Consider the following 71,686-nt stretch of genomic DNA (forward strand, 5'->3'; position numbering starts at 1 on the left):
GTCTAGGTATTGCTTCATTTGCTCGTCCTTACTTTGCCGCTTCTTCTCGTCCCTCACATCCTTATGTGACATCATGCCATGCAAAGTCTCATGCAAGGCCATGATTGAGGCGTCACGTATGTCGTCCACCTTGGAGTTGGTCTTGCCCCTCGGCCTCTTCAACGCCTCGCCATCCCCACCTCCGGCGAACTTGGCCGTTTTCTTGCCTCTCTTCCTTTGAAGTTCACGGTATTGATCCTTGAACTTAGGGCAATTGTTGATGAGCGTCCAACAATGCGTAAGAGTGAATGGCTTGTCATTGTGTCGGGCCTTGAATTCATCCAAAGATTGAAATGCCTACACCACATGATCAACAACAAGTGAACATGCAAACATATACACGGCCGAAGTATCATGTCCGTAGCAAGGAAAGGGCTAGAAAGAGAAGAGCATACCATGTCCCCAACGCCGAGACCACTCACAGGCCGTGCTTCAACGCTCTCAAATGCGGCACAATACTTGTTGCACTCTTGTTAGATGAACAACCATCTTTTTTGAATCGAACCGATGCCACGGTTGCTTGTAATTTGGTAGGGCTCAAACATTTTCCTTTCATGGAATGTTTTGTGGACTGTCGTCCAAAAAACAATGCCCTTTTGTTGCGCGCCGGTCCTTGGATCTTGGCTAATCTCCATCCAACATTGACAAATCAACTTGTCCTCATCTTGTGTATATGAACCGGTGCGAATGCTTTTCCGCTTCTTTTGTGCTTCCGCTCTTTGGGTGAGCTCGTCTATGAACAATGGAGCGCCACTAATATCAACATCATTGGCTTCATCTTCATCTTCACCTTCGACATAGATGTCGTCGTCTTCATGCCACAAATCACCATGGTCGTAGTCAGCACGGTCGTCGGCCTCCTCATTGGGCACGTACTGGGCGCGGCCATCCTGACTTTGGGTCTCCTCGGGGTCGTAGGCACGGCCATGCCCATCCTGGAAGATCACGTCCTCCATGTACTGGTTGTAGAAGGGGTCGTCCACCGTCGGCGCTGAGGTTAGCATTCCGTCAAACAACACGCGGGGGGCGGCATGGTGCCCGTGAACGGTGCACGCGCCTGCTTTCTTTGCATCTCGACGGACGGCCGCCCGCCGCTGCTGGACCCAGGCGTGACGTTGAGGTCGATGACGGCCGCGGGGCGTGGTGTGGACGGCGCGAACAAGCCCACGTCCGGCGACGCCGAGAAACGGGTCTGGCCGTCGTGCCTGGGCGGAGGAAAGCCGGGCGACATGGGCGCGACGCGCGACGTCGGCGACTGGCAGTGCGTAGGTCGGGCGACCGACGAGCCTGTGCTCGCCGGACCGACGGCCGCTGCATGGAACCCCGCCGGACGGCCCATGCCAAGTATGAGGATGGCGTGCGCTTTGTTGACGAGGTCCTCCTTCTCGTCGGCAGTGGCCTTGCGCCGCGCGGCCTCCAGCTCCTCGCGCTGGGCGGCGAACTTGGCCGCGGCGGCATTGGTCTTGACGGCCGCTCTGTTGGAAATATGCCCTAGAGGCAATAATAAAAGCATTATTATTATATTTCTTTGTTCATGATAATTGTCTTTATTCATGCTATAATTGTGTTATCCGGAAATCGTAATACATGTGTGAATAACAGACACCAACATGTCCCTAGTAAGCCTCTAGTTGACTAGCTCGTTGATCAATAGATAGTCATGGTTTCCTGGCTATGGACATTGGATGTCATTGATAACGGGATCACATCATTAGGATAATGATGTGATGGACAAGACCCAATCCTAAACATAGCACAAGATCGTATAGTTCGTTTGCTAGAGTTTTTGCAATGTCAAAGTATCTCTTCCTTCGACCATGAGATCGTATAACTCCTGGATACCGTAGGAGTGCTTTGGGTGTATCAAACGTCACAACGTAACTGGGTGACTATAAAGGTGCACTACAGGTATCTCCGAAAGTATCTATTGTTTTATATGGATCGAGACTGGGATTTGTCACTCCGTATGACGGAGAGATATCACTGGGCCCACTCAGTAATGCATCATCATAATGAGCTCAAAGTAACCAAGTGTTTGGTCACGAGATCATGCATTACGGTACGAGTAAAGTGACTTGCCGGTAACAAGATTGAACGAGGTATTGGGATACCGACGATCGAATCTCGGGCAAGTAACATATCGATTGACAAAGGGAATTGCATACGGGGTTGATTAAATCCTCGACATCGTGGTTCATCCGATGAGATCATCGTGGAGCATGTGGGAGCCAACATGGGTATCCAGATCCCGCTGTTGGTTATTGACCGGAGAGCGATCTCGGTCATGTCTATGATGGGTAACGTTGCAGAAAATAAAAATTTTCCTACTCGTTTCACCAAGATCATCTAGGAGTTCATCTAGCAACGAGTGAATAGATGCATCTACATACCTTGTAGATCGCGAGCAGAAGCGTTCAAAGAACGGGGATGATGTAGTCGAACACGACGTGATTCGAATCACCGGAGATCCTAGCACCGAACGGACGGCACCTCCGCGTTCAACACACGTACGGAACAGCCATGTCTCCTCCTTCTTGATCCAGCAAGGGAGGGAGGAGAGGTTGAGGGAGATGGCACCAGCAGCAGCACGACAGCGTGGTGTTGATGGAGCTGCAGTACTCCGGCAGAGCTTCGCTAAGCAATAAGGAGGTGGAGGAGGTGTTGGGGAGGGAGAAGGAGGCAACCAAAGGCCAAGGACTCAAGGTATGAAGTCCCTCCTCTCCCCCACTATATATAGGGGTGCCAAGGGGGGTGGCCGGCCCTAGGAGATCCAATCTCCTAGGGGGTGCGGCGGCCAAGGGGGGTTTCCCTCCCCCCCAAGGCACCTAGGAGGTGCCTTACCCTCCTAGGACTCTTTCCCCCTTAAACCCTAGGCGCATGGGCCTATGTGGGGCTGGTGCCCTTGGCCCAAGCAGGCCAAGGCGCACCCCCTACAGCCCATGTGGCCCCCGGGGATGGGTGGCCCCACCCGGTGGGCCCCCGGGACCCCTCCGGTGGTCCCGGTACAATACCGATAACCCCGAAACTTGTCCCGATGCCCGAAACAGGACTTCCCATATATAAATCTTTACCTTCGGACCATTCCGGAACTCCTCGTGACGTCCGGGATCTCATCCGGGACTCCGAACAACATTCGGGTTACTGCATATACATATCCCTACAACCCTAGCGTAACTGAACCTTAAGTGTGTAGACCCTACGGGTTCGGGAGACATGTAGACATGACCGAGATCGCTCTCCGTTCAATAACCAACAGCGGGATCTGGATACCCATGTTGGCTCCCACACGCTCCACGATGATCTCATCGGATTAACCACGATGTCGAGGATTTAATCAACCCCGTATGCAATTCCCTTTGTCAATCGATATGTTACTTGCCCGAGATTCGATCGTCGGTATCCCAATACCTCGTTCAATCTTGTTACCGGCAAGTCACTTTACTCGTACCGTAATGCATGATCCCGTGACCAAACACTTGGTCACTTTGAGCTCATTATGATGATGCATTACTGAGTGGGCCCAGTGATATCTCTCCGTCATACGGAGTGACAAATCCCAGTCTCGATCCATATAAAACAATAGATACTTTCGGAGATACCTGTAGTGCACCTTTATAGTCACCAAGTTACGTTGTGACGTTTGATACACCCAAAGCACTCCTACGGTATCCAGGAGTTATACGATCTCATGGTCGAAGGAAGAGATACTTTGACATTGCAAAAACTCTAGCAAACGAACTATACGATCTTGTGCTATGTTTAGGATTGGGTCTTGTCCATCACATCATTATCCTAATGATGTGATCCCGTTATCAATGACATCCAATGTCCATAGCCAGGAAACCATGACTATCTATTGATCAACGAGCTAGTCAACTAGAGGCTTACTAGGGACATGTTGGTGTCTGTTATTCACACATGTATTACGATTTCCGGATAACACAATTATAGCATGAATAAAGACAATTGTCATGAACAAAGAAATATAATAATAATGCTTTTATTATTGCCTCTAGGGCATATTTCCAACAGTCTACATGTCTCCCGAACCCGTAGGGTCTACACACTTAAGGTTCAGTTACGCTAGGGTTGTAGGGATATGTATATGCAGTAACCCAAATGTTGTTCGGAGTCCCGGATGAGATCCCGGACGTCACGAGGAGTTCCGGAATGGTCCGGAGGTAAAGATTTATATATGGGAAGTCCTGTTTCGGGCATCGGGACAAGTTTCGGGGTTATCGGTATTGTACCGGGACCACCGGAGGGGTCCCGGGGGCCCACCGGGTGGGGCCACCCATCCCCGGGGGCCACATGGGCTGTAGGGGGTGCGCCTTGGCCTGCTTGGGCCAAGGGCACCAGCCCCACATAGGCCCATGCGCCTAGGGTTTAAGGGGGAAAGAGTCCTAGGAGGGTAAGGCACCTCCTAGGTGCCTTGGGGGGGAGGGAAACCCCCCTTGGCCGCCGCACCCCCTAGGAGATTGGATCTCCTAGGGCCGGCCACCCCCCTTGGCACCCCTATATATAGTGGGGGAGAGGAGGGACTTCATACCTTGAGTCCTTGGCCTTTGGTTGCCTCCTTCTCCCTCCCCAACACCTCCTCCACCTCCTTATTGCTTAGCGAAGCTCTGCCGGAGTACTGCAGCTCCATCAACACCACGCCGTCGTGCTGCTGCTGGTGCCATCTCCCTCAACCTCTCCTCCCTCCCTTGCTGGATCAAGAAGGAGGAGACATGGCTGTTCCGTACGTGTGTTGAACGCGGAGGTGCCGTCCGTTCGGTGCTAGGATCTCCGGTGATTCGAATCACGTCGTGTTCGACTACATCATCCCCGTTCTTTGAACGCTTCCGCTCGCGATCTACAAGGTATGTAGATGCATCTATTCACTCGTTGCTAGATGAACTCCTGGATGATCTTGGTGAAACGAGTAGGAAAATTTTTATTTTCTGCAACGTTACCCAACAGTGGCATCATGAGCTAGGTCTATGCGTAGTTCTTCTTGCACGAGTAGAACACAATTGGTTGTGGGCGTAGATTTGTCAACGTTCTTGCCGCTACTAGTCTTATCTTGCTTCAGCGGTATTGTGGGATGAAGCGGCCCGGACCAACCTTACACGTACGCTTACGTGAGACCGGTTCCACCGACTAACATGCACAAGTTGCATAAGGTGGCTGGCGGGTGTCTGTCTCTCCTACTTTAGTTGAAGCGGATTCGATGAAAAGGGTCCTTATGAAGGGTAAATAGAAGTTGACAAATCACGTTGTGGTTTCACGTAGGTAAGAAAACGTTCTTGCTAGAACCCTACTTCAGCCACGTAAAACTTGCAAACAACAATTAGAGGACGTCTAACTTGTTTTTGCAGCAAGTGCTTTGTGATATGATATGGCCAAAGTTGTGATGAATGATGAATGCTCTATATGTCATGTATGAGATGTTCATGCTATTGTAATAGGAATCACGACTTGCATGTCGATGAGTATGACAACCGGCAGGAGCCATAGGAGTTGTCTTTATTTTTTGTATGACCTGTGTGTCATTAAAGAACGCCATGTAAACTACTTTACTTTATTACTAAACGCGTTAGTCATAGAAGTAGAAGTAGTCGTTGGCGTGACAACTTCATGAAGACACGATGATGGAGATCATGATGATGGAGATCATGGTGTCATGCCGGTGACAAGATGATCATGGAGCCCCGAAGATGAAGATCGAAGGAGCTATATGATATTGGCCATATCATGTCACTACTTTATATAATTGCATGTGATGTTTATTATGTTTTATGCATCTTGTTTACTTAGAACGACGGTAGTAAATAAGATGATCCCTTACAAAATTTCAAGAAGTGTTCTCCCCTAACTGTGCACCGTTGCTACAGTTCGTCGTTTCGAAGCACCACGTGATGATCGGGTGTGATAGATTCTTACGTTCACATACAACGGGTGTAAGACAGTTTTACACAGCGAAAACACTTAGGGTTAACTTGACGAGCCTAGCATGTACAGACATGGCCTCGGAACACGGAGACCGAAAGGTCGAACACGAGTCGTATGGAAGATACGATCTACATGAGAATGTTCACCGATGATGACTAGTCCGTCTCACGTGATGATCGGACACGGCCTAGTCGACTCGGATCGTGTAACACTTAGATGACCAAAGGGATGTCAAATCTGAGTGGGAGTTCATTATAATTTGATTAGATGAACTTAATTATCATGAACTTAGTCTAAAATTTTACAATATGTCTTGTAGATCAAATGGCCAACGTAGTCCTCAACTTCAACGCGTTCCTAGAGAAAACCAAGCTGAAAGACGATGGCAGCAACTATACGGACTGGGTCCGGAACCTGAGGATCATCCTCATAGCTGCCAAGAAAGATTATGTCCTACAAGCACCGCTAGGTGATGCACCTGTTCTCCCTGCAGAACAAGACGTTATGAACGCTTGGCATGCACGTTCTGATGACTACTCCCTCGTTCAGTGCGGCATGCTTTACAGCTTAGAGCCGGGGCTCCAAAAGCGTTTTGAGAGACATGGAGCATATGAGATGTTCGAAGAGCTGAAAATGGTTTTCCAAGCTCATGCCCGGGTCGAGAGATATGAAGTCTCTGACAAATTCTTCAGCTGTAAGATGGAGGAAAATAGTTCTGTCAGTGAGCACATACTCACTATGTCTGGGTTACATAACCGCTTGACTCAGCTGGGAGTTAATCTCCCGGATGATGCGGTCATTGACAGAATCCTCCAGTCGCTTCCACCGAGCTACAAGAGCTTTGTGATGAACTTCAATATGCAGGGGATGGAAAAGACCTTCCTGAAGTATTTGCTATGCTGAAATCAGCAGAGGTAGAAGTCAGAAAGGAACATCAAGTGTTGATGGTCAATAAAACCACTAAGTTCAAGAAGGGCAAGGGTAAAAAGAACTTCAAGAAGGACGGCAAGGTAGTTGCCGCACCCAGCAAGCAAGCTGCCGGGAAGAAGCCAAAGAATGGACCCAAGCCCGAGACTGAGTGTTTTTATTGCAAGGAAAGTGGTCACTGGAAGCGGAACTGCCCCAAATACTTAGCGGACAAGAAGGCCGGCAAAACCAAAGGTATATTTGATATACATGTAATTGATGTGTACCTTACCAGTAATCGTAGTAACTCCTGGGTATTTGATACCGGTGCCGTTGCTCATATTTGTAACACACAACAGGAGCTGCGGAATAAACGGAGACTGGCGAAGGACGAGGTGACGATGCGCGTCGGGAATGGTTCCAAGGTCGATGTGATCGCCGTCGGCACGCTACCTCTACATTTACCTACGGGATTAGTTTTGAACCTCAATAATTGTTATTTTGTGCCAAGTTTGAGCATGAACATTGTATCAGGATCTCGTTTAATTCGAGATGGCTACTCATTTAAATCCGAGAATAATGGTTGTTCTATTTATATGAGAGATATGTTTTATGGTCATGCTCCGATGGTGAATGGTTTATTCTTTATGAATCTCGAGCGTAATGCTACACATATTCATAGTGTAAGTACCAAAAGATGTAAGATTGATAGTGATAGTCCCACATACTTGTGGCACTGCCGCCTCGGTCACATAGGTGTCAAACGCATGAAGAAGCTCCATGCTGATGGACTTTTAGAGTCTCTTGATTACGAATCATTTGACACGTGCGAACCATGCCTCATGGGTAAAATGACCAAGACTCCATTCTCAGGAACAATGGAGAGAGCAACCAACTTATTGGAAATCATACATACTGATGTGTGCGGTCCAATGAGTGTTGAGGCTCGCGGTGGCTATCGTTATGTTCTCACCCTCACTGATGACTTGAGTAGATATGGGTATGTCTACTTAATGAAACACAAGTCTGAGACCTTTGAAAAGTTCAAGGAATTTCAGAGTGAAGTTGAGAATCAACGTGACAGGAAAATCAAGTTTCTACGATCAGATCGTGGAGGAGAATACTTGAGTCACGAGTTTGGTACACACTTAAGAAAATGTGGAATAGTTTCACAACTCACGCCGCCTGGAACACCTCAGCGTAATGGTGTGTCCGAACGTCGTAATCGCACTCTATTAGATATGGTGCGATCTATGATGTCTCTTGCCGATTTACCACTATCTTTTTGGGGCTATGCTTTAGAGACTGCCGCATTCACTTTAAATAGGGCTCCGTCGAAATCCGTTGAGACGACACCGTATGAATTATGGTTTGGGAAGAAACCTAAGCTGTCATTTCTAAAAGTTTGGGGATGCGATGCTTATGTCAGGAAACTTCAACTTGAAAAGCTCGAACCCAAATCGGAAAAATGCGTCTTCATAGGATACCCTAAAGAAACTGTTGGGTATATCTTCTACCTCAGATCCGAAGGCAAGATCTTTGTTGCCAAGAATGGGTCCTTTCTGGAGAAAGAGTTTCTCTCGAAAGAAGTAAGTGGGAGGAAAGTAGAGCTTGATGAAGTATTGCCTCTTGAACCAGAAAATGGCGCAACTCAAGAAAATGTTCCTGAGGTGCCAGCACCGACAAGAGAGGAAGTTAATGATAATGATCAAGATACTTCTGATCAAACTCCTACTGAAATTCGAAGGTCCACGAGGACACGTTCCGCACCAGAGTGGTACGGCAACCCTGTCTTGGAAATCATGTTGTTAGACAACGGTGAACCTTCGAACTGTGAAGAAGCGATGGCGGGTCCGGATTCCGACAAATGGCTAGAAGCCATGAAATCCGAGATAGGATCCATGTATGAAAACGAAGTATGGACTTTGACTGACTTGCCCGTAGAACGGCGAGCCATAGAAAATAAATGGATCTTTAAGAAGAAGACAGACGCGGATGGTAATGTGACCATCTATAAAGCTCGGCTTGTCGCTAAGGGTTATCGACAAGTTCAAGGGGTTGACTACGATGAGACTTTCTCACCGGTAGCGAAGCTGAAGTCCGTCCGAATCATGTTAGCAATTGCCGCATTTTATGATTATGAAATTTGGCAAATGGACGTCAAAACGGCATTCCTTAATGGTTTCCTTAAGGAAGAATTGTATATGATGCAGCCGGAAGGTTTTGTCGATCCTAAAAATGCTGACAAGGTGTGCAAGCTCCAACGCTCGATTTATGGGCTGGTGCAAGCATCTCGGAGTTGGAACATTCGTTTTGATGAGATGATCAAAGCGTTTGGGTTTACACAGACTTATGGAGAAGCCTGTGTTTACAAGAAAGTGAGTGGGAGCTCTATAGCATTTCTCATACTATATGTAGATGACATACTTTTGATGGGAAATGATATAGAACTTTTGGACAGCATTAAGGCCTACTTGAATAAGAGTTTTTCAATGAAGGACCTTGGAGAAGCTGCTTATATATTAGGCATCAAGATCTATAGGGATAGATCAAGACGCCTCATAGGTCTTTCACAAAGCACATATCTTGATAAGATTTTGAAGAAGTTCAAAATGGATCAGTCCAAGAAAGGGTTCTTGCCTGTTTTGCAAGGTGTGAAATTGAGCTCAGCTCAATGTCCGACCACGGCAGCAGAGATAGAAGAGATGAGTGTCATCCCCTATGCCTCAGCCATAGGTTCTATTATGTATGCCATGCTGTGTACCAGACCTGATATAAACCTTGCCGTAAGTTTGGTAGGAAGGTACCAAAGTAATCCCGGCAAGGAACACTGGACAGCGGTCAAGAATATCCTGAAGTACCTGAAAAGGACTAAGGAAATGTTTCTCGTTTATGGAGGTGACGAAGAGCTCGTCGTAAAAGGTTACGTCGACGCTAGCTTCGACACAGATCTGGATGACTCTAAGTCACAAACCGGATACATGTATATTTTGAATGGTGGGGCAGTAAGCTGGTGCAGTTGCAAGCAGAGCGTCGTGGCGGGATCTACATGTGAAGCGGAGTACATGGCAGCCTCGGAGGCAGCACATGAAGCAATATGGGTGAAGGAGTTCATCACCGACCTAGGAGTCATACCCAATGCGTCGGGGCCGATCAAGCTCTTCTGTGACAACACTGGAGCTATTGCACTTGCCAAGGAGCCCAGGTTTCACAAGAAGACAAGGCACATCAAGCGTCGCTTCAACTCCATCCGTGAAAATGTTCAAGATGGAGACATAGAGATTTGTAAAGTACATACGGACCTGAATGTAGCAGATCCGTTGACTAAACCTCTCCCAAGAGCAAAACATGATCAACACCAGAATTCCATGGGTGTTCGATTCATCACAATGTAACTAGATTATTGACTCTAGTGCAAGTGGGAGACTGTTGGAAATATGCCCTAGAGGCAATAATAAAAGCATTATTATTATATTTCTTTGTTCATGATAATTGTCTTTATTCATGCTATAATTGTGTTATCCGGAAATCGTAATACATGTGTGAATAACAGACACCAACATGTCCCTAGTAAGCCTCTAGTTGACTAGCTCGTTGATCAATAGATAGTCATGGTTTCCTGGCTATGGACATTGGATGTCATTGATAACGGGATCACATCATTAGGATAATGATGTGATGGACAAGACCCAATCCTAAACATAGCACAAGATCGTATAGTTCGTTTGCTAGAGTTTTTGCAATGTCAAAGTATCTCTTCCTTCGACCATGAGATCGTATAACTCCTGGATACCGTAGGAGTGCTTTGGGTGTATCAAACGTCACAACGTAACTGGGTGACTATAAAGGTGCACTACAGGTATCTCCGAAAGTATCTATTGTTTTATATGGATCGAGACTGGGATTTGTCACTCCGTATGACGGAGAGATATCACTGGGCCCACTCAGTAATGCATCATCATAATGAGCTCAAAGTAACCAAGTGTTTGGTCACGGGATCATGCATTACGGTACGAGTAAAGTGACTTGCCGGTAACAAGATTGAACGAGGTATTGGGATACCGACGATCGAATCTCGGGCAAGTAACATATCGATTGACAAAGGGAATTGCATACGGGGTTGATTAAATCCTCGACATCGTGGTTCATCCGATGAGATCATCGTGGAGCATGTGGGAGCCAACATGGGTATCCAGATCCCGCTGTTGGTTATTGACCGGAGAGCGATCTCGGTCATGTCTACATGACTCCCGAACCCGTAGGGTCTACACACTTAAGGTTCAGTTACGCTAGGGTTGTAGGGATATGTATATGCAGTAACCCGAATGTTGTTCGGAGTCCCGGATGAGATCCCGGACGTCACGAGGAGTTCCGGAATGGTCCGGAGGTAAAGATTTATATATGGGAAGTCCTGTTTCGGGCATCGGGACAAGTTTCGGGGTTATCGGTATTGTACCGGGACCACCGGAGGGGTCCCGGGGGCCCACCGGGTGGGGCCACCCATCCCCGGGGGCCACATGGGCTGTAGGGGGTGCGCCTTGGCCTGCTTGGGCCAAGGGCACCAGCCCCACATAGGCCCATGCGCCTAGGGTTTAAGGGGGAAAGAGTCCTAGGAGGGTAAGGCACCTCCTAGGTGCCTTGGGGGGGAGGGAAACCCCCCTTGGCCGCCGCACCCCCTAGGAGATTGGATCTCCTAGGGCCGGCCACCCCCCTTGGCACCCCTATATATAGTGGGGGAGAGGAGGGACTTCATACCTTGAGTGCTTGGCCTTTGGTTGCCTCCTTCTCCCTCCCCAACACCTCCTCCACCTCCTTATTGCTTAGCGAAGCTCTGCCGGATTACTGCAGCTCCATCAACACCACGCGGTCGTGCTGCTGCTGATGCCATCTCCCTCAACCTCTCCTCCCTCCCTTGCTGGATCAAGAAGGAGGAGACGTGGCTGTTCCGTACGTGTGTTGAACGCGGAGGTGCCGTCCGTTCGGTGCTAGGATCTCCGGTGATTCGAATCACGTCGTGTTCGACTACATCATCCCCGTTCTTTGAACGCTTCCGCTCGCGATCTACAAGGTATGTAGATGCATCTATTCACTCGTTGCTAGATGAACTCCTAGATGATCTTGGTGAAACGAGTAGGAAAATTTTTATTTTCTGCAACGTTACCCAACACGCTCTCCGTTTCCTCCTCTTCGCCGATTCCGCGTCCAACTTGGCGATCTCCTCCGGCGTGCACTCCGACCGCGGCTTCCTTGGCGCCTTCTTCTTCACCTTTGCGGTCGGGTCGACGGCCAGGCCGCCGGAACTCGGCGGGGCGTCGGCCATGGACGGGGGAGAGAGGGGGTGGCGGGAGGGACGTGGGAGGGTTTGGGGGAAATGGCGCCAAATGGGCGTGGGGGGGGGGGTTTGGTTTCTCCCACCGACAGACGGGCCAGGGGAGGACAAGCGCGCGCGTCCTGCCCGTCCGCGCGCTGTCCGTTTCACCCCAAAACCGGTGCAACTTTGGGCCGGGGATGGGTCGAAAGCGGACACAAAGCGGACAAAAGTCCGTTTGCGCCCGCACGCTGGGCCGTCTTGTTTGTCCCTTTTACCCCAAACGGACAGGGACGAACAGGATAGGGTCGCGCCGTGGAGTTGGCCTGATGATGCTGACGAGCATGATTCAGATACTGCCAGTCACAACTTGCAAACTCTGTATGTATGAATCCCGTGGTTTGATTTGCTGGTTCTGCACTTTCTGCAACTTGTTATGTTTCATAAATGCTAGTAGCACTATCAATTGGGTTTTGCATGCAATCACATACCTGATGGATGGCTCATTCGAGTGCCTACCTGAACACACTTTTACTACCACCTCAGAAAAAAGAAAAAAGAAACTGAAACCACCGTACCATCATCATGCATCTACCTAATTGAAAACGCTTTTACTTCCGAAAATGTAGCAGTAAGAGCATCTCCAACAGCCGCGCTAAACTAGCGCCGCGCCGCAAATTAGGCCGTTTTAGCGCGCGCGTAACGCGGCGGGTCGCTCCAGCGGGCGCGCAAAAACGGTGCGCACGCTATAACGGGTTGGGCGCGCCGTTGAAAACACTTACCCGCGCGGCGTATTTCGGGCGCCAGCTACAGCGCGCGGCACACTCGAGCGCTCGCGCCGTACTCTCTCCTCTCCTCGTCCTACGCCCCGCGCGCGCCGGCGCCGGCGCCCTGCCACCCACCCATGGACGCGCACACCGGCGCCCCGCTCACCCCGCTGTACAGCCGCGACCCCCCCCCCCCGCCGCCGCCGCCGCCGAAAACCCTAGCGCGGGAAGCGCTGGTGTCGCCACCGCCGGAGCTCCGTCGAGCGTCAGCCTCGCGCGCAGCCTCTTCTTGCTGCCGCGGATGACCACGGCGCCGGGTGGCGTCGCACCGGCTCCGTCCCGTGCCGCCGCCGCACCGTCGAAGAAGGTCCCCAATGCGGCGCGGACGAAGAAGGGCAAAACATCCGCGAAGAAAAACAAGGCGGCGGACGGCTCCGGCACCACGAAGGCGAGGTGATCAAAGTAGAGACGCATATTGGGGGCGAATGAAAGAACACTTTGATGCTCACAACTTGAGTGGAATTGACCGCTCCGAGAGATCACTTTGGTCCCGATGGTCGACAATCAACTCGGATTGTCAAAAGTGGGCGGGCGTACAAAAGGCAGTTGACAAGATTAACCCAAGTGGCACAAATGAGGATGATCGAGTAAGTGGCATCTCATATATGTTCATCATACTTGTTTTTGGTGACTGAAGTGCTAACTTGTTTTGTTTTTCTTGTAGTACAACATTGCACAAAACTTGTTCAAAGAAGAGACAAGGACAACCAAGAAGGGGAAGATCAAGAAAGGCAGGGTCTTTACCTTGCCTCATTGCTATGAAGTGTTAAAGGATGATGAGAAATGGAAGAAGCGTGATGGTTTGGAGGATTTGCATTTAAGCAACAAACGGAAGCGAGCAATTGAGATGAATGATGATGAGGAGGAGGATGATGCATCAAGTGATGACGGCAAGAGAAGCCCCACACCCAACTCGGTTTCATACTCGAAGCCAAAATGACCGGATGGGTGCAAGAAAGACAAAACCGAAAAGAAGAAGAGGAAAGGAGATGATGAGCTCAAAAATGCTATGGAAGCTATTGTGAAGGCAAGGGTCGAAGCCAATGAGGTGAGGAAAATGGCAAGGAACCAAGATGCCGTGGCCGAGGAGAGGAGGTTGGCGGCCGAGGAGAGAAGGGTGGCGGCCGAGGAGAGAAAGGTGGCTTTGGAGGAGAGGAAAGTGAGCAACGAGGAGCGAGCTAAGTTGTTGGAATGGGAGAAGCACTTGTTCTTCTTGGACACATCTAACCTCAATGCGGCGCAAAAAGAGTATGTCAATCTTGCCCAACAAGAAGTCTTGATCCAAAAAAGAGCCTTGGTTCGTGCAATGGGTGGCGGTGGCCTCGGCGCCATGGGTGGCGGTGGCCTCGGCGCCATGGGAGGCATGGGTGGCTTCGGAGCCATGGGAGGCATGGGTGCACCTCCGGCCGTCATGGGAGGCATGGGTGCACCTCCGGCCGCCATGGGAGGCATGGGTGGCTTTGGAGCACCCTTCGACGCTATGGCCACCATGGGAGGCATGAGTTTTGCTTCTCTCATGGGAGGCATGGGTGCACCTCCGGCCGCCATGGGTGCAATGTCTTTCGATGTGCCTTCTCACACACATTCCCATGAAGATGCCGTTGAAGATCTTGCCAACATCATCGGAGCTTCACATGATGCGGTGCGTGATGAGGAGATGGAGGAAGATTCATCTTCGGAGGCGGAAGAGTCGTCTTTGGAAGATGAGGACGAAGACGAAGACGAGGAAGATGAAAATTGATGTGTCTTTCATGTCTTGAACTTTAGTTTGCATTTGAACTTAGTTGGATGAACTTGTGGGCATGATTTTGAACTTGTGGGCATGAACTTTTATTCATCAACTTGTTTGTGTCAAATTTCACATGTTCATTTTTGTTCAAAGTATTATATATGCAAAATGCCCGACGAGTCGCGCGCGCTGTATTTTTGCGCTCTGCTGGAGCGGCGCGCGCGCTGCATTATAGCGCGGCTGCTGGAGCCAGCGCAGGAGTGTCCAACAATGCGTAAGAGTGAATGGCTTGTCATTGTGTCGGGCCTTGAATTCCTCCAAAGATTGAAATGCCTACACCACATGATCAACAACAAGTGAACATGCAAACATATACACGGCCGAAGTATCATGTCCGTAGCAAGGAAAGGGCTAGAAAGAGAAGAGCATACCATGTCCCCAACGCCGAGACCACTCACGGGCCGTGCTTCAACGCTCTCAAATGCGGCACAATACTTGTTGCACTCTTGTTAGATGAACAACCATCTTTTTTGAATCGAACCGATGCCACGGTTGCTTGTAATTTGGTAGGGCTCAAACATCTTCCTTTCATGGAATGTTTTGTGGACTGTCATCCAAAAAACAATGCCCTTTTGTTGCGCGCCGGTCCTTGGATCTTGGCTAATCTCCATCCAACATTGACAAATCAACTTGTCCTCATCTTGTGTATATGAACCGGTGCGAATGCTTTTCCGCTTCTTTTGTGCTTCCGCTCTTTGGGTGAGCTCGTCTATGAACAATGGAGCGCCACTAATATCAACATCATTGGCTTCATATTCATCTTCACCTTCGACATAGATGTCGTCGTCTTCATGCCACGAATCACCATGGTCGTAGTCAGCACGGTCGTCGGCCTCCTCATTGGGCACGTACTGGGCGCGGCCATCCTGACTTTGGGTCTCCTCGGGGTCGTAGGCACGGCCATGCCCATCCTGGAAGATCACGTCCTCCATGTACTGGTTGTAGAAGGGGTCGTCCACCGTCGGCGTTGAGGTTGGCATTCCGTCAAACAACACGCGGGGGGGCGGCATGGTGCCCGTGAACGGTGCACGCGCCTGCTTTCTTTGCATGTCGACGGACGGCCGCCCGCCGCTGCTGGACCCAGGCGTGACGTTGAGGTCGATGACGGCCGCGGGGCGTGGTGTGGACGGCACGAACAAGCCCACGTCCGGCGACGCCGAGAAATGGGTCTGGCCGTCGTGCCTGGGCGGAGGAAAGCCGGGCGACATGGGCGCGGCGCGCGACGTCGGCGACTGGCAGTGCGTAGGTCGGGCGACCGACGAGCCTGTGCTCACCGGGCCGACGGCCGCTGCATGGAACCCCGCCGGACGGCCCATGCCAAGTATGAGGATGGCGTGCGCTTTGTTGACGAGGTCCTCCTTCTCGTCGGCAGTGGCCTTGCGCCGCGCGGCCTCCAGCTCCTCGCGCTGGGCAGCGAACTTGGCCGCGGCGGCATTGGTCTTGACGGCCGCTCTCCGTTTCCTCCTCTTCGCCGATTCCGCGTCCAACTTGGCGATCTCCTCCGGCGTGCACTCCGACCGCGGCTTCCTTGGCGCCTTCTTCTTCACCTTTGCGGTCGGGTCGACGGCCAGGCCGCCGGAACTCGGCGGGGCGTCGGCCATGGACGGGGGAGAGAGGGGGTGGCGGGAGGGACGTGGGAGGGTTTGGGGGAAATGACGCCAAATGGGCGTGGGGGGGGGGGGGGTTGGTTTCTCCCACCGACAGACGGGCCAGGGGAGGACAAGCGCGCGCGTCCCGCCCGTCCGCGCGCTGTCCGTTTCACCCCAAAACCGGTGCAACTTTGGGCCGGGGATGGGTCGAAAGCGGACACAAAGCGGACAAAAGTCCGTTTGCGCCCGCACGCTGGGCCGTCTTGTTTGTCCCTTTTACCCCAAACGGACAGGGACGAACAGGATAGGGTCGCGCCGTGGAGTTGGCCTGATGATGCTGACGAGCATGATTCAGATACTGCCAGTCACAACTTGCAAACTCTGTATGTATGAATCCCGTGGTTTGATTTGTTGGTTCTGCACTTTCTGCAACTTGTTATGTTTCATAAATGCTAGTAGCATTATCAATTGGGTTTTGCATGCAATCACATACCTGATGGATGGCTCATTCGAGTGCCTACCTGAACACACTTTTACTACCACCTCAGAAAAAAGAAAAAAGAAACTGAAACCACCGTACCATCATCATGCATCTACCTAATTGAAAACGCTTTTACTTCCGAAAATGTAGCAGTAAGAGCATCTCCAACAGCCGCGCTAAACTAGCGCCGCGCCGCAAATTAGGCCGTTTTAGCGCGCGCGTAACGCGGCGGGTCGCTCCAGCGGGCACGCAAAAACGGCGCGCACGCTATAACGGGTTGGGCGCGCGGTTGAAAACACTTACCCGCGCGGCGTATTTCGGGCGCCAGCTACAGCGCGCGGCACACTCGAGCGCTCGCGCCGTACTCTCTCCTCTCCTCGTCCTACGCCCCGCGCGCGCCGGCGCCGGCGCCCTGCCACCCACCCATGGACGCGCACACCGGCGCCCCGCTCACCCCGCTGTACAGCCGCGACCCCCCCCCCCCCCCCCGCCGCCGCCGCCGCCGAAAACCCTAGCGCGGGAAGCACTGGTGTCGCCACCGCCGGAGCTCCGTCGAGCGTCGGCCTCGCGCGCAGCCTCTTCTTGCTGCCGCGGATGACCACGGCGCCGGGTGGCGTCGCACCGGCTCCGTCCCGTGCCGCCACCGCACCGTCGAAGAAGGTCCCCAATGCGGCGCGGACGAAGAAGGGCAAAACATCCGCGAAGAAAAACAAGGCGGCGGACGGCTCCGGCACCACGAAGGCGAGGTGATCAAAGTAGAGACGCATATTGGGGGCGAATGAAAGAACACTTTGATGCTCACAACTTGAGTGGAATTGACCGCTCCGAGAGATCACTTCGGTCCCAATGGTCGACAATCAACTCGGATTGTCAAAAGTGGGCGGCCGTACAAAAGGCAGTTGACAAGATTAACCCAAGTGGCACAAATGAGGATGATCGAGTAAGTGGCATCTCATATATGTTCATCATACTTGTTTTTGGTGACTGAAGTGCTAACTTGTTTTGTTTTTCTTGTAGTACAACATTGCACAAAACTTGTTCAAAGAAGAGACAAGGACAACCAAGAAGGGGAAGATCAAGAAAGGCAGGGTCTTTACCTTGCCTCATTGCTATGAAGTGTTAAAGGATGATGAGAAATGGAAGAAGCGTGATGGTTTGGAGGATTTGCATTTGAGCAACAAACGGAAGCGAGCAATTGAGATGAATGATGATGATGAGGAGGATGATGCATCAAGTGATGACGGCAAGAGAAGCCCCACACCCAACTCGGTTTCATACTCGAAGCCAAAATGACCGGATGGGTGCAAGAAAGACAAAACCGAAAAGAAGAAGAGGAAAGGAGATGATGAGCTCAAAAATGCTATGGAAGCTATTGTGAAGGCAAGGGTCGAAGCCAATGAGGTGAGGAAAATGGCAAGGAACCAAGATGCCGTGGCCGAGGAGAGGAGGTTGGCGGCCGAGGAGAGAAGGGTGGCGGCCGATGAGAGAAAGGTGGCTTTGGAGGAGAGGAAAGTGAGCAACGAGGAGCGAGCTAAGTTGTTGGAATGGGAGAAGCACTTGTTCTTCTTGGACACATCTAACCTCAATGCGGCGCAAAAAGAGTATGTCAATCTTGCCCAACAAGAAGTCTTGATCCAAAAAAGAGCCTTGGTTCGTGCAATGGGTGGCGGTGGCCTCGGCGCCATGGGTGGCGGTGGCCTCGGCGCCATGGGAGGCATGGTTGGCTTCGGAGCCATGGGAGGCATGGGTGCACCTCCGGCCGTCATGGGAGGCATGGGTGCACCTCCGGCCGCCATGGGAGGCATGGGTGCACCTCCGGCCGCCATGGGAGGCATGGGTGCACCTCCGGCCGCCATGGGAGGCATGGGTGCACCTCCGGCCGCCATGGGAGGCATGGGTGGCTTTGGAGCACCCTTCGATGCTATGGCCACCATGGGAGGCATGAGTTTTGCTTCTCTCATGGGAGGCATGGGTGCACCTCCGGCCGCCATGGGTGCAATGTCTTTCGATGTGCCTTCTCACACACATTCCCATGAAGATGCCGTTGAAGATCTTGCCAACATCATCGGAGCTTCACATGATGCGGTGCGTGATGAGGAGATGGAGGAAGATTCGTCTTCGGAGGCGGAAGAGTCGTCTTTGGAAGATGAGGACGAAGACGAAGACGAGGAAGATGAAAATTGATGTGTCTTTCATGTCTTGAACTTTAGTTTGCATTTGAACTTGGTTGGATGAACTTGTGGGCATGATTTTGAACTTGTGGGCATGAACTTTTATTCATCAACTTGTTTGTGTCAAATTTCACATGTTCATTTTTGTTCAAAGTATTATATATGCAAAATGCCCGACGAGTCGCGCGCGCTGTATTTTTGCGCTCTGCTGGAGCGGCGCGCGCGCTGCATTATAGCGCGGCTGCTGGAGCCAGCGCAGGCGGGCGCGCAAAACCAGCCGCAGCGCGCGCGGTAAACAGATTTTTTGCGCGCGGCTGTTGGAGATTCTCTAATGAACAAGTCTGTAGCTGGACAACACAAGGTGAAGGATGTCCGGGAAAGGCTTTGTGTGGCTGCTACGTCCACCTCCACTCTGTCCGGCCTGGCGATTGCACTTGGCCGGAACCGTCGTAGTCGGCTTTTTTATCTGCTGGATAATACTATTCGGGAGTCTTTCTGGGTGATGGCCACCTTGCACCAAGCATGATTTGATGCATTTTTAGTTGTGGAGCAGATCCAATGGCATGGCGGTTAACAAATCACAAATCTAGGCGCTGATAATTGGTGGAAACAATTAAAAGTTGTTCACGCCGCTGTCGCGCATGCATGATATATACTCCTAGAAGCAAACTCACACCAAACGTTGGCTTCTGTACGTGGTGCCAAGTTAGCCGAGCTACTGCCCGCATGCTCCATGAGGTCATCGGCAGACCGGCTGGATTTAACCATTGGACGTACGTACGTCCGTCTAGGCTCGATGCCGGCCGGCCGGCTAATCATATTTTAAGCCGGTAGTCGTGGCCCAATGGCCATGACTCCCTCTGTTCCAGTGTTGCGAGTTGCGACCTGGAAGTTGCAACTTAATTGGACCGGACCTGAAATTTCTTCTTCGTTCCAACAAGAGAATGGAAACCAGCACGTACCATGGACCGGCGAACAGTGACCAAAGGAAAACAAATTTATTTACCACGGCCGGCGTACGGCACGGGATTAGTCGATCGATCGAGCAAGCAGCCGAGGCAAAACATAAAAACAATCAATCATTTGAATGAAAAAAATTGTAAGCAGGAGAAGACACGGGCTCGGCAATTAATCGGCCTGTATACTTGGATATATAATTATTATATGTTGCCTACGTGAACAAGACTTTACGAGAACCTTATCTTCTTCAGCTATAACTGAACAAGACTGTACGACCTAGCACCAGTTCTACTGACTCAACTCCAGCACAAACACCGCCTCTGTCCATCGCCATTTTGCCGAAACTAACAAGGCAAACATTTGGGCCATCATCTGTGGGGAAGATGTATCTGCAATAGGATGGGCGGAGTGCATGTAGTGCCTGCGGAAAGCCCCACGGATTCACAAGCGTGAGTGAACAACTCGAGGGACGACGGCGAGCATTTTTGTTTCAGTGTATCAAACCGGTCGGTCCATCAGGGTTGGCGGTTGAGGGGGGAATCAAACCGATCTCTTCAGCAATACCCAACTTCTTTTTCGCATAATCATAATAGGTCTTGGGTTTCGTAACCTCAAAATATAGTAAATTTAGCTTCCACATCAGCAAAATAAAGCGAATTTCAACAGACCGTGCATTAAAAGCTAGAAAGAATTGAGGCACATCAAACATCTTGGCAAGAAAAAGAAGCCACTCACAATCTTTTTAACGGTATCCTTGATCAACTGATTAACATCATGGCCTTCCTGAGCCTACAAGCAAACACAAATTGCTTTAGTGCGAACAAACAATCCCAATTAGACCTTGACCTCAGAAAATGAAGGTTACCTTCTCAACAATGCGATCCAAGTGGGGCTTATACTGGACAACCAACATACAAAAGAATTAGCCACACATTAAATTTTCTTTTTGGGGCCGAGAGCAGAACCAAAAAGCTAGCTAGCTAGCTAGAGATATGAAGTGACAAAATGTGCGGAGAAATGCAACCTACACGCTCTTTGATCGGACGTAGATTTGGTTCAAACTCAGCTCTGTAGGGAAAAATGAAAATGGTATTGCCTTTCCTGTGGACCTGCCTTAAGGCATCCTCGAAATTCATCTAAGCGGTGTTCAGAAAAACCAATGTCTTTGTCATTAAGCATGTAAAGCTGGAACGAATAAGGGGGCGAAACACAACCCCTCCTCCCTAGTTTAGCGTATTCAGGCAAGAACCAAATCTTTTGCTCGGCAGCCAGCTGCCACATGTCAAAAAGGAAACCAATATAGTATTTATCCCTAGCATAATGAAGCCACATGCGATGCACGAATTCCTGAAAAAAATATAAGACTATCAAACACCGTTGTAATTTGCAGTGCCAAGTAAATTGACAAGTGACGGAAGGGCATTACAGTTAAGCCTGAGCAAATTAAATACTTATAAACATGGGGATAGCCTCGTGTGATTTTCAGTCCATGTTAAAACAACAGCTTCCAATGGCCTAGCTCCTAAACATTGAAACACGCTTTAGGATCTGGCACGCAAGGCCACCGCATCAAATACATACAATTAACCTATTAACCACAAGAGAATTTTAGGAATGCTTACCTTACGGGACCTGCGTGTAAAATACAATTCAATCAACTGCACACGACAAGAAGGCAAATCAGAACATGATGAGAAATAATGAGCAGAAGTTTACAATCGATCACATCGTGCACACCTCGGTTTTACTCGACAACTCTTCCCAGAACTGGACAAATTCTTGGTCGCCCTCGAGGGTACTACATGTTTTGTGGTAGTATTCCCAGTCTTCAAATTCACCCTGCACAATGAAAAAAATTATGAGTAGCACATTCATTGCTAGCTACATACAGTATATGTGCCATGAAGAGCAGCTCTGCAACCAATGCTAACCTATGACTAACATGTATTGTTCTTTTCTAGATTTCCTACTGCACTAACTCAGCCATTTGATCAGTTCAAGTGGGCACATAGAGCAAAAAGTCATTGCAAGGACTAGAGACATGTAAGCAAGGTACCAATGACCAATCTAGGCCATGACTGGAGATTAAGTAACAGACTTCTACAAGCGGAGCCTACAATATCCTTGCAGACGTCTACTACAAGTCTTTACATAGCTCACCTTTAGCAACAATTAAATCCATTTCTAAACCGCACGAAGGTTTATAGTTTAGAAGGATGTGTTATACAGTTATGTGGCACTCTGCAAGGACTGTTATCTATTTACATGGTTTGTAAACAAAGTAGGGAGATAACGGTGCACAGATTTCAGAAACAGTAGGGGCAATGCCTGGCCACGCCATCACTCAGCTTCAGCACAATTGTGCGTTATAATGTAGTACGTAATAGTTTACAGCACACAGCACCTTATACTCCCTCCGTTCCACAATGTAGCGCATATAGATTTTTCTAGAAGTCAAACTTTATAAACTTTGACCAAGTTTGTAGAGAAAATCATATACATCTAGAATACCAAATACGTGTGCTTAGATACATCACAACACATACTTTCATATTATATACATTTGGTATTGTAGATATAAATAGTTTTCTCTATAAACTTGGTCAAAGTTTATAAAGTTTGACTTTGTAGAAAATCTATATACGCTACATTATGGAACGGAGGGAGTACTAAGGAATACAATCTTTGAACAACGAACCACTGAAATAGAGAAAGCAGTTTATACTAAGGAATACAATCTTTGAACAATGAACCACTGAAATAGTTGCATGGGTCCAAGTGTTCGTTACCTACATTATCCGGAAGCATGAGCCGCTGATAGTCCTGCAAGTGAACGTACTTGCAGCACTCAGGATCAAAGCCCCACTGAAAGTTGTGCTGGTAATACTTATAGTACCAATTGTCCTCCAGATGGGAGGGCGGGAACAGCGCTAAGAGTCTCGCATTGTCCTCCAGAAAGTTGTTGTAAGTTTGTAACATGATATCTTGCCACACATATGTATGCTGTGGTAGTGATGACAAGGCACCTCGTGAGCTCTGATGCGGCACAGCGCGAGGCGTTGGTTGAGCGCCTTGAGCTGCTGCTCGTCGCACCAGGCCGGTGACTCGTCGTCGTTGTCGTCGTCTTCAGGTGCAGGGGGACCGCCGTTCAACCGCTCGAAAAGAGAAATGAACTCCCTTTGGAGCCTGTCGTTGTCCCAGTCAAGGCCTTCGATCTGCTCTTGTCCGCCGGGAGAAAGGCCGGTGTCCACCTTGCCGAGATCCCCGGGAGCGGGTGCGCTTTGGATCTTTGCCCTCTTTTCACCGGTCCATTCAGAGGCTTCGCCGGATCCAAACCCTAGCCTCTCCTGCGGGTACGATTCGATCCGAGAGAATGGTTTGTCGAAGAAGCCGATGATCGATTTGGTGGAGATCCATGTACCTCTCTTGCTGGGCCGTATTCTCGTCCAGGCCGCGAGGCGGCAGAACTGCCGCGGCCCGCTGTGAGTCAGTCACCCACACCGCCCCTTCTTCATCCTCTTCTCCGGCGGTTCTCCCAAACGCCGCGGTCCCGTCCTGCCCGGCGGGTCGTCGGAGGGTTCGACGCCGCGGTCCCGTCCCGTCCATGCAGGTTCCGCGACCCCCTCCTCCTCGCCAGTGCCAGTCCCAGCCCCGCCGCCGCCGCCGCCTCGTCCACTCCACCTCTAAAACCCGCCGCGGCGGAGCTCCAGAAGTGCCGTCAGGTGGGTGCCCGCGAGCTCCTCTCACCTCTGTTTCGGTTCGATTTCCGGAGCTTATGTGGGGTTAATCGATTCCCTAAGTTTGTCTCTGCCGGGTTTGGGGGAATTTTCCGGCTCGACGTCCAAGCAAACATCGACCAGGTGTGGATTAGCAAATTCACAGTGTCAAATCTGTATAGTATATACTTGACCGCTGTTGTTCATTCAACCTGACATGGGAGCTCTGAATTTCGTGCGGATGCTATTGCAGGGGACATCATACTTGGCTGATGAGCAACAGAAGAAGGGTAGCATTTGGGAGCTCTTCAGCGAGGCTCAGTCGGAGTAACTTTACTAACCAGTATCTGAAGTTCCAAACCAAAATGAAAACAAACAACGAAGTCCAAAAGACTGTACAGAAGAACTAGGCTACGACAGAAGCTCGTACTATGGAGCAATGTATGCTTTCACATCAGTTGATTGACAATTATGTTGTAACTTATGGCCCTGGGCTTTTATTTACTTGTAACCAGGCAATCTTTCCGTCATGACCACCACAATACAGCTATGTCCGAGTACATCACCTCTACATATGGAGACATATGTCTCTTTCTCAAGCTCTCGCCGACATAGTAAGTTCACAATCTCCAGGGGACTAGCCGCTGTTTTGACAGAACAGGGTACTAGCTTTCATGTCACTGTGCTGTATGTTGCTGATTATGTGCGACTGATCATCTCTGCAAGAATCAAGAAAGTGAAGTTCTGAACCATCAGCATAAACCAAGTTTGCAATTACAAAACTGGGAAGCAAAATCTATATATCTGAATAAGCTATATTCTGAACTTATTTGCTCTGAACATAGCCACCATAGGCCAGTCTAGGGCATATCTAACACAATTTGCTCTCCATTGTGCAGAATAATGACCGTTCAGGTGGGATTTGTGGATTAAGGACGCAATAGCAAATGGTTTATCATGGGACACTCAAGTGCTATGACATACATTGGAAAGTTTATTCCTTTATAAGGAAGCTCTGACATCAGGAAAGTTCATGAGACACCACCCCTCCAAACAAAAAAAGGTACATCTTAATATCTTATAAAAAATGAAGTGAAGTATTTTTTTTCTGTTGTAGTTGCCTATTCAATAAGTGGATAAAAGATGAGTTGCAAATCCCTTGTATAAGTTTTGTAATCTTTCCATCCTAATAAATTATTGCGGGTTCTCTTTACATTCTATTGCTTTTAACATCTTTTTAATAAAAAGAAGAGAAAAGAAAAGCATCAACCAACTAATGGGCATATTTGCGTATTATGATTTAGATCAATTCTAATATTTAACTGAATTTTACAACCTGTGAGGGGTTTAGTTCACCTTTCTGCAACCACCATATGTGCATATGTTTCTTACATCCGAAAAAACTCATATCTGAAAGGATATGCAGAAAAGATGGAACAAAATATTTTGATCTACAAGCTATAGCTGTATGTACTGCTTGCTTCAAAATCAAGGACGCAATCTTGTGTGAACTTGTAATTGGCATTCCGTGGTTCCATAGCAAGCAAACTCTGTTCCTCCTCTGGATTGGCATCTGCTTGAGCCCACGGGTGGCTGTGGTATCTCCTCAGCATCTCCAACGTCTCTGCAACCTCCTTCATTGTCGGCCGCTCCTCCCCACTCATGTTCAAGCATCTCACAACCAGGTGTGTGATCTCTTCGAGCGCTTCAATTCTCATCTCGTCCCTCACTTGGCTGTCCAGAAGGTCTTGGTGCTGGCCTACCTTCACTGCCATCATGAAGCATAAAACAAGGCTTCTATCTTCCTCCGGCCCATCGAAGTACAGTGCCTTCTTCCTTGTCAGAAGCTCCAATAGGACGACACCAAAGCTGTACACATCACTCTTATCAGTCAGCCGGCATGTCATTAGATATTCCGGGTCAAGGTAACCGCAAGTTCCCTGCACCAACGTTGCCATCTTGGCCTCATCAGTTGGTGCCAGTTTTGATGCTCCGAAATCTGAAACTTTTGCTGTGAGCTTGTGATCCAACAGAATGTTTGCCGTCTTGACATCTCCATGGAGAATCGGCGGCGAGGCTGAAGAGTGCATGTATGCCAGTGCCTCGGCTGACTCTACTGCTATCCGAAGACATGTGTCGAGGGCTGCGTCAGAGTCAAGGCCCTTACTGCCATGGATGTAGTGGTAAAGGGTACCATTTGAGACGAACTCGTAGACCAGCATGGGCACTTCCACTTCAAGGCAGCACCCGAGCAGCTTGACGACATTCCTGTGGTTTATCTGGGAGAGGATGAACATCTCCCTCGCGAATTCTGTGGTCGGGGCTTCTTCCATCATCTTTGACTTCTTGATCGCCACTACTGTCTTGTCCTCAAGTACACCCTTGTAGACAATGCCGTGCCCGCCGTGGCCAAGAACTTGGTCGGCGGCAAACTCGTTGGTTGCTTTCTCCAACTCCTCCTTGGAAAAGATCTCGAACCCACCAGTGCCTTTGCTGGTGCCATTGTAGTTACGTATCTGCTGCTGCAGGAAGAGGCCTCCATTTACCTCAAAGAACTTCTGCTTTGTTCTGATAAGCTTCCTCTTCTGGAGCCCCAAGTAGAGCCAGAAGGACATGAAAAATGGCAAGAACACTCCAAGGCTGACTCCTGAGTACGATGTTGCATAGCCATTAGTTTTCCAGCACTAAAATTGCAGGAGCAACCAAAGGGGCAAAAATTGCAGGATTATCTGTTTACCTGTAACTACTTTCAGGGCTAAAGTGAAACTGTCCTTTGGTCGGCAACCATCCTTCCTGGTGGCATCTCCACTTGTCCCAGGAGGACATTGGCAAGTGTAGCTTCCCGGCGTATTTGTGCAGGCCCCGTGGCATGTGTGTTTTCCTTTGCGTTCACACTCGTTGATGTCTTCAGGCAAAAAACTTGTCAGAACATCAGACAAAATGGCAGAAGGATAGCAGACGTTTAAGAAAATATTTAAGTGTTCCAGTTGTAGCAAGATTTATACTGTGAATACCTTTGCATCCATCGTCTAGATAGGGGTTGCCCTCATACCCCTTGGAGCAGTTGCACCGGTACCCTGTGCTGTTTTTGGAGTTGACGCAATGGCTGAGCATGCTCCGGCACGCGTAGTCGGTTGCATTGCGCTTGGCAGCTTTGCAGTTGCGAACGTTCCAGACTGCCCAGTCGAGCACGACGGGCACGGCGAAGTCATCAGTCCGGTTGAGGCTCCCACCGGTGTATTTGGTATTCAACCATTCCGCCTCCACCAAGAACACGTACCGGCAGGTCGTGCTGTTGCTATAGAAGATTGGGTCTGTCTGCTCCTTTGGGATGTCGAGCAGGTATGGCTCGAAGTAGTCCACAGCAGCGGGTATCCCGCTCTGGCAGCAGGCGACGCCTGTGCATGAACCTGGCAAGGTGAACTTTGACGGACCACACACGCTCATGCAACCACTGACGTAGTAGCCAGCAGTGTCGACGAAGTAACCGAGGTTGGGGCAGCCAAGCGCGACGAGGCGGTTCCTCGCCTGGGAGAAGAGGAGGTGTGTTATGACCGGCCAGGTTTATGGCCGAAGGAGGCCCATCAGGCAGGCTTAGGCCCGCAAGTTATCTTAGTTTTTATTTTCAGATTATGGTTATATATACGAGCTGTAAGACTATTTTGAGAATTAAGCAATAAGACTATTCCTATTGCCCGGCTCCCAGAGGAGCCGGAAACCCTAAACCCTAGCCGCCTCCTTCTCTCGCCGCCGCCGCACCACGCCAGGACGGCGCCTCGTCGCCGGCCGCCGCGCTCAAGCCCTCACCCTTCCCCTTCCATTCCCTACTGTCTCCGGCCAAGACCGGGCAGCACCCTAGCCGCTAACAAGGTGGCTGTTGATGAGTGGCACGGGCGTGGCGCCATTACGGCTGATGATGCTCCCGCTGCTGTTGTAGCAGTGGCGTGTCACGTTGATGTAGGCCCAGGCCTCCCCGGTCCCAATGGATAGGTTGGTGATCTGGACGCCATAGCCAGTTACGGCAAGCCACGGGACCGGGAGGGAGTCATCACACTCAAGCTGGAAACCACCTCGGCCATCGTCGCGGTAGCAACCGGCACCGATGCCGAAGGGGTAGGGGATCGTGATGTTGCCACACTTGTCCTGGCAGCCTGGCCGCACAACCTGCCGAGGCGGCTGCTGCTCCTCCTGAGCTGAGGCTTGTGTCACTGACAGTAGCAACAGCAGCACGAGCTGTACAACCAGTGTGGTTGCCATTCTTGCTAAGCTGCTCTGCTCAGAGACTTCTGAGGAAGTGGGAAGTGTCAGTTGCTGAAGAATCATGGGAGTCCATATATGCGCAGGGATGCTGAACAATCTGTTCACTAGCTAGGACTGGGTCAATTGCCCAGTACTAGTTAATGATGTTCTGTTATGCTTTATCTAGAGTGCTGATGGTGACGACGGCGACCAGAGCTACGCCATTTAGCCAATGGCGGAACTTGTTTAACCAGGCAGCTCTTGGCAGAGCCATACATGTCGCCACATGTCAGTACAAAGAGTTTCTGATGGTTATTCTAAAATTTTGTCATGTATGCCTACATGAGAAGAGAACTTTAGGCCTGTTAATGCTAGTGGAGACTAAAGTGGTAAATTGCACTGCCGGCAATCATTGGCTCTTTCGTTGTCCATGTAATTTAGTTGACCAAGCTTACTACGGCCACCTGATCCAATCCAGCACGTGAGACATAACTGGAGACAAAAACTAGCATCGCCGTTTAGTTTGCTGTGAGAATATTTTCTGTTGGAACTTCTTCTTTTGAGAATCTTCCTTGTTCAGTAAGTTCGTTGTACAGAATATTTTCTGTACATTGCCTGTAAATATAACCTCAGGTCTAAATAATACCGTACACTCACTTAACCTTTTGGTAAGAAGAACATTTGTTGCATAAACCTCATGTTTCTTTTTACTGACCTGGACAGAAAAATGAACACGGACCCCTACCTGTCAGCAAGCAGAACTATTCTGCCCCTCTGAGTCTCTGATCCCGTAGAGGAACTCTTCTTTAGATTCACCACCTCTATTCACAGCAGTGACGAACCTTTCTGCCTGCCAGCCGGAGGCAAAGCAGTCTAGCCTTTAATGGAGCGTTGGTGCCGAAGCTCCCCGTCTCTGGTAAATCAAAGCTGCATGGATCAACTGGCGGAGGCTATCTTAATTTATAGGCATTTTCTGGTGGCTGTTTGAGTGAATCGTGCGTCGTGCACACAGGCCCGGCATTGGTTGCAGCTTCGCAGGTATGAAATGCCATAGGCTTGAAACCGATGGTGTTGGATTTCCCTGTTCTGTTTGTTGTGTATATCTTGCACTGTGTTGTTATTCTATTATGAATAATTAGGACGGAATTTAACAAATGCAAAATTGCTGTTCTTTTATTGTTTTAAATGTCTTTTAATTAAGATGATTTTTTTAACCAATTAATGAGCATATAGTTTTTCTCTACTCCTAATGGAGCAGTTGGTAGTCTCGCTTCCAGGTTTTTTTTCGTCCCACCACTTTCGTCCGGTTTTTTTCATAGGTTAACCGTCGTAGATTTTTTTTGATGCTGGTTTCCTATTCACCGGTTTATTTACCCCTCAGCTTTTTCCTTGCAAATCAGCACTTTCCAAACGTGCACGCAATCACGGATCTAAATTTGCTAACTTATCCAAATCAACCGATACCTTTCATTATTGCAAATTTCTTTAGGAAACAAATAATCTCTACTCCTAATGGAGCAGTTGGTAGTCTCGCTTCTAGGTTTTTTTTCGTCCCACCTACCATGGTTTTTTTCAACCGGTTTTTTTCATCACACCATCCCCGCCCCATTCACCGCACGCAGTCAGGTTCCGTTTCCCCCCTTACATCCCCGATTCATGCATGACAATCAATTCTTTCCAAACGCAATCATGCATGACAATCAATTCTTTCCAAACGCAATCAATTAACTTAAGGTAACCAGACACAATCAATTCAATAAAACGGAGCGATATCTCGGGCTATTTTCTTGCTCCCGATATATAATGGTGCTAGCCAATCTGTTAACAAATCAGAACGAAACAATCACGTGTATGTAGGGAAGATAATCGTGGAGATTGCAGGGCAGTTAAGGCCGTGCGTCACATGCAGGAAGGATTTCCCGAGTTCAGCGAAATAGAAGGAAATCTAAGTTGGTGAATAGTCTCCACGGTTTATTTTCGTCTGGCTTTTTTTCGTCTGGTTTTTCTTCGTCCCACCTCCTACCACCACCCTCTCACCGGTTTTCCTCTTTTCTCGTCTAACCGGCAACACCCAATGTATTTATGGTAATCAATCACAATTAATCCACATATGGTAAGGCTATAAACTCAGAAATCTCAAATATGATTATTATAGTAATAAATCAATCCAGGTATGGTAAGGTCATAACTCAGGAAATTTCGAATATGGTAATTATATGGTAATAAATCAATCCAGGTATGGTAAGGCTATAAATATAAAGGAAAACTATTCCTGTGAGACGTCTGATACATGGCTTTCGTCAGACCAGCATCTCACCAATCGTTTTGGAGCCATGCATCCAACAACGCCTGGCTGTACTATATAACCCCTCCGAATCATCCTCACATCCACCATCAAACCCTAATCAACTACCTCACCACCCTCTTTGCCACACCTGCCATCTGGATCCTCCTCGCTTCAACCTCGCTCTTATCGCACCACCGCATCTACGTTCGACCAGCAAGTCCTCCGGCAAGAACGCGCACACCATGTCGCCTTGATGGCTAAGCATGTGCATGTGTGCTTCATGCCCCCACAACGCTCCTTGTGATCCGTTCGTCGCGCTGCATCCCCAGTCTGGCCGGTGTGGCACTGTAATTTCGCCGGTGTGCAGACCTTCTTTCCTCTGCTACTCCTCGTCAGACATTTTGTAGTTGCTGCTTGAAGTGGTATGGTCGTGCTCTGCTCGTTGAAGCCTGTAATTGGGGCTGCATGCTATAGACTCATGAGGTCCCTTTTCAATGTGGCTGCGTGGTAGCGATGCTCTCATGCGTGCTATGTCGGCTGTGCTCCAGCGGTCTTGCATTTGGCCGGGTTGAAGGATACCATATGTGTAGTAGCCACACGTGATTTAGATTTTGTTCACATTGGAAGTACAAGTGGTTGTTGTTGGAAACAAATTTCCACTCTTTTGGAAGCATAATTTTCTTCGGTCAAAATGTATATGTAAAATTATTGGTATACTTTCTACCTGCAATTCAATTACCTATCAATGGTGTATCCAACATTGCTCTATTTTTCTTCCTACACATAAGAAAAATGCTTCTGTAATGTATGATGCAACTTCCACCAAATCGAGATGCTTCTACACCATTGAACAGAGTTTCGGTTACCATTTTTGTTCCGAAGCATCAAATGGTGAGCCATGAAGCTTTATTAAACATGTAAGGAAGCATGTGTCGTTTTGTGTTTTTCATATCAAAGCATCAATGAAAGGGCAATGAAGCAACTAAATGCCACATGGAAGGATCGCCACATGGAATTTGTTAACAGCTTATGGTAATATTATTAGTGGCATCTGCATATTTTCAATACGTATTTGAGAACCTATTTGATGTTTCCTGATTTCTATCGCATGAAAAATGCTTCCTTTGAAACAACCGGGGAGCGATTTGTTACCAGAAATAATGCTTCCACTGAAACAATCGGGGAGCGATTTGTTACTAGAAATAATGCTTCCATTGAAACAACCGAGGAGCGATTTGTTACTAGAAATAAAACGTGATTTATAGGATTTATTATATCCTACTAGAAATCAGGGATCAGTTTCCTAAAATGTTGGATGCGTCAACATTTGTAACTGTGCCCCTGATTAAGGAACATACTAATGCCCAAGCCACGTTTACAAGCCCATCACACGTATCGACATGAAATCCATCGTACAAGGAATCAGATTCCTAGCGCTTCCTCTTAAACAAACTTAAATTACCCCAAAGGCCGGCCAGATTAGCGTACACAGAAAAATCAACACCCTATGATCTGTCATCCAATTTTTCCTCCACGGTCGGCCATCCTATTCAAGGCCCCTGATGCAATGTTCTGCCAGCAATCCATGCGCACGTCCTACCTAGCGATTGAACGGGATCAAAATCTCCCTAGCCAAACACCGGTTGCCGCTGCACTTACATACTCCGCCCACGACGCCGTCCCACCAGCGGCGGTGACGCTAGCGATCGTACCGAGACATCATGGGAGATGGAGCTCCAGGCCATCAAGGACTCCTACACTGGCGTGTCCAAGCCGCCTCCACGACGGAGCCAAACCGCCGTACCTATTCAGACTCAAGAACATGGTGCGCCTCGCCGGTATGGATCATCTCGCCTCCCACTTGCCAAGGTATAGCAGCCCTCTTCTTTTCCCTTTCCCAAGAACACATCGATGCACTTTTAACCTCTATATCCATCTACCTGATGTACTTGTGTGTCGCTCGCCGGGAAACAAACTACTTGGTGAATCCCTGATGCAAACAATTTTATTCAGTGCTAACTAGGAGCTATTGTCTACATGTGCATCAGGTAATACAAGTAGTTGTACGGGGTTCATAAAGGAATCGAGCTTCTCATCTTTGACGATTAACGGATGAGGCACAGGGTACACATGACGGATCTACGAACTACAACTGACAACACATGGACGGCCAAAGGCTGTTGCATCCGCCGACCAACCACTACCCTTAATCAAGCACAAGGTACCTAGAACAACTCCCAAACACTCAATTCTTTGTAAGATTTTCAGTAGAAGCCTGTTGCAAAGTCAGGAATTTAGTTTATTTAATTATTAGTCAATGTTTGCCACAAAAAAATTCAGATTTTTTTATTTTTTTATCATTTTCTAAATTTTACTATTCATGCTGAGATCATATGAGGTCAAACTAAGATGGGGGATTTTGAACACTTTTTTCATGAATGCAAATGACATGCACATATAGGTGATGTTGTTCTGAACATTTTGATATCTTATTTGTATTTGTTGGAGTTAGTATGAATTCATTATGAAATTTTCAAAGTGTCGGTCAAACGGTGAAAGGGCAAAAGTATAAGAGGATGGAACGAGCTGGACAGAAACGAGGGTTTTTTGAATTTTGGGGCAAATCAAACAGGTGTGACACAACTAAGGGCTCAAATGTAGTTGTCCCTAAAAAATATATATTAGACAAAATTAATGTTGAATACTAGAATATATATGCCCCTTTAGTAATGTACGGGCAACACACAACAAAGGTGAGGTGGGCATCACCCGTTTCTAAAAGAAAGGGCTCCAGCTAGCGAGAAATATCCCGCTGCAGCCGGAAGCCGTGCGGGAAAGATAGGGTCCGACAGAAAAAGGAGAAGGGTGTGTCATGGGATAGGTTTTTGTGTTCAGCCTGCGTATTGGAGATATATAGCATGGCCCATAGTCCGGACAATCACATTTCTCCCCACATATGATCTGGATTGGGGGATCTCCGACTGTCTAGATGGTTGAATTTCGAGGAGCCTCAAACACGCCATAATGTATGAGGGAGAAATAAGCTTCAACCTTAGAGGTGACCTTAATCATTTGTTTGATTCATTTATGTATGCATTATAGCCCGTAGCAACGCACGGGCGTTCTACTAGTAAAATTTAATTAATGTGCATAGCTACATACTTGGAGTATTGATCTGGAACATTTCTAGAATTTCCCTGAATTGTGAAACCTGTGAGGTTAGATCTTGGCAGTGTTCAGTTTTCGGCCACCATCATATGTGCATTTGTTTTCTTACATCCAAAAGAATTCATATATAAGGGAATGTGCAGAAATAACGATACAAAATAGTTTGATTTACGACCTAAAGCTGAATGTACTTCCTTCAAAAATCAAGGATGTAATCCTGCGTGAACTTGTAATTCACATTCTGTTGGTTCATAACAAGCAAGCTCCGCTCCTCCGGATTCCCATCCGCTTGAGCCCACGGATGGTGCTGGTATCTCCTCAGCATCTCCAGCCTCTCCGCAACCTCCTTCATCGTCGGCCGTTCCTCCCCACTCATGTTCAAGCATCTTATCACGAGGTGCGTGATCTCTTCGAGCACTTCGATTCTCATCTCATCCCTCACTTGTCTGTCCAGAAGCTCTTGGTGCTGACCTACCTTCGCTGCCGTCATGAAGCATAAAACAAGGCTTCTATCTTTTGCCGACCCGTCCAAGTACAATGCCTTCTTCCTTGTCAGAAGCTCCAATAGGACGACGCCAAAGCTGTACACATCACTCTTGTCAGTCAGCAAGCATGTTATTAGGTATTCCGGATCAAGGTAACCACAAGTTCCTTGCACCAGCGTTGCAATCGTGGCCTCATCAGTCGGTGCCAATTTTGATGCTCCAAAATCTGAAACTTTTGCTGTGAGCTTGTCATCCAACAAAATGTTTGCTGTCTTGACGTCTCCATGAATGATTGGCGGCGAGGCCGAAGAGTGCATGTACGCCAATGCCTCGGCTGACTCTACTGCTACCCGAAGACAGGTGCCAAAAGCTCTGTCGGAGTTGATGCCCTTGCCACCATGGATGTATTGGTCGAGGGTGCCATTTGAGACGAACTCGTAGACCAACATGGGCACTTCTGCTTCGAGACAGCATCCGAGCAGCTTGACGACATTCCTGTGGTTGATCTGGGAGAGGATGAACATCTCCCTCGCGAATTCTTTGGTCTGGGCCTCTTCCATCATCTTTGACTTCTTGATCGCCACCACTGTCTTGTCCTCAAGGACACCCTTGTAGACAATGCCGTGTCCTCCATGGCCGAGAACACGGTCGGCTGCAAAGTTTTTGGTCGCTTTCTCCAGCTCTTCCTTGGAAAAGATCTTGAACCCACCAGTGCCTTTGCTATTGCCATTGTAGTTATGTATTTGCTGCTGCAGGAAGAGGCCTCCATTTAGCTCGAAGAACTTCTGCTTTGTTCTGATAAGCTTCCTCTTCTGGAGTCCCAAGTAGAGCCAGAAGCACATGAAAAATGGCAAGAGCACTCCAAGGCTGATTCCTGAGTATGATGAGGCATTGCCATTAGTTTTCCAGCAGCAACCAAAGGAGCAAAAATTGCAGGATTATATGTTTACCTGTAACCACTTTCACGGCTAAAGTGAAACTGTCCTTTGGCTGGCAACCATTCTTCACGGTGGCATCTCCACTAGTCCCAGGAGGGCATTGGCAAGTGTAGCTTCCGGGCGTATTTGTGCAGACCCCGTAGCATGCGTGTTTTCCTTTCTGCTCACACTCATTGACGTCTTCAGTTAAATGGCAGAAGGACAGTAGACATTTGTCAGAGCACGAGACAAAATTGGCAGAAGGACAGTAGACGTTTAACAAAAAAAGTTAAACTGGACAATTTTTGAGTAATGGTCCAGTTGTATCAGGATCAAATATCGGTGAATACCTTTGCATCCATCGTATAAATAGGGGTTGCCCTCATATCCCTTGGAGCAGCCGCAACGGTACCCAGCGCCGTTTTTGGAGTTGATGCACTTGCTGAGCGTGCTCCGGCATGCATATGTGGTTGCATTCTTCCTAGCGCCTCTGCAGTTTTCCACGTTCCGGACAGCCCAGTCGAGCACGACAGGCACGGCGAAGTCGTCGGTCTTGTTGTGGTTCTTGCTGGTGTAGTTGGTATGTAACCACGTCGCCTCCACCAAGAACACATACCGGCAGGTCACACTGTTTACATAGATGATCAGGTCTCCCTTGCTCTTTGGGATGTCGAGCAGGTACGGCTGATAGTAGTCGACAGCAGGGGGTATCATGCTCTGGCAGCAGCCGACACCTGTGCAGGATCCTGATGCAGTGGATTTCCGTGGCCGGCACACGGCCATGCAGCCACTGACGTAGTAGCCGTCAATGCCGTTGAAGTAGCCGAGGTTGGGGCAGCCGAGCACGACGAGGCGGTTCTTGGTGTCCGAGAAGAGGAGGTTGGTCCCAACGAGTGGTACAGCTACCGGGCCGCCTTGGCTGATGACGCTCCCCTTGCTGTTATAGCAGCGGCGAGTCGCGTTGAGGGAGGCATGGGCCTCGCCGGTGCTAATGGATAAGCTGGTGATCTGGATGCCGTAGTCAGCTACGGTGAGCCGTGGGACTGGTAAGGAGTCGTCACACAAAAGCTGGAAGCCACCTCGGCCATCGTCGCGGAAGCAACCCGCGCCGATGCCAAAGGGGTAGGTAATGGTGATGTTGCCGCACTTGTCACGGCAGCCCGGCTGCACAACATGTTCCGGCGGCGTCTGCTGCTGCTGCTGCTGCTCCTGAGCTGAGACTCGAGTTACTGGCAGTAGCAACAGCAGCACGACCAGTGTCATCGCCATTCTTGCTCTGCTGGTCTGTTAAGAGACTGTTGAGGAAGTGGGAAGTGTTAGCTGCTGAAGAATCATGCTAGTCCATATATGCACGCGGATGCTGAAGATTCAGTCACCAGCTAGGACCAGATCAACTATACCCAGCATTAGTGAATGATGTTCTCGTCAGGTGTTATCCAGAGTGCACACGGATGCTGAAGGCCTGAAGATTCTGTCACTAGCTTGGACCGGGTCCGGTCAATCATACCCAGCATTAGTAAATGATGTTCTCATTATGTGTTATCCAGGGCGCTGAGGCTAACGACAGCTTTGCCATTTAGCCAATGTCAGAACTTGTTTAACTAGGCCACTCTTGGCAGAGCCATGCATGTCGCCACATGTCAGTCGAAAGAGTTTCTGATGGTTATTCTGAAATTTTGGCATCTGTACCCAGCTGAAAAGAGAAGTTTTGTCTTGGAGATGCTAGTGGGTTAGTGGTTAATTGAACTGCCGGTGATCATTGGCTCTTTCATTATCCATGTAATGTAGTTGATTGAGTTTACTATGGCCACTTGATGGCCTGATCCAGTCCAGCACATGAGACATCACTTGGAACGAACAGCTGCTCACTTACAAAACTAGCATAGCTGTTTAGTTTCTTGTGACAATATTTTCTCCGCACTTTTTACTTGTGAGAAGCTTCCTGGTTCAGTATCTACAACTCTAAGAAAATCACAGCTCTAAATAATGTACTCACTTAACCATTTGTAAGAACATTTGTTGCACGCACAAAACTCATGTTTCTTCTTACTGACTTTGACAGGAGAAATGAACATGAACAGGGGACTGTCAGCGAGCAGAAATATTTCTGCCCCTCTGAATCTCTTATCCCGTCGAGAGTGCACACAGGCTCGGCAATGGTCGCAGGTACAAAATGCTTTAGGCCTGAAACCAGTGAATTGGGCTTGGGCATCCATATGATAGGCAGTGCGCTGGATCAGTGGAAGCAATCCGTCCGAGCTTCTTTCACAGGCCGAACTCAGGCGATCTTCTTTACCATCTCAGTTCAGGTGGGAAACAAATGATCTCATCATATTCAGACCATACAGCCGCATCCACATTCTTATTCAATTTATTGTTTGTGGGAACTTGCATTTCTGTTTTTACTTTGAAAAGAATTCAAGTCTTTTTTTTTTTGAATATGAAAAGAATTCAAGTCTTGGTATACTTTTGCAAAAGAACAACACACACTAGCCAGTGGCAGAACTTGTTTAACCAGGCAGCTCTTGGGAGAGACATACATGTCGCCACATGTCGGCACAAAGAGTTTCCAATTCTTATTCTGATTTTTTGACATGTGTACCTACCTGAAAAGAGATATTTTGTCTTGTAGACAGCTAGTGTAGTAGTGGTTAACTGAACTGCCGGCGGTCATTGTCTCTTTCATTATCCTTATAATGTAGTCGACCGAGTTTACTACAGCCACTTGATGACCTCATCCAGTCCAGCATGTGAGACATCACTCGAGACGAACTTGTGCTCGCTTACAAAACTTGCATCGTCGTTTAGATATTTTTTGTGACTGTTGGAACTTTTTGTTGTGAGAATCTTCCTGGTTCAATATGTACAACCCTAAGAGAATCACATGTCTAAATAATGCGCACTCACTTAACCTTTTGGTAAGGAAATTTTGTTGCATGCATAAAACTCATGTTTCCTCTTACTGACCTGAACAGGAATAATGAACATGGACTCCTACCGGTCAGATTCTGTCCCTCTGAATCTTTGACCCCGTCGAGGGTGAGCACAGGCTTGAAAGTGGTCACAGGTACGTAATGCTATAGGCTTGAAACCGATGAACTGGTGCTGGATTTCCTTGTTCTGTTTGTTGTGTGTATCTTGCTGTGTATTACCATCCTGTTACGAGTTTAAATCTTTTGTGGGTATTACGAGTTTAATAGGATGGATTTTAACAAGAGCAAACTTGCAGTTTCTTTTAGCACAACCTCAGCAGTGTGGGGCAATGTTTGTCGATCGAAACGCACGTCGAGCCTGTTCAAGTCTCGTTTGATGTTTTCTGAAACTGTTTGTGCTTTCCCTTGACAACAATTCATCACACTGACCCTTTCTCAAGAACCGAGCTAGTTCGATCTGAATGCTCACTGTTTTCTCCCATTATTACAACTGATGCTGCAACCTTACAGTTACTGAACGAAGGCGGCATCATACTTAGTAACTTAAACATAGCAGATTGACGCTGCCTTACTTATTGAACAATATATATAAAGCATCCTTGAACACTCCGGCACCTTTATTCATTGATAGACCTAGTGATGGTCCATGCCGTGGCATGCTCACTCTGTGATGTGATCTCTTCAGGCAGCGTTTGGAGGAAGGGGTGGGAGCTTGAACCCTGGCACAGGCGCGATGAACTTGCGTTCCTCCACGCCGCCGGCCCGGCTGCTTTCCTCGCCTGATGACAAACATATGAAGTTAGCACATAGCAATGCAGCAGCTAGCACATACAGTATTAAGTTACAGAAGAATCATCTAGTACCTTTTTGCACCCAAGAAATGGTGCGGCGGCGGGCAGCAGAAGCAGCAGTCTCTGATGGCTGCATGCCCACTAGGGGGCCCTCCCTTCATGCCTTGCATCCAGCCGAGGCTCCGCCGGGCGCGCCCGAGCGGCGGCAGAATGGTGTGGCCATGGACAAGATCGCCGGCCACAAGGACGAGCAGAGCCACAGCCATGAGCGCTGTTTTGGATGCCATTCTTCTTGCCGTCTCTGCTCCTCTTTTGCTAGCTGCTGGATCTACCCCAAACACGTGTAGTCTGCACTGCAAATGGCCGAGGAATGCAGATATATAGCACAAGTGTGGATCGGTGCATGATTACTGCTACTACTCTGCAGACTCGTAGGTTAGGCCTTTGATGAGACACGATGAATGCGTAGCAAATGAATGGAGGAATCGGTATCTTGTAGCGCCGCAAAGGAGGTTTCCATCGTACACGTTGTCAGGTCAGCCCCAACACACACACACAAAAACAAATGTTTTTTTTGCGGGGAACACAAAAACAAATGTTGTCATCATATTCGGACTTTGCAACTGCTTCTACACTCTTGTTGGATCTAGTGATCTGCTGGAATTTGCATATATCATTTTAAAAAGAAATTTAAATCACATGAAAAATAGACCAAAAAGACCGACCGTATACGGCTCGGCTCGCATTTGCGCTGCGTGTAATGCCTCAACGTCTAGACGACGCTCGTATAGACTCGGCTCGCATTTGCGCTGCGTGTGTGCCTCAACGTCTATACATCGTCGCTCGCTCGTATAGACTCGGCTCGCATTTGTGATACGTGTGTGCCTCAACGTCTATACGTCAGTCTTTTGCCTTGCAAACCCGATTAGCCAGCGCTAACTAGCCCGTGATTGCTTCCTCGGCTATACTTACGGCAAGAGCAGCCTAATTAAGCCGCACATCTGATTTGTAAGCGAGCCGTGCGGGACTATTAAGCAGCTATAAGTGCACGCGGCCTAATTTAAGCAGCAATAATACTACACGTACACGATCTTCATACAAACCTTTACAGGCAGACGACGTGGCCTCATCTAATTGCCCCCCCTCCCCCCCTGATTTTCAGTGGTGGGCCCGCCCTCCTAATTTAATCTCTGCCAATCACAACGTAAGCAGCGTGGGGTTCATGTTCAAGTCTCATTTGATGTTTTCTGAAATCGTTTATGCCATGACCAATCGTCGTTCTTTCCCTTATTGACAGATCACCACGCAGACTCTTTCTGTAGAACTGAGCTAGATCAAGCACAATGCTCACTGTTTTATTCCGTTACTGCGTACAGCTGATGCTGGCTTACAATTACTGAACAAAGACGGCATCATACTTAGTAGTAACTTAAACATGGCAGATCAGTGCCGCCTTACTTATTGAACGATATATAAAGCATCCTTGAGCACTCCTGCACCTTTGCTGCCATGGCATGAGTGCATGCTTGCCCTGTGATGTTATCTCTTCTCAGGCAGCGTTCGGAGGAAGGGGCGGGAGCTTGAAACCAGGCACGGGCGCGATGAACTTGCCTTCCTCCCTGCTGGCGTCCCGGCGGCTTTCCTCCCCTGATACAATGTGAGTAAAAAAATCAACATGAGGGCACATTCAAGAATATGTGCATCAGGGAACATGACAATAGGTAAATTAGTTACCAATGCATTCCACTGTTTGCTTCTCTTTCTTTGACTCTTTCTGTAGTATCATAAGAAAATCATGAACGCAATGATGCAGGGTTGCCTACCTTTTTGCACCGCAGAAATGGCGCGGCTGCGGGCGGCAAAAGCAGCAGTATCTGATGTCTGCATGCCACTGGGCGGCCCTCCCTTCATGCCTTGCATCCAGCCGAGGCTCCGCCGGGCGCGTCCGAGCGGCGGCAGAATGGTGTGGCCGTGGACAAGATCGCCGGCCACAAGGACGAGCAAAAGCACAGCCATGAGCGCTGTTTTGGGTACCATTTTTGCCCGTCTCTCTCTCTCTCTCTCTCTCTCTTTGGCTAGCTGGTCGATCTATCCAAAATACCAGTCTGCTGCACTGCACATGGCCGGGCAGTGCAGATATATATGTAGCACAAGTATCGATCGGTGCATGAGCTGCTAGGCAGACAGAGGAGATTACTGCTAGTAATCTACAGGCTCGTAGGTAGGGTGGGTCTTTCATGAGACGATGAATGCGTAGCACGTGAAAGGAGGAATCGGTATCTTATACTACACGCACGGACGCACGATTGGTACTCTCTGTAACAGATTTATTCATTTTGCTCTGTATGTAGTCTATATTAAAATATTTAAAAATATTTATATTTAGAAATGAAGGGAGTAGATAGATCTCATCCAATTCGGACCATGTAACTGCTTCTACACTTTTTTTTTTAGGATTTCTACACTCTTCCTCGATCTAGTGATCTGCTGAATTTGCATTTCTGTTGCTAACTCGAAATGAATTCAAGTCCTGTTACACTATTGCAGGAGAACGGCACATGGTACTATTAGAATGGACTACAAACTTAAAGTAAAGAGAAAAAATAATTATGTTTTTGTCCTCAAGTTTCCCAAAGGTGCAGACTTGATCTCTCAAGATTTTTTTGTTATACAATTGGTCCTTCAAGTCTTAAAACCTAATAAGTTTGGCCCAAAACCAGATTTTGAGCACGTTGAACGGGGTTGTTATGACCGGCTTGGTCTATTCTAGGAAGAGGCCCACCGGGCATTAGTATTAGGGGCTTGGCCCACAAGTTATCTTAGGCAAGTTATCTTAGAAAAGTTATTTTAGGCTAAAGTTATAAATACTCATGTAAGACATCGTTTTGAGGCAAGCAATAAAGACTATTATTATCTTTTGTTGCCCGGCTCCTAGAGGAGCCGGAAACCCTAGCCGCCGCAGCCAAGCCGCCGCCGCCCTCAACCCTAGCCGCGACGGCGCCCTGCCGCCGGCGCGCCTGTTCCTCGCCGCGTCCACTCCCTCCTTGCCCCTACAACCTACGCAGTAGAGCCGGTAGGAACCCTAGTCCTACCAATTTGGTATCCAGAGACACCAGGCCGATCATGTCACAATCTCCATCACTGCCGCCGCTACCATCCACCTCCACCCCGCTCTCGCTGCCGCCGGCCACTTCCACCGCGATGGCGGAGATCGCATTCGGCACCACCATCACCACCGCGACAGCGCCCATCATCATCACGGCGGACCCGCCTCCGCTCCTCTCGCCCGAGGAGGTGTCGGGCACCCTGCGGAAGCTTGTCCAGGCGGTCAGGGATATTACCCTCTACCTCGCCGGGAACCAACCCCCGCCACCGAGCGCCGGCACCACCGCCTACGGACCGCCGCCGCTACAGTGGCCCGCCCCGGCCTTCCAGGCGCCCTACGGAGGGGCGTCCCAGCCGCCGCTGCTGCTGCCGCACTACTCGGCTGCGGGACAGTCGTGGCCAGCATGGCCGGCCTCCACCGCGCCGCTGGGGGGCTGACCCAGCAGCTTCTTCCGGCGCCACCGCCGGCCCCCACACCGCAGGCGCTGGTGCAGCAACTCCACCAGGCGCCGCCGCCATCGACAGTACCACCACCCGCGCCTAGGGCTACGGGTCGGCCCCCGCACCAGGTGCAGTTTCCACCGTCACCATCGCCGATGCCCGCTTGGGCGACCGGCTCGTCTCCGGGCCCGGTCTACTCCACGGCGCCGGAACACCCGACGCCCTCCCTGCGGTTTGATCACCCCTCCAGCTCGGCGAACTACGCCCCGGCGCTTCCCGACCCAGCATACGCGCCGGCGGCGACTGCGGCCGCCCCCGGGCATGGCGGGCCGACACCCCCTCGCTTCGCCAAACTGGACTTCGCCACCTAAGAGGGCACGGAGGACCCCCTCAACTGGCTCAACCAGTGTGAGCAGTTCATTCGAGGGCAGCGGAAGCTCGCTTCGGATCGTACCTGGCTCGCGTCCTATCATCTTCGAGGCGCAGTGCAGACCTGGTACTACGCCCTCGAGCAGGAGAGGGCGGCATGCCACCTTGGGAGCGCTTCCGGGAGCTCTATCTCCTCCGTTTTGGGCCTCCTATCCGCGGGAGCCGACTGGCGGCCCTCGGCCGTTTACCGTTCACATCTACGGTGCAGGATTACGCCGACCGCTTCCAGGCCCTGGCGTGCCACGCGCCGGGCGTCTCCACGACCCCGCGCGCCGAGCTCTTTGTGGGCGGTCTGCCGGACCATATCCGCGTGGACGTCGAGCTCCGGGATCCCCCCGACCTCCAGACGGCCATGTACTACGCCCGAGCCTTCGAGCAGCGGGCCTTGGCACTGCAGCAGCCACTCGGACGGAGCTGCCGCCAGCCCAGTCGGCCAGCACCGACTTCCTCAGCCCCGGGTCGGCCTCTCCCAGCCGCGACGGTCACACCCCCGGCCGCCACACGACCCTTCCGTCGGCTGTCACCGGCCGAGCAACAGGAGCGTCGCCGTCAGGGTCTCTGCTTCAACTGCGATGAGCCCTACACGCCGACCCATGTCTGCCCCCGCCTCTTTTATTTAGAGACGGTCGACTACATCGAGGAGGACGACTCGCCCGACCCGTTACATCCGCCTGCGGCGACCGAGGACGCGGCCGCGGATTCCGCAGCGACGGCGTGCGTCGCCTCCCTTCACGCCCTGGCCGGCATCCGGGGCGAGCGGACCATGCTGCTGCCCGTGATGATCCATGGCGAGCGACTGGTGGCCCTGCTGGATACGGGCTCCACACACAACTTTCTGCCCGAGTCGACCATGCGTCGGCTAGCCCTCCCGACGGCGGGCGGGGAGCGCCTGCGGATCACAGTGGCGAACGGCGATCGCCTCCGGTGCCCTGGGCTAGCCCGCGACGTTCCCATCTCCATCGGCGGCGAACACTTTTCCATCACCTGTGCAGGGATCGATCTGGGCTGCTTCGACTTCATCCTCGGGGTGGACTTTCTCCAGACCCTCGGCCCCATCCTATGGGATTTCGACGCGCTCACGATGACATTCTGGCGGCAGGGCCGCCACATCCGGTGGGAGGGCATTGGGGGCGCCGCGCCTGCCGTGCCACACCTCCAGCTGGCTGTCGCGTCCTCGGAGGCCGAGCACCCCCTGCTGGATTCTCTTCTGCAGCAGCACAGCGACATCTTCGACGATCCGCGGGGTCTTCCGCCTGCCCGGGTGTACGACCATCATATTCACCTCGTACCAGGTTCCACTCCGGTGGCGGTGCGGCCCTACCGCTACCCCCAGCTGCAGAAGGATGAGTTGGAGCGCCAGTGTGCCCTGATGCTCGCCGCAGGCATCATCCGGATCTCCACGTCGCCCTTCACGGCGTCGGTGCTTCTCGTCCATAAGTCAGACGGCACATGGCGCTTCTGCATCGACTACCGCGCCCTCAACGCACTCACGCTCAAGGACAAGTTCCCTATACTGGTGGTCGACGAGCTCTTGGATGAGCTCCATGGGGCACGCTTCTTCACCAAGCTCGATCTCCGGTCGGGCTATCATTAGGTGCGCATGCATCCGGACGACATCGCCAAGACGGCGTTTCGCACCCACCATGGCCACTTCGAGTTCTTGGTGATGTCTTTCAGCCTCGCCAACGCCCCAGCGATGTTCCAGGCCCTGATGAACGACGTCCTTCGACCCTACTTACGGCGGTTTGTGCTTGTTTTCTTTGATGACATTCTTATCTACAGCGCCTCCCTGGGCCGAACATCTCCAGCACGTCGCCATCGTCTTCAACGAGCTTCGGGCGCACCACCTCCACCTTAAGCGCTCGAAGTGCTCGTTTGGGACGCCTACCGTCGCCTACCTCGGCCATGTCATCTCGGCCGACGGGGTGGCTATGGACGCCGATAAGGTGGCGGCCGTCTCCGCCTGGCCGATGCCTCACTCGCCGGGGCACTCCGCGGGTTCCTCGGACTCGACGGCTACTACCGGAAATTTATCTGGGAGTTCAGACTCATCGCGGCGCCCCTCACGCGGTTGCTTCACCGCGACGCCTTCACCTGGGACGACGAGGCGACGACGGCGTTCGAGGCCCTCAAGGGGGCCCTCACGACGGGCCCCGTCCTCCAGATGCCCGACTTCGACCGCCCGTTCGTGGTGGACTGCGACGCCTCGGGCGCCGGGTTCGGCGCCGTACTTCATCAGGGCGATGGGCCCCTCGCTTTCTTCAGCCGGCCTTTCGCTCCGCGCCATCTTAAGTTGGCAGCTTACGAGCGGGAGCTCATTGGCCTCGTCCAGGCCGTGCGTCATTGGCGGCCATACTTGTGGGGGCGGACCCTCCACATTCGCACGGACCACTACAGCCTGAAATTCTTGCTGGATCAATGGCTGTCGACCGTTCCGCAGCACCAGTGGATCAGCAAGCTCTTCGGCTTCGACTTCTCCGTCGAGTATCGGCCGGGCCGTCTTAACACCATGGCCGACGCGCTGTCCTATCGCAATTCCGACCTCGCGCCACCCGCCGACGCATCCACCGGGACGGCCCTGTGCATCCGCTCCGGGCCATCGTTCGGTCTCTTTACCGACATTCGACGCGCCACTGCAACGGCAGATGACGCCGCACTTCTTCAGCAGCAGCTCGCGGCCGGCGACTTGGAGGAGCCCTGGCGCTTCTCTGACGGACTGCTCCTCCATGGGCGCCGGATCTTTGTTCCGGCGCATGATGATCTCCGTCACCAGGTGTTGCAGCTCGCCCACTCGGCGGGCCATGAGGGTGTGCAGAAAACCCTCCATCGTCTTCGCGCCGACTTCTACATCCCTGGCGATTGTGCCCTGGTCCGCGACTGGGTTCGGTCTTGTCAAACTTGCCAGCGCAACAAGACAAAGACCCTGAGGCCGGCGGGGCTCCTTCAGCCCTTGGAGGTGTCGTCTCAAGTTTTGGCAGATATCTCCTTGGACTTCATCGAGGGCCTTCCCAAGGTGGGGGGCAAGTCGGTCATCCTCACGGTGGTCGATCGCTTCTCTAAGTACGCCCACTTCATCGCGCTGGGCCATCCGTACACGGCGGCGTCCGTGGCCCGGGCCTTCTTCGACGGCATAGTCCGTCTACACGGGTTCCCGATGTCGATCGTCAGTGATCGGGACCCAGTCTTCACGGGCCATGTCTGGCGCGATCTCTTCAGGATGGCAGGTGTCCAGCTCCGCCTGAGTACGGCATTCCATCCTCAGACGGACGGTCAGTCTGAGGTGGTTAACATGGTCATTGCCATGTATTTGCGTTGTGTGACAGGTGATCGGCCTCGCGCTTGGGTGGACTGGCTCTCTTGGGCGGAGTACTGCTACAACACTTCTTATCACTCCGCCCTGCGCGCGACGCCATTTGAGGTGGTCTATGGTCGACCACCCCCGCCTATACTTCCGGTCGACCCGGAGACGGCTCGGACGGCGGTTGCGGGTGACCTTATCCGCACCCGTGATGAGATGCTGGCTGAGGTCCGTCAGCGTCTCCTTCAGGCCCAGCAGACGGCCAAGCACTACTACGACGATCATCATCGCGAGGCGGAGTTCGTAGTGGGTGACTGGGTGTGGCTGCGTCTTCTCCACCGCTCTACGCAGTCACTGGACCCGCGCGCGAAGAGCAAGCTTGGCCCTCGCTACGCCGGGCCCTTCCCTGTCGTGGAGCGCATTGGGAAGGTGGCCTATTGTCTTCAGCTTCCAGCCCGCACCCGCATCCACGACGTGTTCCATGTGGGGCTGCTCAAGCCTTTCCGTGGCGAGCCACCAACGGCTCCTCCGGCGCTTCCTCCAACCGCCGATGGTCGCATTCTTCCAGAGCCAGCAAAGGTGTTGCAGGCCCAGCTCCGTCGTGGCGTCTGGTTCGTCCTAAGTCAGTGGGCGGGCCTTCCGGAGGAGGAGGCTACTTGGGAGCAGCGTGAGGATTTCCGTCAACACTATCCAGACTTTCAGCTCGAGGACGAGCTGTTTGCGCAGGCGGGGAGAGATGTTATGACCGGCTTGGTCTATTCTAGGAAGAGGCCCACCGGGCATTAGTATTAGGGGCTTGGCCCACAAGTTATCTTAGGCAAGTTATCTTAGGCAAGTTATCTTAGGCAAGTTATCTTAGGAAAGTTATCTTAGGCTAAAGTTATAAATACTCTTGTAAGACATCGTTTTGAGGCAAGCAATAAAGACTATTATTATCTTTTGTTGCCCGGCTCCTAGAGGAGCCGGAAACCCTAGCCGCCGCAGCCAAGCCGCTGCCGCCCTCAACCCTAGCCGCGACGGCGCCCTGCCACCGGCGCGCCCGTTCCTCGCTTGGGTGTTTACCGCGTAGGAACCCTAGTCCTACCAGGGGTTTACCGCGTTTGACTGATGAACAGTAAATTTTAAAAAATAGAAAACAAAATAAAAAAATCTGAAATTTCGTGACAACCAACTTGCTTGGGTGTGCTAGGTGCGTGTAAATTTGTGTGGTCAAATAACATCCGAGGAGCACTAGCCAGAAAAAGTAATGGTTTTTTTGTGAGCCAATTTTTTTTTGCCACGAGCTCCTCGAATGTTGAAACACCACACAAATTTTCACGCACTCAAGCATCTTTGTTGCCACAAAATTTCATATTTTTTGCTATTTTCATTTTCTGTTCATCGGTCAAACCTAGTCAATGTGGTCAAACCAGGTCAACGTGCTTAAAATCTTGAGGGACCAAGCTTATCCGGTTTTAAGTCTTTGAAGCATCAAATGTATACCAAAAAATATCATGAGGGACCAAGTCTATACTTTTATGGAACTTGAGGGACAAAAACATACTTTTCTCTAAAGTAAACGTGTTGCTCCCTTCAAGATCAAGAATGTCTTGAAACCCAAACATGTACACCCGGTTGCATATCCCCTAGACCAAAACAAGGTCCGCCCTTCCTCCAAATCACTACCACCAGCTTGACCCCATGGCGCGAGGCTGGTAGCTCCAGCCTCTCCGCGACCTCCTTCATGGCCGAAAGCTTCTTCCTGATCACGCTCACGCATCGTGTCACGATGTGAATGACCTCTTCGAGTGCCTTGGGCTCCATTTCCTTCCTCACCTAGCTGTCCGTGAGCTTGCAGTGCGTGCCGGCCTTCGTGGCTGCTACGAAGCGCGAGACGAAGCAGATTGCCTTCTTTTCGGTGAGAAGCTCCAGTAGCACGACGCCAAAACTACACACGCCGCTCTTGTTTTTCAGCTGACATGTCATGAGGTACTTGTTCGCACACGAACATGTCACCGTATACCTCCAACGCCGAGGGTGATGCACCGCAGCTCACGTCGAAAAGGAGACCCGACCGGCAGCGCGATACGCAGGAGAGCCGGCGGATGCTTTTGTAGACCCGAAACCCCACACGCCCGGGAGGGACCCCGTCAGGATGCGTGGCGGCTATAGGCTGCCCTAGGTCGACCTGATCGCCCCTAGGGCCTCAAGGTTCGCCTCCCTGCAAAAAAAGAACGAACGAAGAATGAGGAAGAAGATACAAGGATAGGGGATAGATGAACACGAAAAAGTAATAGATGTGTTTGCGATTGTGTGTATTTCAATCGGCCGTCACCCCAACATATATAAGAGGCGGCTGGACTTCCCGTACAAGCAAAAGATTCATCTAGGCTTTCCTTACAATAAAATTACATCAATTCACGTCCAAAACCCTACTCAAATTCGGATTGGTTTATTCAAACTATCCAAAACTGTTCGGTTTAAACTAGTTGTACCTTGCGGGTCTTTTTTGTGGTGGCAAACGACCTCGGATGGAAATGAGTCCAAAAGCAATCTTGATCGTTTCGACGAGACGGGCAACTTTTATGTTGAACGTTTTTTATCAGAGGTCATCTCGAGGGTCAAATCGCTCGTGAAAGACAGCTAATTATTTACGCAGCACATCAGACATACCCACATATGTGTCTGGTTCCGGGCGTCATATTTTTGCTCACTGGAGGGTCGCGCTGTGTGGGCTCTAACTTTTGCATATGACCTCAGATTGAGACGATCTTTATATCAAAATTAATCGTTTTGACGAGACGAAGACAATTCATGTAGATCAGTTTTTAATATGGGGCAGTCTTGGGGGTGTAATCAGCCAAAAAGTGTTCTGTATACAAAATCTCAGTACTTCGAACACAACTTCGGCCTTAGAGATGAGATCGGATGGCTATGACCCAAATATCAAATTTTATCCTTTTGATGATACGAAACTTTCTCACTTTGAGAACCTTTTGATTTGAGGCCATCTTAAATAAGTTCTTGACCGTGCCAAAATCTGGTGTCAACACATGCCCCCCCTGTTTTTCGGCAAAGCTTGTGTGCCGAAAAATAACTTGCACAAAGTTTGTTCTAAGCGCGATGTCAACACTCCATCGGCCATTTGTACATGCTTAGGACGATAGGTATATATCGGCCATTTAGATTAGCAACAAAGTGAAGCTAATTGAACATATGATGATTTGGTAATACCCTTTCATGATGTAAGAAATTACATTGCATCCATGGACTAAAATAAGCCCACTGAGGGTAACCAATCATACCTGATAAAGAATTCCATGGTATATGCATCAACGACATAGTTGAAGAATATGGATAATGTGTGGACCGAAGATGTTGAAACCTTCGGCTTGGTCCTTCGTAGTTTTCACTCTTTTCCTTCTTCATCTTTGACGCACTTCATATAATGAATGCTTTCACATAATTCTTATTTTGAGTACTTCCTTTAGGAACCCATGCCATGTTCCTTTCTTCAAGTTCTTGTGCACTAAGTTTTTGTAATTTCTTCTTTTGCCAATATGATAAGCCGAGTGAGCGCCCCGGCTGTGATTTTGCTTGAACTAATGACAATTCTTGTTTTACCTTGTGCACTTTCAACTTCTTTTCTTCAGATTTGGCACTTTGATTCTTGACAATGATTGCTTCATCTCATTGCCTTTAGTAGCCAATGTTAACACTTTAATTGACTCTTTATCCTTTAAGATCAAATCTGAATTGGCACTCTTGCGACCATCTTTTTAACTCGATATACTTGTTTGATCACCTCTTCCTTCTTTCTTGAGCTCCGGACCGATTCTTTCTTATTAAAACGGTCTTGAACATATGACAGCTCACTGAACATTGATCTTTTTCGAGCTGCATAACAATGGTGAGATGGTCTAAAATATGATGAAGAATGTGCCATTGTATCATACCTGTCCCATGATGAATATCGATCTACATGAGCATAGGGAGGCATCCACGACATTGGCATTGGCAGCCCAAAATAAGGATATGAACACGTTGCATTAAAATTCTCTTCTTGCCAATACCGATCCTTGGATTTGCGCCTAGGGGGTGATCTTGATGCTTTTGCATCACTTGACCGATAAGCACCATTCTCTTCACTTTTCTTTTGATATTTATTTAATAACTGTGCAAAAGTGACCTTGAATTTCTTGTGCTCGTGCTTATTGCGGCCTTTATCTCCTTTTGTTTTGCTTGCATCGATCTTTGGATTGCTTTGTTGCCCCCCAGTCCTTGGCGTCTTCATTGTATCTTGGATAGGACTCATGCCTTCAAGAATATTTTCATTGTGCTCTTGAACAACTTCTTTACTTGAAAGCTTGATCCCATCACCTGTAGTTTTTGCCTTCTCATCTTTAAAGGAATCATCCTGAAGCATCCAATTCAAAAAAAATTCCATTAGGACCAATCGGAATAGACTGGTCATCCCTTGGTGTTTCAACAAATTTTAATCGTCCTTTTATCAATGACCGATTTAACTATTTGACGAAACATGTTGCAATCCTCAAAATTATGCTTGGACGAATCATGCAACTTGCAATACATTCGTCCTTGGATTGATGGCTTCACATGGTGATCAAGAACTCTAATGTAATTATTTTTCAGCAACAAATCAAATATTTGATCACACATGCTTGAATTGAAGGTATACTTCTTGTTTTCTAGCCGATCTTGATGTGCAAACGAATGGTTCAAATTTGGAATGTCGCCATTCGGCTATGCATTGTGTTTTGCACCCTATCTCCGATGTATTTGGATAAGATATTATATTAGCATCAGATTTCTCAAAAGAATTTGACCTTGGCTTTAAATTTCTAAAACGAAAATAGTTAGAATACACATGTCTTAATTGAGACCAAGTGCAAGCCAAGTATGAAACAAGCAAAGCTACACAATTAGATATGAAATTTTAATAAAGCAATGGGGAAAATTTAGGCTGCAATAATATATCACTATCGGTCTTTATAATGGCACAATAGGTTGACCGATATGCTCTATAACAGTTTTATTGCTAACAAGTAAATTTCCCTTCTTCATTGGTCTTTCAAAATTACTTATGAGAATTTTTCTTATAGAAGCATCAACAATAAAGCTGCGACCAAATCGGAAGATATGTAAATCACTTGCTAGACATACCTCTTCAAACACGTTGGGAGAGCATGATGGTTGTGTTACTTGAACGATATATTGTTCCTCTTTCGAATAGCTCCCCAACACCTTGTCGTCCTGTTTTTCTAGAAAAGATTCGGCATACGTAATATTTGATTCAATCTTTTCAATAGCCGAATTAACTTTGTTATCCGAATCACCACCTTTTTTGACAATTCTATCCACACCCAATGCTTTCTCTTTTTGGCATAATCTAGCTTGGATTGCAGTAGAATTACTAGGTCTTCCCTCTTTTATTAATTCATGTAGAACAACATTGCCTTCGTCCCAAAAAGACGTAAGGTTTTTCTTAATGACCCAATCTGGATAGAATTGCCCCCCGACACTTTTAGACTCTTTCGGTAACGAGATGTCACCGAAATTCTGTAATTGTGTTGGGGGGACATGATATGCCTGAAGGAAATATGCCCTAGAGGCAATAATAAAGTTATTATTTATTTCCTTACATCATGATAAATGTTTATTATTCATGCTAGAATTGTATTAACCGAAAACATAATACATGTGTGAATACATAGACAAACAGAGTGTCACTAGTATGCCTCTACTTGACTAGCTCGTTGATCAAAGATGGTTATGTTTCCTAACTATAGACATGAGTTCTCATTTGATTAACGGGATCACATCATTAGGAGAATGATGTGATTGACTTGACCCATTCCGTTAGCTTAGCACTTGATCGTTTAGTTTGTTGCTATTGCTTTCTTCATGACTTATACATGTTCCTATGACTATGAGATTATGCAACTCCCGTTTACCGGAGGAACACTTTGTGGGCCACCAAACGTCACAACGTAACTGGGTGATTATAAAGGTGCTCTACAGGTGTCTCCAAAGGTACTTGTTGGGTTGGAGTATTTCGAGATTAGGATTTGTCACTCCGATTGTCGGAGAGGTATCTCTGGGCCCACTCGGTAATGCACATCACTATAAGCCTTGCAAGCATTGCAACTAATGAGTTAGTTGCGGGATGATGTATTATAGAACGAGTAAAGAGACTTGCCGGTAACGAGATTGAACTAGGTATTGAGATACCGACGATCGAATCTCGGGCAAGTAACATACCGATGACAAAGGGAACAACGTATGTTGTTATGCGGTCTGACCGATAAAGATCTTCGTAGAATATGTAGGAGCCAATATGGGCATCCAGGTCCCACTATTGGTTATTGACAAGAGAGGTGTCTCGGTCATGTCTACATAGTTCTCGAACTCGTAGGGTCCGCACGCTTAACGTTCGTTGACGATATAGTACTATGAGTTATGTATGTTGGTGACCGAATGTTGTTCGGAGTTTTGGATGAGATCACAGATATGACAAGGAACTCCGGAATGGTCCGGAAGTAAAGATTGATATGTGGATAGTAGTGTTTGATCTCCGGAAGGGTGGTTCCCGGTTCTGGACAGTTGCTTCCCGGTTCTGGATGACATCTCCCAAAGGAGCAGAACTGACCACCGTAATTGGGTGCCCTTAGAAATATTGTTTAAACTTCCGGCTTGCCATAAAAACTCCATACACCAGCTTCTGCCAATGCGGATACCTTTGCTTGGACTCGATTAGCACCTCGCTGATATAATAGACCGGTCGTTGAACCGGATGCTCCTTGCCCGCCTCCTCTCGCTCCACCACAATAGCCATGCTGACCGCTCGAGCATTAGCAGCAACATATAGCAGTAACGGCTCCTTGTCAATGGGAGCGGCGAGCACAGGTGGATTGGCCAACTGCCGCTTTAAGTCCTCAAATGCTTCATTAGCGGCGGAGCTCCAAACAAACTGATCCATTTTTTCAACATCTGATACAAAGGGATTGCCTTCTCACCAAGACGACTGATAAACCGGCTTAACGCGGCAATCCGGCCTGCCAGGTGTTGAACATCGTTGATACACTTCGGTTTAGCCAAGGAGGTGATAGTCGTGATCTTCTCCGGATTAGCCTCAATTCCCCTGTTGGACACCAGAAAACCCAATAGCTTGCCCGCCGGTACACCAAAGACACACTTGTCCGGATTAAGCATCATCTTGTATGTTCTCAGGTTATCAAAGGTTTCCTTCAAATCATCAATCAGAGTCTCCTTCTCCCTGGACTTAACCACGATATCATCCACGTAAGCATGTACATTACGGGCAATCTGCTTGTGAAGACAATTTTGTACACACCGTTGGTAAGTTGCTTGGGCACTCTTGAGCCCGAAGGGCATGGACACATAGCAGAAGGCTCCAAAGGGAGTTATAAATGTGTCTTCTCCTGGTCCTTAACTGCCATTTTGATCTGATGATAGCCAGAATACGCATCCAAAAAACTTAAACGCTCACAACCTGCCGTAGCATCAATAATTTGATCAATACGGGGGAGGGCAAAAGGATCTGCTGGACAAGCCTTATTAAGATCTGTGTAATCCACACACATGCGCCAGGTGCCGTTTTTCTTGAGGACCAGCACCGGATTGGCAAGCCACTCAGGGTGAAAAACTTCAACAATAAAGCCAGCTGCTAAGAGCCTGGCTACCTCTTCTCCAATCGCCTTGCGTCTTTCTTCGTTAAACTAGCGGAGGAACTGTTTAACCGGTTTATATTTAGGATCCACATTAAGTGTGTGCTCAGCGAGTTGCCTCGGTACACCTGGCATGTCAGAGGGCTTCCATGCAAAAATGTCCCGATTCTCACGGATGAACTCGATGAGCGCGCTTTCCTATTTCAGATCCAAGTTGGCACTGATGCTGAACTGCTTGGACGAATCGCCAGGTACGAAGTCAACAAGCTTAGTTTCTGCTGCCGATTTGAACTTCAGGGCCGGATCATGCTCCGTAGTTGGCTTCTTCAACGGAGTCATGTCCGCCGGATCAACATTGTCTTTATAGTACTTCAACTCCTCGGTGGCACAAACCGACTCTGCATAAGCCGCATCTCCTTCCTCGCATTCCAAAGCGATTTTGCGGCTTCCGTGAACCGTTATTGTCCCCCTGTGACCCGGCATCTTGAGCTGCAAATACACATAACAGGGCCGTGCCATAAACTTGGCGTAAGCCGGTCGCCCAAACAGGGCGTGATATGGACTCTGGATTTTCACCACTTCAAACGTTAATGTCTCCGACCTGGAATCATGGTCATCCCCGAAGTCCACTTCCAGAGCTATCTTACCAACGGGATACGCTGATCTGCCTGGCACTACGCCGTGGAACACTGTATTAGACGGTTTGAGATTTTTATCTGTTAGTCCCATACGACGGAAGGTCTCATAATACAGGATGTTAATGCTGCTCCCTCCGTCCATGAGCACCTTGGTGAACTTATAACCTCCCACCTGAGGCGCCACCACTAGAGCCAACTGACCCGGATTATCGACCTGGGGAGGGTGATCCTCTCTGCTCCATATGATTGGTTGTTCCGACCAACGTAGATAACGGGGTATGGCCGGTTCAACAGAGTTGACCGCCCGCCTCTGAACCTTCCGGTCTCGCTTGTCCAAGCTAGTGGTGAAGACATGGTACTGCCCACTACTCAACTGCTTTGGGTTGCTCTGGTAACCTGACTGTTGCTGCTGTTGGTTGTAACCACCCTGGTTGTTCTGACTATTTTGACCATTATGTCCGCCCGGATTACCATTGAATCCTGAACCGGAACTTCCTCCACCGTAACCCGGCCCGGATCCTGAGCCACCGCCAGATTCGTGATCATACCGGAAATTATTAGAATTCTTGAACTCCTGCATAATAAAGCAATCCTTCCAAAGGTGGTTTGCTGGCGCCTCCTTCGTCCCATGTCTTGGACAGGGCTGGCTTAGCAGATAGTTTAGGCGGTTTGGGTTAGGGTTGGGTGCTCCATTACGATTTTTCGGTCTACCCTTGCGTCGCTGGCCATTGTCCTGTGCGTTGGTATTAGCCACAAAGTCCATGTTACCATCCGCTTTACGCTTGCCTCCACCACCATTGCCTGCCCAGTGATGCTGCTGACCTTTGGAGCTGCTGTTCTTCTTCCCTTTCCCTGTCTTGTCATCATCAGATTCGGGATCCTTGGTACTATCAGAATCAGCATATTTCACCAAAGCGGCCATGAGGGTCCCCATGTCGGTGCAATGACGCTTCATCCGTCCCAACTTCAGCTTCAGGGGCCCAAACCGGCAGTTGCCTTCTAGGGTTAATACTGCGGTGTCAGCGTTGATGCGGTCTGAGGAGTGCAACACTTGTGAAACCCGGCGCACCCAATGAGTCGTTGATTCTCCTTCCTCCTGGACGCATGCAGCTAAGTCCACTATCGACATAGGCTGTTTACAGGTATCCTTGAAATTGCTGATAAACCGGGCTCGTAATTGGGCCCATGAACTGATAGAATTAGCCGGCAAGCTTTTTAACCAAGTACGGGCCGTTCCTTCAAGCATCATGGTGAAGTATTTCGCACACGCCGCGTCATCCACATCAAGCATCTCCATGGCCATCTCATAGCTCTCCACCCATGTCTCTGGAGGTTGATCCGCCGTGTAATTTGGTACCTTGCGCGGGCCTTTGAAATCCTTGGGCAGGCGCACGTTGCGTAAAGCGGGGATAAGGCAAGGCACCCCCAAAGAACTAGAAGTAACACCAGGTTCAGTCAAGGTGGTTGGACGAACCGGCGTGAGCTGCCGAGCCTGATGCTGTGTGGCTAACTCGGCCTCCCTGCGCGCGCGGGCCCGGTCCACCACTCCCTGAGCGTTATCAGCACCACCCGCCGGGTTGTTGTCACGGGGTGCCCCACGTCGTTCATTACTCGACACTGCTGGTTCATCCATATGTCTGCTATAGCTCCGGCTTGGACGGGGGGTCGAGTGGATCCGGTCGCGGCTGTACGAGTACGCTTCCTGTTGGGCCAAAGCTGTCCTCAGAAGTTCCTTGACCCGTCGCGTCTCTACTGCCTGCGGCGAGTCACCTTCAATTGGAATGGCCTCCAGCCGTGCAGCAGCGGCAACAAGATTGTCCATTGGGTTGGAGTAGTGACCCGGAGGTGTTAAAGCAGCCTGAGGTATAACGGTGTTTTGACGAGGCGGGTCCATCTGACGAGGCTGAACCGGTGCACCGGTCCCAGGGGCTTCTGCCCGGTTTCCCTCCAGCGGATTGCCGGCTCTTGGTCCTGGAGTGTTGAAAAGGTCTCTGGCCTCGAAAACCGGAGGTAAGCGGGATCGGTGCTTCCTCCTCATGACTTCATGCGACGCGCTCTGGTCCAACATAAGCCTGTAGGCCTGTGCGTCTAAAGCGGCCCGCTCTGCGGCCATCCTGGTGTCCTCAGCCGCCAGATCCGCCTTGGCCTGGGTGATCTGTTCCTTTACCTTTGCAATCTCCGTGTTGTGAACGTCCTGATCCGGCGGATTAACTTCCGCCATAAGCACAGCCAACGCATCAAATAGTTCTGATAGAACCTGAGCCGGCGGGCGCACAGGGCCTCCTGCCCCGGCAGCCGTCGCCGCTGCTGAACCGGAGATCGTTGCCGCAGCTGTCGAAGAATGAAGCGCTGCTTGTGTTCCGGCCATGAATATTCCAACCCGGTTGGGCAGATCAGAGGGGTCCGGAATACTGTCGCCATCGGAACAGCTCCCAATCCGGCCATCTTGTAGCTGATAAAGAGATTCGGTTTCTCCGGTCGAAGATTCGTCAGCGGAACAAACGACGGTCGCGCCGCGAAATTCCGATCCATCCTCATAACTTCCTCCATGGATGACTCCCACGAAGGCACGCTTCATGGCCGGTTTAACCCGGGCGGATCGCGCACGCTGAGCCGTCTCGACGAGGTCGGTGCAGATGTCCGGCTCAGGGCCCGGTTCACCGATCTTGCCAATGAAAATGTGAATGCTACCAAAGGGGACCCGGTACCCGTACTCAATTGAGCCGGCCTCGGGGCCCCAGCCTGCATCGTCGATGTAGAGCTTGCCGCAACGACTCTTAGTCATCCGGCCTATAGCGTAGCCCTCGAGTCCTTCAAAGCGGCCCTCCAAGAACCGGAAACCATCGTGCGATTGCCCCAAGGTGGGCGCCAACTGTCGTGGTTTTGTCACGGCAGATGTCCTAGAGAAAGGACTTAGTCGTGGAGCCATCGCGACGGGTTAGCTTGAAGGGGTTAAAGTGGACACAGGGGCGCAAGAGAGTTTATACTAGTTCGGCCCCTTCAATGAAGGTAAAAGCCTACGTCTAGTTGTGACGGAATTGATGGGGTTTCGATGACTAGGGAGCAAACAAGCTTCGCCTATGTCTCGAGTTGTTGTCTGTTGTCCTTGAACCGCCGCCGGGTCGTCCCCTTATATACACGGGTGACACCCGTGGGTTCACAGAGTCCCAACACCGGTCGATATTCGTATCCGGGTTGGTCTCTCCTTATTCCTAACTTACAATACAAGTTTATATACAAATTCTGGTTTACAGCTACAAGTCTTGAACCGGCTACGAGCCTTAGGCCCTCATCTGCCTTCTTGGGCTTTATCACTTCTGGAACTACTGATGAAGTTGACCCGGCCCAGATAGGCCGGTTTACGCCCAGCAGTAATATCCCCAACACATCCCTTGCATATTATAGTTCATCACGAAGCTCTTGTAGCTTGGTGGAAGTGATTGGAGAATTCTGTCAATGACGCTATCATCCAGAAGATTAACTCCCAGTTGAATCAAGTGATTACAATACCCAGACATCTTGAGTATATGCTCACTGACAGAACTATTCTCCTCCATCTTGCAGCTATAGAATTTATTGGAGACTTCATATCTCTCAATCCGGGCATTCTGCTGGAATATTAACTTCAACTCCTGGAACATCTCATATGCCCCATGACGTTCAAAACGTCGTTCAAGTCCCGGTTCTAAGCCGTAAAGCATGGCACATTGAACTATCGAGTAGTCATCAGCTTTGCTCTGCCAGACATTCTTAACGTTGTCAGTTGCATCAGCAGCAGGCCTGGCACCCAGCGGTGCTTCGAGGACGTAAGTCTTCTATGCAGCAATGAGGATAATCCTCAAGTTACGGACCCAGTCCGTGTAATTGCTACCAGCATCTTTCAACTTTGCTTTCTCAAGGAACGCATTAAAATTCAACGGAACAATAGCACGGGCCATCTATCTACAATCAACATAAACAAGCAAGATACTATCAGGGACTAAGTTCATGATAAATTTAAGTTCAATTAATCATATTACTTAAGAACTCCCACTTAGATAGACATCCCTCTAATCATCTAAGTGATCACGTGATCCAAATCAACTAAACCATAACCGATCATCACGTGAAATGGAGTAGTTTTCAATGGTGAACATCGCTATGTTGATCATATCTACTATATGATTCACGCTCGACCTTTCGGTCTCAGTGTTCCGAGGCCATATCTGCATATGCTAGGCTCGTCAAGTTTAACCTGAGTATTCTGCCTGTGCAAAACTGGCTTGCACCCGTTGTAGATGGATGTAGAGCTTATCACACCCGATCATCACGTGGTGTCTAGGCACGACGAACTTTTGTAACGGTGCATACTTAGGGAGAACACTTTTTATCTTGAAATTTAGTGAGAGATCATCTTATAATGCTACCGTCAATCAAAGCAAGATAAGATGCATAAAAGATAAACATCACATGCAATCAATATAAGTGATATGATATGGCCATCATCGTCTTGTGCTTGTGATCTCCATCTCCGAAGCACCGTCATGATCACCATCGTCACCGGCGCGACACCTTGATCTCCATCGTAGCATCGTTGTCGTCTCGCCAATCTTATGCTTCTACGACTATCGCTACCGCTTAGTGATAAAGTAAAGCATTTACAGGGCGATTGCATTGCATACAATAAAGCGACAACCATATGGCTCCTGCCAGTTGCCAATAACTTGGTTACAAAACATGATCATCTCATATAATAAAATTTAGCATCATGCCTTGACCATATCACATCACAACATGCCCTGCAAAAACAAGTTAGACGTCCTCTACTTTGTTTGTTGCAAGTTTTACGTGGCTGCTACGGGCTTAAGCAAGAACCAATCTTACCTACGCATCAAAACCACAATGATAGTTTGTCAAGTTGGTGCTGTTTTAACCTTCGCAAGGACCGGGCGTAGCCACACTCGGTTCAACTAATGTTGGAGAAAATGACACCCGCCAGCCACCTGTGTGCAAAGCACGGCGGTAGAACCAGTCTCGCGTAAGCATACGCGTAATGTCGGTCCGGGCCGCTTCATCCAACAATACCACCGAACCAAAGTATGACATGCTAGTAAGCAGTATGACTTATATCGCCCACAACTCACTTGTGTTCTACTTGTGCATATAACATCAAACCATAAAACCTAGGCTCGGATGCCACTGTTGGGGACCGTAGTAATTTCAAAAAAAATCCTACAGACACGCAAGATCATGGTGATGCATAGCAACAAGAGGGGAGAATGTTGTCTACGTACCCTTGTAGACCGAAGCGGAAGCGTTGACACAACGTAGAGGAAGTAGTCGTACGTCTTCCCGGTTCAACCGATCCAAGCACCGTTACTCCGGCACCTCCGAGTTCTTGGCACACGTTTAGCTCGATGACGCTCCCCGGGCTCCGATCCAGCAAAGCTTCGGGGATGAGTTCCGTCAGCACGACGGCGTGGTGACGATCTTGATGTTCAACCGTCATAGGGCTTTGCCTAAGCACTGCTACAATATGACCGAGGTGGAATATGGTGGGTGGGGGCACCGCACACGGCTAAGGAACGATCACGAAGATCAACTTGTGTGTCCTAGGGTGCCCCCTTGCCCCCGTATATAAAGGAGCCAAGGGGAGGGGGCGGCCGGCCAAGGAGGGCGCGCCAAGGGGGAGTCCTACTCCCACCGGGAGTAGGACTCCCTTCTTTCCGAGTTGGAGAAGGAGAAGTGGGAAAGAGGAGGAAGAGGGAAAGGAAAGGGGGGCGCCGCCCCCCTCTCCTTGTCCTATTCGGACTAGGGAGGGGAGGGGCGCGCGGCCACCTCTTGCCTACTTTCCTCTTCTCCCTTAGGGCCCATGTAGGCCCAATAACCCCCGGGGGGGGGGGGGTTCCGGTAACCCCCCGGTACTCCGGTAAAATCCCGATTTCACCCGGAACGATTCCGATATCCAAATATAGGCTTGCAATATATCGATCTTTATGTCTCGACCATTTCGAGACTCCTCGTCATGTCCATGATCACATCCGGGACACCGAACAACCTTCGGTACATCAAAATACATAAACTCATAATAAAACTGTCATCGTAACGTTAAGCGTGCGGACCCTATGGTTCGAGAACAATGTAGACATGACCGAGACACGTCTCCGGTCAATAACCAATAGCGGAACCTGGATGCTCATATTGGTTCCTACATATTCTACGAAGATCTTTATCGGTCAGACCGCATAACAACATACGTTGTTCCCTTTGTCATCGGTATGTTACTTGCCCGAGATTCGATCGTCGGTATCTCAATACCTAGTTCAATCTCGTTATCGGCAAGTCTCTTTACTCGTTCTGTAATACATCATCTCACAACTAACTCATTAGTTGCAATGCTTGCAAGGCTTATGTGATGTGCATTACCGAGAGGTCCCAGAGATACCTCTCCGACAATCGGAGTGACAAATCCTAATCTCGAAATACGCCAACCCAACATGTACCTTTGGAGACACCTGTAGAGCACCTTTATAATCACCCAGTTACGTTGTGACGTTTGGTAGCACACAAAGTGTTCCTCCGGCAAACGGGAATTGCATAATCTCATAGTCATAGGAACATGTATAAGTCATGAAGAAAGCAATAGCAACATACTAAACAATCGGGTGCTAAGCTAATGGAATGGGTCATGTCAATCAGATCATTCACCTAATGATGTGATCCCGTTAATCAAATAACAACTCTTTGTCCATGGTTAGGAAACATAACCATCTTTGATTAACGAGCTAGTCAAGTAGAGGCATACTAGTGACACTCTGTTTGTCTATGTATTCACACATGTATTATGTTTCCGGTTAATACAATTCTAGCATGAATAATAAACATTTATCATGATATAAGGAAATAAATAATAACTTTATTATTGCCTCTAGGGCATATTTCCTTCAGTCTCCCACTTGCACTAGAGTCAATAATCTAGATTACACGGTAATGATTCTAACACCCATGGAGCCTTGGTGCTGATCATGTTTTGCTCGTGGAAGAGGCTTAGTCAACGGGTCTGCTACATTCAGATCCGTATGTATCTTGCAAATCTCTATGTCTCCCACCTGGACTAGATCCTGGATGGAACTGAAGCGTCTCTTGATGTGCTTGGTTCTCTTGTGAAATCTGGATTCCTTTGCCAAGGCAATTGCACCAGTATTGTCACAAAAGATTTTCATTGGACCCGATGCACTAGGTATGACACCTAGATCGGATATGAACTCCTTCATCCAGACTCCTTCATTTGCTGCTTCCGAAGCAGCTATGTATTCCGCTTCACACGTAGATCCCGCCACGACGCTTTGTTTAGAACTACACCAACTGACAGCTCCACCGTTTAATGTAAACATGTATGCGGTTTGCGATTTAGAATCATCCGGATCAGTGTCAAAGCTTGCATCAACATAACCATTTACGATGAGCTCTTTGTCACCTCCATAAACGAGAAACATATCCTTAGTCCTTTTCACGTATTTCAGGATGTTCTTGACCGCTGTCCAGTGATCCACTCCTGGATTACTTTGGTACCTCCCTGCTAGACTTATAGCAAGGCACACATCAGGTCTGGTACACAGCATTGCATACATGATAGAGCCTATGGCTGAAGCATAGGGAACATCTTTCATTTTCTCTCTATCTTCTGCAGTGGTCGGGCATTGAGTCTTACTCAACTTCACACCTTGTAACACAGGCAAGAACCCTTTCTTTGCTTGATCCATTTTGAACTTCTTCAAAACTTTGTCAAGGTATGTGCTTTGTGAAAGTCCAATTAAGCCTCTTGATCTATCTCTATAGATCTTAATGCCTAATATGTAATCAGCTTCACCGAGGTCTTTCATTGAAAAAATCTTATTCAAGTATCCCTTTATGCTATCCAGAAATTCTATATCATTTCCAATTAGTAATATGTCATCCACATATAATATCAGAAATGCTACAGAGCTCCCACTCACTCTCTTGTAAATACAGGCTTCTCCAAAAGTCTGTATAAAACCAAATGCTTTGATCACACTATCAAAGCATTTATTCCAACTCCGAGAGGCTTGCACCAGTCCATAAATGGATCGCTGGAGCTTGCACACTTTGTTAGCTCCTTTTGGATCAACAAAACCTTCTGGTTGCATCATATACAACTCTTCTTCCAGAAATCCATTCAGGAATGCAGTTTTGACATCCATTTGCCAAATTTCATAATCATAAAATGCGGCAATTGCTAACATGATTCGGACTGACTTAAGCATCGCTACGGGTGAGAAGGTCTCATCGTAGTCAATCCCTTGAACTTGTCGAAAACCTTTTGCAACAAGTCGAGCTTTGTAGACAGTAACACTACCGTCAGCGTCAGTCTTCTTCTTGAAGATCCATTTATTCTCAATTGCTTGCCGATCATCGAGAAAGTCAACCAAAGTCCACACTTTGTTCTCATACATGGATCCCATCTTAGATTTCATGGCTTCAAGCCATTTCACAAAATCTGGGCTCACCATCGCTTCTTCATAGTTCGTAGGTTCATCATGATCTAGTAGCATGATTTCCAGAACAGGATTACCGTACCACTCTGGTGCGGATCTTACTCTGTTTGATCTACGAGGTTCAGTAGCAACTTGATCTGAAGTTCTATGATCATCATCATTAACTTCCTCACTAATTGGTTTAGGTGTCACAGAAACCGGTTTCTGTGATATACTACTTTCCAATAAGGGAGCAGGTACAGTTACCTCACCAAGTTCTACTTTCCTCCCACTCACTTCTTTCGAGAGAAACTCCTCTAGAAAGGACCCATTTTTAGCAAAGAATGTCTTGCCTTCGGATCTATGATAGAAGGTGTACCCAACAGTTTCCTTTGGGTATCCTATGAAGACACATTTCTCCGATTTGGGTTCGAGCTTATCAGGTTGAAGTTTTTTCACATAAGCATCACAGCCCCAAACTTTAAGAAACGACAACTTTGGTTTCTTGCCAAACCATAGTTCATAAGGTGTCATCTCAACGGATTTTGATGGTGCCCTATTTAACGTGAATGCGGCCGTCTCTAAAGCATAACCCCAAAACTATAGCGGTAAATCTGTAAGAGACATCATAGATCGCACCATATCAAGTAAAGTACGATTACGACGTTCGGACACACCATTACGTTGTGGTGTTCCGGGTGGCGTGAGCTGCGAAACTATTCCGCATTGTTTCAAATGTAGACCAAACTCGTAACACAAATATTCTCCTCCACGATCAGATCGTAGAAACTTTATTTTCTTGTTACGATGATTTTCAACTTCACTCTGAAATTCTTTGAACTTTTCAAATGTTTCAGACTTATCCTTCATTAAGTAGATATACCCATATCTGCTTAAATCATCTGTGAAGGTGAGAAAATAACGATATCCGCCACGAGCCTCAACATTCATCGGACCACATACATCTGTATGTATGATTTCCAACAAATCTGTTGCTCTCTCCATAGTACCGGAGAACGGTGTTTTAGTCATCTTGCCCATGAGGCACGGTTCGCAAGTACCAAGTGATTCATAATCAAGTGGTTCCAAAAGTCCATCAGTATGGAGTTTCTTCTTGCGCTTTACACCGATATGACCTAAATGGCAGTGCCACAAATAAGTTGCACTATCATTATCAACTCTGCATCTTTTGGCTTCAACATTATGAATATGTGTATCACTACTATCGAGATTCATCAAAAATAGACCACTCTTCAAGGGTGCATGACCATAAAAGATATTACTCATATAAATAGAACAACCATTATTCTCTGATTTAAATGAATAACCGTCTCGCATCAAACAAGATCCAGATATAATGTTCATGCTCAACGCTGGCACCAAATAACAATTAGTTAGGTCTAATACTAATCCCAAAGGTAGATGTAGAGGTAGCGTGCTGACCGCGATCACATCGACTTTGGAACCATTTCCCACGTGCATCGTCACCTCGTCCTTTGCCAGTGTTCGCTTAATCCGTAGTCCCTGTTTCGAGTTGCAAATATTAGCAACAGAACCAGTATCAAATACCCAGGTGCTACTGCGAGCTCTAGTAAGGTACACATCAATAACATGTATATCACATATACCTTTGTTCACCTTGCCATCCTTCTTATCTGCCAAATACTTGGGGCAGTTCCGCTTTCAGTGACCAGTCTGCTTGCAGTAGAAGCACTCAGTTTCAGGCTTAGGTCCAGACTTGGGTTTCATCTCCTGAGCAGCAACTTGCCTGCTGTTCTTCTTGAAGTTCCCCTTCTTCTTCCCTTTGCCCTTTTTCTTGAAACTAGTGGTCTTGTTGACCATCAACACTTGATGCTCCTTCTTGATTTCTACCTCCGCAGCCTTTAGCATTGCGAAGAGCTCGGGAATTGTTTTATCCATCCTGTCGTGGTTTTGTCACGGCAGATGTCCTAGAGAAAGGACTTAGTCGTGGAGCCATCGCGACGGGTTAGCTTGGAGGGGTTAAAGCGGACACAGGGACGCAAGAGAGTTTATACTAGTTCGGCCCCTTCAATGAAGGTAAAAGCCTACGTCTAGTTGTGATGGAATTGATGGGGTTTCGATGACTAGGGAGCAAACAAGCTTCGCCTATGTCTCGAGTTGTTGTCTGTTGTCCTTGAACCGCCGCCGGGTCGTCCCCTTATATACACGGGTGACACCCATCGATTCACAGAGTCCCAACACCGGTCGATATTCGTATCCGGGTTGGTCTCTCCTTATTCCTAACTTACAATACAAGTTTATATACAAATTCCGGTTTACAGTTACAAGTCTTGAACCGGCTACGGGCCTTAGGCCCTCATCTGCCTTCTTGGGCTTTATCACTTCTGGAACTACTGATGAAGTTGACCCGGCCCAGATAGGCCGGTTTATGCCCAACAGTAATATCCCCAACATTAGGCCCCAGATTGATTTGAACGGGTTCATGTCAATCCTTTAACAAAAACTTCATCTTCAACGTCTTCTCATAAATTGGTAAACCGCCATGATGTCATCTTCTCTGATTACTGTAAACCGGAGTGACGTCACCTGTCATAACGAAGATATCCATTATGCTTCTTTATTTAATATATCTGCGGAAATCGAGGCGACAGCTCCGTTTCGTGGCCCCTTGATTGTCGCGCCTGACACATGTCTTTTTGCCTTATAAATAGGACCGAAGGGTCATTTCCTTTCTCTTTCCCTTCTTCCCCTTCTGCTTCGTCTTCCTCGCATCGCCCGGCTTCAGAGCTCCGCCGCCACCGTCGACCTCTGCCTCAACCTTGGCCGCTGCATCAACCTGGGCGCACCAGAGCATCGCGGCAACCTTCCGCGTCTTCCTCAGCTCCGGTAAACCTTCTATCCTTTCCCCTGCAGATCTGTTTTAGGGTTTCACAGTTCTTCAGTATTCATCGTCTGCCTCTTGCTCATACGATAGATCTTTAGATGAATCCGCAAATCTTTACTCTGTGCAATGATAGTTGTTTGACCTTCGCCTTCACTTATGCATCTCAAAACCATAGATCTATATGAACGTTTTGCTCATTGGTTCGGTACTGCTCCTTTGAACCTCTAAGTATTTATCTCTTTTCTGAACTTGCTTCAGATCCAATGCTATAAGGAAATCTTGTGAAACCTGTTTCTGCGTACTTGTCCATCCGCAATGCTTAGATCAGGCGGTTTAACCTTATAGAATTTTTTCCAAACCGGTATATGCCATTAGTCCCCTTATTGAACCGCCAGATGCTTGTTGCTTCATAAAACTCCGGTTCAGATAGTTCTGTCTCCGGTTTAACAGTGCCCATACCAATATATCTTGATCAAATGCATTTTTGAACCGGGATCTTCTACCTTGTAGATTCCATCATGGCCAAGCAAGTGTATGAGTGCAATTGGGTTCCTTCTCGCGTCACAGAGGCTCAACTGGACGATTTAGTCCTGATTGGCGCTTTAGGCAGCAAAGATACCATCCATTGGAGGGCTCCTGGCAAAGAATGCCCTCCCACACCTCGAGAAGGAGAGGTTGTTGTTTTCGTAGATCACTTAGCCCGGGGCTTTAAGCCGCCCGGTTCTAAATTTTACCGGGATGTTTTAGCCGATTTCCAGCTCCATCCACAAGATACTGGCCCCAACTCTGTTACAAATATGTGTCACTTCCAAGTGCTCTGTGAAGCGTTCTTTCAAGAGGAGCCCACAGTGGAATTGTTCAGAGACCTTTTCCATCTAAACCGCCGTACTGAGTTTACTGACGGCTCCAATACGGAGTTGGGTGGCGTGGCGATTCAGAAAAGGAAAGAGGTCACATACCCTCACGCCAAACTGCATAGCCACCCCAAAGAATGGAATCAGACATGGTTCTACTGCAAAGACACCTCCCCTGCTGGTGAGAATCCCTTGCCTGGCTTTCGTCCGGAGCGGCTCAGCAATACACACCCTTTTCCACAAAGATTGACTGCACAGGAGAGAAGCAAATATGCTCCTCAACTGTCAAAGCTCAGAGCCTTTATGGCCAACGGTTTAACAGGGGTTGATCTCGCTCGCTGTTGGATATCATGGAGCATACTGCCCCTTAGTCAGCGCTCCGGTTTGATGTGCGAGTATACTGGCAGTGTTGATGACCCACTGCGACATTCCAAAATCCAGCTCACCGATGAAGAAATCACAGAGGCTGTGAATAAGATGCTGAATGAACCGGAACACGTCTGTGCTAGAAACGGCCTGCTTCCCTTCTGTGCCACCAACAAACCGCCAGCTGTAAGACTTTGATTTTTCTTTTTGCTGAATCTGTTAATGATATATCTGGTCTGTGTTTAATATCAGTGTTTGTGAAATTAGGGCATTGATCCGTTTGGGAGCAAGAAACTGCCGCGGGAGAAACCAGAAAAGCCAGATAAACCGGAAAGAGCAACTCGGCAAAAGACTAAAGCTGTGAAGAAGACTGCCCACAGGAAAAGAACCACTGCATCTTCTAATCCGGCCCCTGATGATGATGTGGATAATCCGGACTTTGAGGTAGAGCTTGACTCACTTGGTTTATTTTTCATGAGTCTTATTGATGATGATATTTGTCAGGATGATGCCGAAGCCAGCCACGCGGATGTTGCAGAGGTAATTATTCTCTCTTCCGATTCAGAAACTTTGCCTTCACAAAAAATCCATCAGGCAAACCGGAAAGTTAAATTTTCTCATCCTCTTGCTTATTTGGATCCTAAATTTCTTATGAAGACCCAACAACACGAAGCTCGTCGCACAACCCGGCACAGCGGCCAGGTAGTTACCTCCGCCGGTTTACCGAACAGTCCGGTTCGGAAACGCCATTCAGAGGTCTCTAATTTGCTTGTCAGTGCTTGTCCTAAAGCGGGCTGCTTTCGTCAACCTCTTAATCCGTCTGACTCCGATTACCAGGTTACTTCCCACTCATCTTCTGGCGAGTCATCGGCTACTCAGCTCCCACCGCTCAAAACGGTGCTTGGGTAAGCTATACTTATTGTGATGTTTGCAGTACATCGCCTTAAACATATGCTGTATTTGATTTTGTTATTCTTCTCAGGGCCAAACCTAGGCCAAGCAAGAAGGCCCGCCTGGACAAAGCGGCCGAAGAAGATGTCGTTCTTGAAGCAGGCAAGACACCCAATCTTGAAGCGGCTATTCCTGAGGATATACCCAACGATCCACCGCAGCAAGACGATGATCTTATTGCTGAAGAGAGACCTACTGATGCCTCAGGTCCTGTCAATCAGCCCACAGGTTCCATCCGGATTGAAAGCTCCACCGGTCCAGCAAAACCTACTAACAAGCCAACAGCCCCAGTGCAAACCGGCGGTACCCAGGATGATGAGGTTGTCATTACTAGCACTGGCCATACTGAGCCAAGCAATCCTGTCGCTTTATCCAAACATTCTGCCAAGGAAGAATTTGCTGCCTTTGGCAAAGGCAAGTGGAACGCTGATCTGACGACTTATGCTGCTCTGAACGCCCAAGATATCCATTCTGGCTATCTGAACCGGTTGTATACCAGTCGCGACTATGAAGCCGGTCTGGTTAATATGATGAAAGATAAATATGAGGTAACTTCCATATGCTCCTTCCTGCTTGTATGCTTCCATTCTTGCTGACTCTCCTAGCCCCCAAGGGCCGGTTTGTAATATTCTTTCAAACCGGGACTTACTAACATAAATCTTAATACTTTGAACTTTTGTCGATGTAGCCCCCAAGGGCCGGTTCAACTTAGCGTAGTTAAACCGGTACTTTAAGTAATTGAGATTGCCGCATCAGAATATATATACGAGCAAATAACCATTAGCCCCCAAGTGCCAAGTTGAATACTTGTATTGACCTTGGGACTTTGCAAGCAATTGAAAGATGAAGATCGAATATGCATTAGCCCCCAAGTGCTAAGTGCATAACTTGTTATGTGATTGGTACTTGAATCCTTATACCGATTTGTTGAAGCATATATCTGTATGCATGCAGACGGAGCTGAAGACGAAAGAAAACCAAGTCACCGATCTCCAAGAAAACCTGAAAACCCAACACGCTGAAACCTCCAAAGCAAAAGAGGAATTGGCCAGCACTTTAAGCGCCATGGAACAGCTTAAGGAGAGCTTCAAGAAGAAACGGGCAGATTGGGCCACTGAAAAGTCCGCTTTGATCAAACGAGCAGAGGATGCGGAGGCTGCACTAAAACCAGTGGCGGATGAACTGACCAGCATAAAGCGGCACGTGCATGCCATGACTACTGCTATCTTTGGTAAGCCAGTTTGCCTTCCGAATTGGCTCTGCCTTCTTACAGAGTCGCCGGTTTATTAACCCTTTATGGTATTTCAGGGACACGCATTGGTCACTTGGGGTCAGATGTGCGGAAGAAACTGAAAGCCGCCTATACATTGGTTGAACAATTGTATACTGGTGCCCAGCGGATCATCTATACCGCATCTCATAACAAACCGGCGCCCACTTTGATTCAAGATACTCTGATGAAACTGTCGGTGCTTCCTGCCCGGGTTGAAGAGCTGAAGAAATCTGCTGCTCGAACCGGTGCAATCAATGCCTTAATCCGGGCAAAAGCCTGGGTGCCGGATTTTGATCCTATTGAAGCTGCTCAGGGCTATCCCAGCTTGAAGGAAGACGGGTCAGAATTTGGTGAAGCGGATCTGCGAGCAATAAACCGGGAGGTACGTCCGCTAGCTTGTCAATTAGCTGAAGAAGCAGACTTGTCTCATTATCAAGCCCAATATGACAGTCAGAACAAGCGAATAGCTGCACCAATCCATGAATCGGAAAATCTGATCCCTCCAATCCGTAAGCATACTTACACTCCCGATATTGACCCGTCATTGCTGATCTATGATGAAGCTGTTTTTCAAGCATTAATGGGAATCGATTGGACAACTGTGGATTTCCAGCCACTGGGTAGAGAAACGGAGGCTGAAGCGGTGCAGGATGACCCACAACCATCAGGCCAGGCTGGTGACCAAGCTTGAATCGGAAGCTGGTTTTAAAACTGCCTCTCCTTTGCGAAAAACAATTATATTATTATGGGCACCATGTTGCCTTGTAATAGGCTAGCTGATACTTTTGATGTTGATATGCCTTCGTGCATAATTTGTTCTTCCTGTGGTGATGAACTTTCCAAAGCACTTTCTGAAATGAGAAATTCGTCAAGTGCCACCGCGGTTGTACCGTCAGGCGGAATATGATGTCTGCATATATGAAATCAAAACATCCAAAACAAAATTTTAAGTATATGCTCAAATTTTTGAGATACATAATACCTGTCATCGTTGAGCGTGAAGTTGGCTTGGCCAATCTTGAAGCGGAGTTTTGTAAACCCACACTATTGAGGAGATAATAGCTCCTATATATATATGACTCTGGTTTACCATGTAAACCGTGCCGGGTTATAATAAACATCGCGTTACTCCGTAAGAGGATGTTAACAACAAGGATCAAACCGGGCAAATATTCTCCAGATTGACGTGAACTGTCTTCCGTCAATGGATTGGCTAAAAAACTTTGTCGGTTTAAAAAACGCAATAAAAAGCAAAAAAAAACCTTCAAAGAAAAGTGTAAATCAAGTGCAATGACAAAACGTTGCAAAAAAAGGTTTATTTGAGCTGATCAGATGGTGTTACCATGGCCGAACACGACCAAGCTCCCGTTAGGTGTAACTATGGTTCTAGTCAGCCAGGTCCCCAAATGAAACCGTGGCATTTATGCCGATCAAGTGGCATGGTCATGGTTCGGGTTCGACCAAGCCCCCAAGTGATTCTGTGGCCTTAAGCCGATCAAGAGGCATGACTGGTTCAGACATGACCAAGTCCCCAAGTGATCTGGTGGCTCTCGCCTATCAAGAGGCATGGTATTGGTTCGGACACGACCAATCCTCCAAGTGATATAACACGATGCTTTTAGCAAAGCGAACTCAAGGGGTAAACCGGAAGCCGCTTTAGAACAACTCCGTGTAACCACACATGATGTAAAAGAACAGATACCCCGCTTTAGCTGAGGTTCCGGTTTATTATAGTTAATATATACATCGTTGTAATATGTACATAAGTAGAACCAATGGCTCAGGTATAATAAGGCCGAAGATGAGCTATGTTCCACGGCCTGTTGGTCTCCTCCTCTGATGTACGTGAGTCCTTATGTTCTCGAATATCGATCAGATAGTATGACCCGTTGTGCAGATTCTTGCTGACCACGAAAGGCCCCTCCCAAGGTGGGGATAACTTATGCATATCAGTCTGATCTTGGATGAGCCGAAGCACCAAATCTCCTTCCTGAAAGGTTCTGGTTCTGACTCGGCGACTGTGATAACGACGAAGATCCTGCTGGTAAATCGCCGATCGGGCGGCTGCGATGTCACGCTCTTCATCCAACCGGTCCAAAGCATCTTGCCGTGCTGTCTCGTTGTCCGCTTCAATATAAGCCGTTACACGAGGTGAATCATGACGGATATCACTGGGGAGAACCGCCTCCGCTCCATAAACCATGAAGAACGGTGTGTATCCTGTTGATCTGTTGGGTGTTGTATTGATGCTCCATAACACAGATGGTAATTCTTCTACCCAACAACCCGGCGTTCTCTGCAAAGGAACCATGAGCCGGGGCTTGATGCCTCTCAAGATCTCTTGATTAGCTCTTTCTGCTTGACCATTGGACTGTGGATGTGCCACTGATGAAACGTCGAGCCGGATGTGCTCCCGTTCGCAGAACTCCTTCATAGCACCTTTGGACAAATTGGTACCATTATCTGTGATAATACTGTGCGGAAAGCCAAACCGGAAAATCACCTTTTTGATGAACTGAACCGCCGTGGCCGCATCACACTTGCTAACAGGTTCTGCCTCCACCCACTTTGTAAACTTGTCAACCGCCACCAGGAGGTGGGTCTTCTTATCTTTGGACCTTTTGAAAGGCCCAACCATATCCAGCCCCCAAGTCGCAAACGGCCAAGTAATTGGAATCATTCTCAATTCTTGAGCCGGTACATGAGCACGTCTTGAAAACCTTTGGCAACCATCACATCGTCTGACCAGATCCTCCGCATCAG

General features: G+C 48.8%; 3 protein-coding genes and 1 long non-coding RNA gene across 4 annotated transcripts; 1 reads left to right on the top strand and 3 right to left on the bottom strand.

The window, feature by feature from the left end:
• Positions 1-22,816: 22,816 nt before the first annotated feature.
• On the top strand, positions 22,817-29,114 carry LOC123131267 (uncharacterized). The gene is made up of 3 exons (XR_006464118.1): positions 22,817-23,864; positions 23,974-24,783; positions 28,683-29,114. It is a non-coding gene; the product is annotated as an uncharacterized lncRNA (long non-coding RNA).
• LOC123131266 (wall-associated receptor kinase 1-like) lies at positions 24,791-27,977 on the bottom strand. The gene is made up of 4 exons (XM_044550982.1): positions 27,597-27,977; positions 26,735-27,269; positions 26,458-26,625; positions 24,791-26,367 (listed from the first exon to the last, which is right to left on the bottom strand). Exons 1-4 carry the CDS (start codon positions 27,975-27,977, stop codon positions 25,172-25,174), a joined length of 2,280 nt encoding a protein of 759 aa, XP_044406917.1. The 3' UTR covers positions 24,791-25,171.
• Positions 29,115-33,610: 4,496 nt separating the features above from the next.
• LOC123131268 (wall-associated receptor kinase 1-like) lies at positions 33,611-36,085 on the bottom strand. Its single transcript, XM_044550983.1, has 3 exons — positions 35,167-36,085; positions 34,850-35,017; positions 33,611-34,773 (listed from the first exon to the last, which is right to left on the bottom strand). Exons 1-3 carry the CDS (start codon positions 36,083-36,085, stop codon positions 33,611-33,613), a joined length of 2,250 nt encoding a protein of 749 aa, XP_044406918.1.
• A 3,809-nt stretch (positions 36,086-39,894) lies between these two features.
• Positions 39,895-40,670, bottom strand: LOC123131269 (uncharacterized). Its single transcript, XM_044550984.1, has 2 exons — positions 40,364-40,670; positions 39,895-40,187 (listed from the first exon to the last, which is right to left on the bottom strand). Exons 1-2 carry the CDS (start codon positions 40,575-40,577, stop codon positions 40,090-40,092), a joined length of 312 nt encoding a protein of 103 aa, XP_044406919.1. The 5' UTR covers positions 40,578-40,670; the 3' UTR covers positions 39,895-40,089.
• Positions 40,671-71,686: the final 31,016 nt, after the last annotated feature.

This window comes from Triticum aestivum, chromosome 6A (assembly GCF_018294505.1).
Source record: "Triticum aestivum cultivar Chinese Spring chromosome 6A, IWGSC CS RefSeq v2.1, whole genome shotgun sequence".
In the NCBI taxonomy this organism is placed as follows: Eukaryota; Viridiplantae; Streptophyta; class Magnoliopsida; order Poales; family Poaceae; genus Triticum; species Triticum aestivum.

Coding starts and splice junctions, on each gene's coding strand:
- LOC123131269 (XM_044550984.1), bottom strand. CDS start 40,577: ATGGTACCCAAAACAGCGCTCATGGCTGTGCTTTTGCTCGTCCTTGTG. Junction 40,188..40,363: donor CATTTCTGCGGTGCAAAAAG/GTAGGCAACCCT, acceptor ACATTGTATCAG/GGGAGGAAAGCCGCCGGGAC.
- LOC123131268 (XM_044550983.1), bottom strand. CDS start 36,085: ATGGCGATGACACTGGTCGTGCTGCTGTTGCTACTGCCAGTAACTCGA. Junction 35,018..35,166: donor TTTATACGATGGATGCAAAG/GTATTCACCGAT, acceptor ATTTAACTGAAG/ACGTCAATGAGTGTGAGCAG. Junction 34,774..34,849: donor AGCCGTGAAAGTGGTTACAG/GTAAACATATAA, acceptor CATCATACTCAG/GAATCAGCCTTGGAGTGCTC.
- LOC123131266 (XM_044550982.1), bottom strand. CDS start 27,977: ATGGCAACCACACTGGTTGTACAGCTCGTGCTGCTGTTGCTACTGTCA. Junction 27,270..27,596: donor CGCCCGTGCCACTCATCAAC/AGCCACCTTGTT, acceptor TGGCCGGTCATA/ACACACCTCCTCTTCTCCCA. Junction 26,368..26,457: donor AGCCCTGAAAGTAGTTACAG/GTAAACAGATAA, acceptor CATCGTACTCAG/GAGTCAGCCTTGGAGTGTTC.